General features: G+C 44.7%; 2 protein-coding genes and 1 pseudogene across 15 annotated transcripts in view; 2 read left to right on the forward strand and 1 right to left on the reverse strand.

Annotated features, from left to right (window-relative positions):
• LOC124007694 (transmembrane protein 198-B-like) overlaps nt 1–6,899 on the forward strand; it is a 27,245-nt gene extending 20,346 nt beyond the window's left edge. For 2 of the 4 annotated variants that reach the window (XM_046318383.1, XM_046318385.1), the window contains exons 2-5: nt 1,670–1,960; nt 2,446–3,030; nt 3,701–3,906; nt 4,129–6,899. In XM_046318383.1, coding sequence (XP_046174339.1) covers nt 1,795–1,960; nt 2,446–3,030; nt 3,701–3,906; nt 4,129–4,293 — 1,122 coding nt within the window. In that variant the 5' untranslated portion in view covers nt 1,670–1,794 and the 3' untranslated portion in view covers nt 4,294–6,899. Of the gene's footprint in view, nt 1–970; nt 1,318–1,356; nt 1,421–1,669; nt 1,961–2,445; nt 3,031–3,700; nt 3,907–4,128 lie in introns of those variants that run through there. The other 2 variants (XM_046318384.1, XM_046318386.1) reach the window with 2 other exon arrangements.
• On the reverse strand, nt 6,701–13,167 carry LOC124007693 (annotated as a pseudogene). The gene is made up of 9 exons (XR_006833994.1): nt 12,327–13,167; nt 10,997–11,057; nt 10,492–10,587; nt 9,975–10,136; nt 9,507–9,632; nt 9,067–9,287; nt 8,319–8,362; nt 7,897–7,985; nt 6,701–7,518 (listed from the first exon to the last, which is right to left on the reverse strand). The product of XR_006833994.1 is annotated as a desmin-like (transcript).
• Nucleotides 13,168–23,643: 10,476 nt separating this feature from the next.
• On the forward strand, nt 23,644–60,394 carry LOC124008151 (RNA-binding motif, single-stranded-interacting protein 1-like). Of its 10 annotated transcripts, XM_046319186.1 has the most exons (16): nt 23,644–23,710; nt 27,451–27,578; nt 32,083–32,236; nt 32,371–32,422; nt 44,313–44,464; nt 47,383–47,441; nt 47,626–47,717; nt 51,254–51,414; nt 51,551–51,630; nt 51,753–51,865; nt 52,919–53,059; nt 53,212–53,262; nt 56,820–56,921; nt 57,103–57,186; nt 57,351–57,426; nt 57,539–60,394. In XM_046319186.1, the coding sequence occupies exons 4-15, from the start codon at nt 32,381–32,383 to the stop codon at nt 57,417–57,419; spliced, it is 1,146 nt and encodes a 381-aa protein (XP_046175142.1). In that variant the 5' UTR covers nt 23,644–23,710; nt 27,451–27,578; nt 32,083–32,236; nt 32,371–32,380; the 3' UTR covers nt 57,420–57,426; nt 57,539–60,394. The 10 variants fall into 10 exon arrangements, with proteins under 10 accessions (XP_046175142.1, XP_046175148.1, XP_046175143.1 ...); XM_046319192.1 differs by lacking the exon at nt 32,371–32,422; XM_046319187.1 differs by lacking the exon at nt 27,451–27,578 and having other exon boundaries at nt 23,648–23,710.
• The last annotated feature ends 554 nt before the right edge of the window (nt 60,395–60,948 follow it).

Here is a 60,948-nt window from a genome sequence, read left to right on the forward strand (position 1 = left end):
ATGACATCCAGTGGAACAACCACTATACACCTACCCCAAAGAGGTGGGGTTTCAGGTGTCTCCGGATGGTGATTGAGTCCTGTCCAATTTGTTCCACCATGTTTAATGTAATAACGCGCTAATCATGTACATGTTGGCGTAATCCTGTTTTAGCAAATGTTGGCGTAGACAAGGCCTCCAACCCAATTCTATTTTTAATCCATACCTCAGGGAGGATTTCATGAATCCCAGTTGATACCGTAGAGTCAGCCAGGGATCAGATTTTCACTAGGTTCTCCTCTGAGCTCTCCATTACCCCTCCTATTCCATCCTTAGAGGACGGCATAAAGGCTGTATCCTACAGAGACCTATTACAGCTTCAGTTCATTCATATCAATGTGTTTACTCTGCCTTCAGGTGGATGATGCATCACTTCAGACACACAGTTTCATGCTGGGCCATTGATCAGGCCTGACACGGGCACTGAGCCACACAGAGAAACACACACACACACACACACACACACACACACACACACACACACACACACACACACACACACACACACACACACACACACACACACACACACACACACACACACACACACCTGGCTTTCTGGTTGATGCATATGCAGAGGCCTTGGTAAATGCTGACATGCTAATACTCTCTACCCAAGCAGCACCTTCACTTCTATGATGTTAAATGGTGTGAAACCTGTTTGCAAGTAAACCCATAGCTGTCAGAGCCACACCTTCTGGGAGAGAAATAATGAAACCTGCCATGGGAAAGGAAGAGAAAAGGAGACGAAAGGGGAAGGGGAGAGGAAAGAAAGGAAGGAAGGAGAGAGAGAAAAGAAAGGAAGGAGAGAGAGGAAAGGAAGGAAGGAGAGAGGAAAGGAAGGAAGGAGAAAGGGGAGGAGAGAGGAAGGAAGGAAGGAAGGAGAGAGGAAAAGAAGGAAGGACAGAGAAAGGGTAGGAGAGAGAGAGAGGAAAGGAAGGAAGGATAGAAGGGGGAGAGAGAGAGGAAAGGAAGGAAGGAGAGAGCAAGAGAGAGAGAGCGACGCAAGAAGGGGTGGGGTGATGTTCAGGTGAGGTGAGGATAAGCGAAAGCGAGGCATCGGGGAGGTAAGGTGATGCATGCTGGGAACAATATGGAGCTCATGAATATCTCACCAGCAACAGCTCCAGTGAGAGTCAGACGAGCTCACTAACACACACTGGGCTCCTTATGTAACCCAACATCTGACCCAGAAACCTCCTTGCACGGAAGGCTAGAGAGACGGGGAGAGAGAGAACAAAGGAGGAGGAGTGGGAAAGAGGGGAACGAGGTCGTTGGGTGAGAGCTTTAGCAAAACATATGTCAGTGTCTTTGTGTGGGAGAGAGTCCGTCACTGTTCAAACAGAAGAACACGTGTAGAACAATCAGACTGTTTTCTGAGGTTTGTTCCAACATGTTGAGAGATGGTATTCACTCTGAAATGCCTGATCCAAACACAACGGAGTCTGTCCTCTGGAACTCTTGATCACTGCTCTACTTACACACTGTGTGTGTGGAGGTTTTTGAAACAGCTATAGTAAATGCAAACATGTCTAACGTTGACCGCTCTCTCTCTCTTTTAACTCTCTCTCTCACTCTCTTTCTCACTCTCTCTCTCTCGGTCTCTCTCTCTCTCTCTTTCTCACTACAGGTGGATTCTTGTGGATGGGAAATGCTCCCTGATCTTCCCTGCCCTCCTCCTCCCTCTCCTGAACACCCCAATCCCTCCATCTCTCGTTCTCACTTTCTCCATCACTCCATCACTCTCTGGTCATCATGACGTCCACGCTGCAAACGCTGGCGCTCAAGCTGGCCCCGCCCCCTCAGGACCTAAACCCTGAGCGGTTGGACGGCTGCGAGGAGACGGGCCGGCGCTACAAAGTGGTTCCCTCCGTCGTGTGCTCCATGTGTTGCCTCTTCGGCATCATCTACTGCTTCTTCGGTGAGCAAAAGGGATTCTTTGTAGCAGTTGTAAGGTCATAGCTCCTTCCTCTTTGGAAACTCAGTGGTAATGTTCATCTGTCACAGCAGCAGAACCTCTCTGACACTATGATTTAACAGTTACTACAGGTGATGCACAGTGATGAGATTATGTGAGCAACGCTGAGCTGATATTCTGGAGAATTTAGCCGCTCCAGGGTTATGCATAGGATAATCATCTCTCTGTCTCTCTCTCCTGTCTCTCTCTCTCCTCTCTCTCTCTCTCTCTCTCTCTCTCTCTCTCTCTCTCTCTCTCTCTCTCTCTCTCTCTCTCCCCCCATCTAAAAATGTGACTCTCGCGTTCTGAATCCAATTTAATTGAATAAACTATTGACTTGGTACATTTATGTACATTGCCAACAGAGATGGTCAAACAAGTCAATCTCAAGACCGCAGAACTATATGGAACACCAATCTAGTGAACTCCCTGTCTTTCTCTCTCCTCAGGGTACCGTTGTTTCAAGGCGGTGATGTTCCTGACGGGCCTGATGTTCGGCTCCATCGTCATCTTCATGTTGTGTTATAAGGAGCGCGTCCTGGACACCCAGCTCAGTGTTGAGGCCTCTGTGGGCATCGGCCTGGGCATTGGCACCCTCTGCGGCCTGGTCACCATGCTGGTTCGCTCCGTGGGTCTCTTCATGGTGGGTCTCCTCCTGGGCCTCTTGGTGGCTGTGGCTACCCTGGTGGGCATGGAGGAGCTGTCCAACAGCCCCCCGAGGTCGGTCTGGGTCCCCCTGGGGGTGCTGCTCGGCCTGGGCATGCTGTTCGCCGTTCTCACCCTCCAATGGCAGCGCTTCTTCACCACCGTGTCCACGGCCGTGTTCGGGGCGGCGGTGATCACCGTGGCACTGGACTACTTTGTGGAGCTGTTTGCCCTGGTGCTGTACCTGTACGAGAGGGTGAAAGCGGCGCCCAGAGGGAGACCCGTCTGTTGGATCACCTGGGTGGTGCTGGGGGTGTGGCCTGTTCTGACGCTCCTGGGGGTGCTGATACAGTGGAAGGTGACAGCAGAGGGATACTCCCACACCAAGGGTGAGTCTGAGATTCTGACGTCAATGCTGAAGTTTGTGGACTTTTTATTTTGAGAGTGACAGAGCTATTTATATGTGAGAGAGGTGCTTGAAAGGGGTTGCTTGTCCAACTGAATGTATTCAACTGAAATGTGTCTTCCGCATTTAACCCAAGCCCTCTGAATCAAAGAGGTGCGGGGGGCTGCCTTAATCGACATCCACGTCTTCGGCGCCCGGGCAACAGTGGGTTAACTGCCTTGCTCATGGGAAGACGTTGTCAGCTCGGGGATTCGATCCAGCAACCTTCCGGTTACTGGCCCAACGCTCTAACCACTAGGCTACCTGCCGCCCGAATGTAAAGATTAAGAGTGAGAAACAAAGAGAAAAAGAGAGGGAGGGTTAGAGACAAAGAGCAGGTAGCTTTAGGGGAAGAGAGAGAGTGAAGCAGATTATTGCTGGCTGAACTCCCTGGCTGCCAGATGGTGCCTGGCTCTGCTTGTCTAGTCTAAATAAAAAGATGAACACAATCAGAACACAATCATGTGGAGCAGGGCAACTGTCAAAGGGCGCGTTGGGTCGTTCTTGTGTGCGTGTTTTAAAACATCTGTTGCTAGCTGCGCAATGTCGTTATGTGTGTTCTTTGAGTGTGTGTGTGTGTGTAATGTCTGAACCCAGTCTTCCATCTCTCTCAGTGATAATCAGTCGTCAGCAGCGGCGGGTCCAGCTGATGCGTATCCGTCAGAAGGAGGAGCGGAGGGACCGCAGCAGGAAGAGGAAGAATAAGCAACAGAGAGACTCCACCCACAGCTCTCACCCTCCCAAACCCCTGCACCCCGAGCCCGCCTATCGCAGGAAACCCAACCCTATACGACGCTTTGACGGGGACGTCCTATCGCCTGTGAGTGTACAAACGTGCTCTCTCTCTCTCTCTCTCTCTCTCTCTCTCTCTCTCTCTCTCTCTCTCTCTCTCTCTCTCTCTCTCTCTCTCTCTCTCTCTCTCTCTCTCTCTCTCTCTCTCGTTGCCTTTCGCATTCATCAAAAAACACGGTCTCTCTTTTTCCTCTCTCTTGCTGTCTCTCTCTCACTTTATCTCTCACTCTTTCTCTCCCTCTCTCTACAGAGTTACATCCAGAGTTTCCGGGACAGGCAGGTTGAGGCCAGGCCATATCCTGGAGGGGGCAGACTGATGGGGGGAGGAGGGGCTCACACCAATGTGGATGTGGACTATGACTGTGGCTCCACCACGCCCCTCACTGCGGCTGCAGGCCCCTTACTACGAGTCTGAACACTCCCCTAACCACTGGTCCAACACCCCCAATGATCTGGCAGCCACTTTACACCCCCAATAGGTGTGACCACACCCACAACCCACCTGTGCTGCAGTATGGATCTGACCACACCCCTAAATGGTGCGACCACACCCCCAAAGGCCTGTATTGCAGTATAGGTCTGGCTGACCACTCCCCCACCACAATGCTGGAGCCAATCAGAGTATGTGAATAGTAAAGGCCTGAACTCCTTTTTCTGTTTCACACACACACACCAGCCACATGCATGAAAATAATGTAGACACATCCACAAACACCGCAGTGGAACTGGACCTGGTGAACAGAGAGAGAAATACAGGGCCTCCAACTGGATGGATAGATGTTACCTGAGGCTTCTCTCTCTCCATCCAGCCTCCAGCCAGTCTCCATCGGGACACGGTTTAAAGAAGCATGGCTCAGGTTTCAAACGAGGCATCGTTTTACCACGGACACCGGAATACAATCCTCTCTCTTCAGCATTTTGAAAGATTCAACTTAGTCTTGTCTACTGCTCGGCAGTCTTAATTCCTCAAATCATTCTCTGTCGTCAACAGGCAGTTCCTTTGTACTGCATTTCTACGGTTCCATCCTTCTATGGAGTTGGGACCTTCTGATGAGAACTGACTAGTCATAAACACCCCTGCTCTGTGCCATGCTCTGTGCCATGCCAGCCCAACAACAGATCACCTCCTGGGAAGGAGAAGAATATCTGTCTTTTAAGAGGAAGCATTATGCATTCTTGGTGCTGGACGATATCCTTCTTTGGAAAGCAGTTTGAAATCCCCCTTCTTTAAATGAAGTTTGGAGATCCGGTTGATTTACGGGTGCCTTGTGACTGCCCTTACTTGGACTGTACCACTCAGCAGTGAGAGGGTGGTAATTGGCAGTGGTCACTGACTGAGAGATGTGAGAGACTATATGATAACATGTTATATTATTATAGTGACAGACAACAAAGTTGTTGCGATAGGAATGAGGGTAGGCCTATGTCTAGCAGAGGAGCAACAGTGACCCAATCAGGGAGCAAGCAAGGAAACAGTGGATGGTGATTGGTCTAAACTGCCCTGGGCTCTACCAAAAGGAACCCTACATGTAGTCAGCACAGGGTCAACAATAGGTCAATAAAGAGTTCAAAACAGAAAGGGGTCCGAATAAACGATCGACCAATACAACGAGAGTATTGACCACTCCCCCTCCACTCTACAGAGAGGAGCATTCAGGTCACAGAGGATCGCCTACATATAGATAGACCCCTACATAATGTGCATTGGCTTTTTAATATGGGTCATAGCATTCTGTCTATCGTGTATCAGTAAATGACATCTATGTTTTATTATTGTCTTTGACTCAGACTGTGAAAGGGGCTGTGAGTGTGAAAAACATGATAAAATAATACAGGCGTGATATTATTATTATGATTATTATGATTATTATGATTGCCCCATTGGGCTGTGGGTCGGGACAGGGTATGAGAATCAAAGTTATTTTCCCAGAATCTTCCAGGGGAAATTGACCTGGCTGCATGACTCGGTGTTTCCTTCCTGTTCCTGTCCCCCTCTCTTATCTGTCCCCCGTGGCTTTGTCCTCCTCACCTCACCAGACAGTGGTTCCTATCCCCTCTAGCCTGGTCAGCCCACATCTAACAACCACGTGCATAGTTTGTTAAACACTTCTCATGAATAGCTTCTTAATAATGCATTATAAGCACATGTATAATGCCTTATGAGCTATGTATAGTGCACTATAATGCATAGAGATTAAATTGATATTCATGAGCACTTATTATGCGCTTATTTTACATTATGAAGAGCATATTCATAGGAAGTGTTAGCAAATTAGCCTGAGTGGCAGTCTTGTTAAAGCCATCGTTTCAACTCCTTGCCGTGACAATGAGTTGGCATGGTAGCACAAACAGATCTGGGACCAGGCTATTACAGACTTGTCCATACAGCACAAACAGATCTGGGACCAGGCTATTACAGACTTGTCCATACAGCACAAACAGATGTAATTCCCCACTAGTGATCATTCCTCTGATCTTCTGTTTTGTACATAAACAACACTGTATTTTGACCATTTATCTGTATTTCTTGCTTTATTTGATTGTTTATTTGTTCTTATGGATTTATTTTAGGATATTTCATTTTATTTATATGAAATGAACCTTTTATTTAACTAGGCAAGTCAGTTAAGAACAAATTCTTATTTACAATGACGGCCTACCGTGGAACAGTGGGTTAAACGCCTTGTTCGGGGGCAGAACAACAGATTTTTACCTTGTCAGCTCGGGGATTCGATCCAGCAACCTTTCGGTTACTAGTCTAACGCTCTAACCACTAGGCTACCCGCCGCCCAAATAACATGTCCTTTCTGAAGTACTGTATGTAGATTTATTTATCAGGTAATTTATTGACATTATGTTATTGACATCTTTTGACTTCAAGAGTGCAGCCTCATAAATGTAGGCCAGTGATATTCCATGCTTCTTATTACAAATATCATTATTAATACTATTATTATTATTATTATTATTAAAGCATGTGTTTTTATGGGCCTGTATATGATAAACAAAGTGATTCTTCAATGTCTTTGGTTGTTAATTCAAAACGCACGCACACACCCACACCCACACTGAGAACATGATAGACTGGTACAGAGACTGGCAGGCTGGTGACCGTGTGTCCCTGTTTGTTGTGTTTGTTAACCAACCTATAGGCCCACCATTCAGAACAGCATAAGCGATTGTCAGCCTCACTCTCATTCCATGTTCCCCCTTTTCCATCTTTCCTTTTGTCTCCCCTTCTCACCTGTTTCACCCCCCCCTGTCTCCTTTTCCCTAGACACATCTCTCCCTTCTCACCCCTCTCCTCTGTCTCTGTCCATTGAGAACCCTCCTCATACTAACGTCAGCCTTGTGATAGAACGTACAGTATCATATATATAGTCATAAATAAAGGCAAACGGTGCACATAGCTGTAGTAGGAAATTACAAACAGGTCGGCTCGTACTTGAAGTCACCCAGCCTTTTGACTATTTCATTGGAGCGAGTGACCTTTGAGTCTTTCAAATAAGAACAACTAAAGGGTCACCAGGGTGAGTTGATAAAGTCCTTTTCGTTTTTATTTAGTCTTTTTGTCTTCATCTTCTCTTCTGTTTGTCTGTTACATGATATCCTGCTGGTGCTGTGTTGACTCAGAGACCACCTATAGGGGGAGACAAAGAAGACGTTTACTGTAACGGGAGGGGGAGAAAGCAGGGGTGGTGTGTATTAGAAGTGAAATAACAAGCCTATTATACTATTGGGAATGATACAGGTGTGAAGTAAAGTTGCAATGTGTGTTGGTAGGTAAGTATGGCTTGTGAGAACTTGACTCAGCTGGAAGGAAAACTTTTGGTGGATTGTAATTGTTGTCAGCGAGGGGAGAGGAATTTGAGATATTCTCTCAAATACAAGTCTGTGCAAATACAAGTCTGTGGGTGTGTTTGTAAGCTATCTCTGGTTCACTCTACAAACAGAGGGGTATCTCTATGTCAGGGGGTGTGTGTGTGCTTGCGTGCGTGCGTGCGTGCGTGTGTGTTACCTCTCCGTCACGGGTCTCGATGGTCTTGATAAGGACACTTTTCTTTGAGTGTGACTCAGCAACGCGGTGATGATGCTCTGGACTCGTTTCTATCCAGACAGACAACCGTGGAATTAATACCACATCATCTTTTACATCTCATCTCTCACCTTTTTTGAACATCTCTGTTCACCTTCTTAATATTGTGCCAACACTTAAAATCTATTAATGAATGGTTCTATTTATACGTCAGCAGTGAGGGGATCATTTGAAGTTCAAGCCTGTCACTTTTGATTAACGGTGAGGTAAACAGCACTGCAAAATATTTAGCTACTTCTATCAATTGTGCCCTCTTGTGGCTCGATGCTGTAACTCATCTTATTTGACAAAATAGAGCGGTGTGTGTGCATGTGCGTGTGCGTTTGTGTGTGTGTTAATCTTACCACGGAAAGTCATGGTGGAATAGTTCTGTATGGGCAGGGAAATCCTACAGACGGAGAGAAAAGGGAGATGTCCATTTTTAGCAGTGATACCAAATACCATCCTCATACAAGATTATTCATCACCTCTCTGTCCTCAACCCTCTCCTCCTGTCTCCTCACTCTATTCCTTCAGCCCCCTGCCATTGTCTTCTCTTTCTTCCCTCTCTCTCCTGCCCTCCTCTATTTCTCTATCTCTCCTGCCCTCCTCTATCTCTCCTGCCCTCCTCTATCTCCTGCCCTCCTCTCTCTCCTGCCCTCCTCTATCTCTCTATCTCTCCTGCCCTCCTCTATCTCTCCTGCCCTCCTCTATCTCCTGCCCTCCTCTATCTCTCCTGCCCTCCTCTATCTCTCCTGCCCTCCTCTATCTCTCCTGCCCTCCTCTATCTCTCCATCTCTCCTGCCCTCCTCTATCTCTCCTGCCCTCCTCCATCTCTTCTGCCCTCCTCTATCTCTCCTGCCCTCCTCTATCTCTCCTGCCCTCCTTTATCTCTCCTGCCCTCCTCTATCTCTCCATCTCTCCATTTCTCCTGCCCTTCACTCTCCATCTCTCCTGCCCTCCTCTATCCCTTCCTCTCTTTCCCCTGCTTCTCTCTCTCCTGCCTCCCTCCTCCTGCTTCTCTGTCACCAACCCCCACTCCTCCTCCCCCATTTAACTTGCTCTCCTCCTCCTTCCTTCCTCTCTCTCATCTCCTCTTCTCCCTCCTCATACCTGCTCTCCTCTCCCTCCAGCAGTTTCCTGTAGGTTGCTATCTCTACGTCCAGGGCCATCTTGACATTGAGCAGGTCCTGGTACTCTCTCAGGTGCCTGGCCATCTCATCCTTCATGTTGGCGATCTCAGCCTCCAGACGGGAGATGGTGTCCTGGAACCCGCCGGCCTCCCGCCCGTGGCGCTCCTCCATCTCTCTCATCTGCCTCATCAGAGACTCGTTCTGCAGGGAGGGGGTTAGGAGGGGGGGAGAGAACATAGAGAACGAGATTGACATGTTTCTTGGACGTGAACTTGCAGACCGGGGAAGGAACAAATGAAGAGAATGAGAAGGAGAGGAATGAAAGTGTGGTGGCATGAGTTATGAAAGTACAGATGGATATGGGGAGGAATAAATGGTGTTGTGAGAAGAGGAGAGAAGTATTCAGACTGAGAGACTTACGGTGCCTTTAAGTGAGTCAATCTCACAGGTGTAGGACTGGAGCTGGTGTCTGAACTCCATGGTCTCCATCTTGGCCTCCTTCAGAGCCTCATTGTTCTTGTTCACCGCCTGGTTCAGGTCTGTCACCTATAGGTCAGCAGGGGTCAGAGGTCAACAGGAAGTACAGGAATCACTGTCTGACATCACAATAACGGCACCCCCCCAGAGTGCCAGAGACATTTTCTAGTAAATCGAAGAATTTGACTGATCTGATCTCTCTCTCTCTTTCTCTCTCGTTCTATATCTCTCCCTCTCTCTCTCTCACTCTCTCTCGTTCTCTATCTCTCTCTGTCTCTCTTTCTCTCACTCTTGTTCTCTATTTCTCTCTCTTCCCTCTCCCCTCTCTCTGTCTCTCTCTCTCTCGTTCTCTATCTATCTCTCTCCCCCTTCCCCCCTCTCTCTCTGTCTCTTTCCTCAACCCCCCATCACCTTAGACTTGTACCACTCCTCGGCCTCTGAGATGTTCTTGGCGGCGATGCCCTCGTACTGGGCCCTGATGTCCCTGAGGGCAGCTGTCAGGTCCGGCTTGGACATGTCCATCTGGATCTGCACCTGGGTCTCCTGCATCTGGGACTGCATCTCACGGATCTCCTGCAGGTGAGGTGGGAAGGGAGGGGGAGGTCAATAGGTTTAAAGTGGAAGAAAGTAGAGGAGGAGAAGAAGGAGGAGGAGAGAGAGTTGGAGAAGGAGAGAGAGTGGGAGAAGTCAATAGGTTAAGGTTTCTACAGCTTTCTCTTCTCCATTGTCTGTTATGAAGCATACACACACACAAATAGTGTGTGTGTGTGGTGTGTCTGTTTGTTTTGTGTGTGTGTGTCTGTGTTCATTCCTACCACAAAGAGACAGACAGATGGAATGACCAGTGACTGGATACATTGACAGATAGACAGACAGACCAACTGTAATAACACATAGCACATTAAAATACACAGACTGAGTAACGTACCTCCTCGTGAATCTTCTTGAGGAAGGCGATCTCCTCCTGTAGCGTCTCGATGCGTCTCTCCAAGTCTAGACGGGCCAGAGTGGCAGCATCAACATCCTAGAACAGACAGACGTTAGATTAGATTCGTTCAGCAGACATCTCACTGGGCAAAAACTGATTGAACCAACATTGTTTCCACGTCATTTCAACCCCCAAAATAAGTGTGATGACGTTGAATCAACGTGGAAAACTAAGGGCATTTCGTCTTTTTTTTCCACCCAACTTTTAACCTAAATCCAATGGTTTAATGTGATTTTTGTTGTTGATTTAACGTTAAATTCACATTAGCTGACAACTCAACAACAACAAAAACCTGACGTTGAACTGACTGACGTCGGTGCCCAGCTGTGTGGCAGTTCAAACGACTATCCAGTCTACATTCAGATTAAAATCAGGGAAAATACTAGTAGTGAGACATGAACATGTTCTCATATAACCTGTGTTGATTTAATAGTGTTGGACTCACAGCTCTGAAAGCAGCCAGGTTGTTCTCTGCGTCCTCCCTCTGAAGGATCTCTTCCTGCAGTCTGGATACACAGTCGAACAAAGAGATGGAGCGAGACCCGATCACAATTGTGTCTTTTACATGTCCGCCCGGACCTTTTATCAAAAATTATTTTGAACCTTTATTTAACTAGGCAAGTCACCCGTCTAATAACAAGTGATTTGTCACCCAGGAATTGTTTGATAGGGACTTTACGACTGCTGTGTGGATCTAATGTGCAAATGTGGTCTTAATCCAATCCCAGGTCCCATTTTGAATTCCAGCTCTATATGTCACAGGGGGCCGTACAGACAGCTAGAGAGATCTGGATTATATCTGTCTGAATACAGATGTTTTCATTCCTGGCCTTTTATAGAGTGGGACCGCGGCGCCAGTAAGCGACGGTAAGGACATGCCTCTGTAAGGGCTAGAGGCTTAGGCCATACCCTAATGCGAGAAGGAGGCTGGCTTTAGTCTTTCAGAAGGAGGCTGGGTCTAGTCCTTCAGGGGTTAGGTGGAGGACGGATCTTGTTGACTTAATTAAAGGTCCACTGGAGTTGGAACAAGACTCTCCCTCTCTGCACTTGTGTGCCTCTATCATTCTTCTCCAGTCTTTATTCATCACTAGTGCTCCTCTCCTATTTCACGGGTTGAATGAGAACGACATGCACTGCGTATTTAATGTCATCTAGGCCTGCACTTCAACAGCAGAGGAGGCATGCCGAACTCGCAGCTATGCAAATGGCAGTAAGACTATCACACACTTGAAGAACCTGAAGCAGAAGCACTTCCTATTTTACCTACAGTAAGAATCTAAATACAGGTCTCCAACAGCACCTCACAGTCAGTCCACTTGTAGTGAGTAATATGACCAAGTTTAAAAATACTTGCCGTGACCACAACAAACAAACCAGATAAACCACAACAGCTAATCGAGAGGCGCTGCCTGAAATCCCAGGGGACTGTATGCATGAACCAGCCGTGACATCAGTGCTGCTTTGGGTGGCTGAAATGTCACGCTTACATTATACTAGGACCTTCACTTCTAGAGTTCTCCTCTCTCTAATCTTACCCAGGTTCGTCTCCTTCCTCCACTTATCCACCAATCAGAAACTACACCCCTGCAGTGTTACTGAGCAATTCATCAATCAATCAAATGTATTTATAAAGTCCTATTTACATCAGCAGTTTTACAGTAACTTCTAGTTACTGTATTTCTACCCTACTCTTCCTCCTTCTCCTCCTTCTCTTCCTCTCCCCCCTCATATTGCTCCTCTCGCTTCTCTTTCTACCTCCTCGCCCTCTTTCCTACCTGAGTTTGAGTTTGTCAAAGTCTTCGCCCAGGTTGTCCCTCTCCACCTCGACGCGGCTCCTCTGATTGGTCAAGGCCTCCACCTGGCGACGCAGGTCCCTCATCTCCTCTTCGTACAGGTCGGCGATGCGTGTGGGTTCACGCCCCCGCAGCCTCTCAATCTCCACCACCAATGTAGCATTCTGCTGCTCCAGGAAGCGAACTTTCTCGATGTAGCTGGCGAAGCGGTCGTTCAGGTGCTGCAGCTCGACCTTCTCGTTGGTCCGCGTGTGGAGGAACTCCTGGTTCAGCGCGTCGGCCAGGCTGAAGTCCAGCGTCTCCCCCATCCCCGCGTAGGACCGCGAACCGTGGGCGGTCGATGACATCACAGGTCCGCCAAAGTGAGACGAGGTGCGGTAGCCGGAGTAAGAGGGCGAGGCGGAGGTCTTGTGACTTCATAGACCCGGGAGGAGATGTGGCCGGAGCCACCATGTCCGAGCCCCCCACCCGAGCCCCGGCTGCTGTAGAGGGAATGGGACATGGCAGGGCTGTATCCTGCGCCAAAGGTGCGGCGGTAGGAGGAGGAGCCAGACTGGGCTGACTGAGCAGAAGAGCGGTAGGAGCTCATGGTGGAGTGCAGAATCTTCTGGGCTGGAGCTGGAGAATGTTCTGGGCTGGAGCAGGAGAATGGGTCTTGGCTGGAGCAGGAGAATGTTCTGAGCTGGAGCAGGAGAAGGATCTCGGCTGGAGCAGGAGAATGTTCTGGGCTGGAGCAAGAAAATGGTCTGGGCTGGAACAGGAGAAGGGTCTGGGCTGGCAGCTGAAGTGGACTGGAGCAGGGAGGCTGACTGAGGGACACACAGGACTCACTCTGGCTATTTGTAGTACCTATCCCCTCATATCCCCTCCCTCAATACCCTCCCCTCTTTCCATCTCTACCCCTCTCTTCCCCTCTCTGTCTCTATCTCTCAGTCTCTCATCCCCCCTCTCTCCCTCTCCAGAATGGGCTGTCATAGGTCCTGGTGTGGGGTATGGTATTTGGTTCAGATTGTGTTCCAGAGGGAGAGGAGAGGGTTCTGGGAGGCTGTGTCCACCCTGACCGTCACAGCAGCATGACTGAGCTCACAATGGCCAGCTAGACCTCATTTTAGCAATTGGACAGCTTCATGTCCACACCCCAGCTCAGCCCTAACCTTAGTCTCAACCATAACCCTAACCCTAGCTTCATGTCCACACCCCGGTTCAACCCTTACCCTTGGGTTTGGAAGGGGTCTATACTACATCACTCAAAGCAAGGCTAGGATGATATCAATGCTACTCTTTTGCTCTTTAATTTCTAAATGGGTTTGTAGAATATCATTTGTTGTATTGTTACTCTGTCTGTTGTAGTTTGATGGAGCTGATTGGTTGATTCGGACATGCTCCAATGACTCATGTTCTTCATAACATTAGGTTTACTGGATCGCTAAATACGAAAGCATAGTCATTCATTGACAGCATGTAGTACACAATACACCATATTAGTTCACCCTACATCATTTGAAGTGCTTCCGCAGGGAAGACCTGGCTTCACTGAGTTCGTGACAGAACAGTTTAAAGATGGTTTAAATGCTGCATCATCCACACATGGTTAGGCAGAGTGCTCTTCTCGGTGGGGGAGGTTAGGCCAACCTGCCTTAAAAAGGAAACGCATCCCGAAGAGGAGAGAGGTATGTGCCTGGCCTGCCCTCTCTCCTCCAAGAAACGAGCAAGAGAGCCATCATCGTTCCTAAGCAAAGCGTGGCCTAAACAAAGGGGTGCCATTAATGATGATGTCATCATAAACATCTGTCACAGCTCTCACTGGCTGACGGAAGGGGGCTTTAACTTTCTAAGGACCTCGTATGGACTACGGATGCCATGATGGGACGAGAGGAAAAAAGACATTTCTCAGGAGACCTCATCCTCTCAGATTAACCCCAGACTCTAATGACTTTCATGGAGAATTGTATGTATTGGTGAAGTCAGACGATATACAATGTATGCAAGACGCTTTGGGTTTAGCCCTTGAGGCTCACATTGCTCCAAGGGGCTGAGTGTGATAGGCCACTATCTACCAAGAGAGCGGAGTGGTACTATACGACTATAGAATTATCACTGAACCATCACAGTGGACTATTGTAATGTTTGTTTATTTGTCAATTAATCCCATAAGGGATGGGTTGCCAATTGGCGATTTGATTTATTTTTTCATTCATTCATTCACCCACCAGTAGTATCACATAGACACAACTAGGAAAATTCCGGAAAATTATGTCATGGCTTTAGAAGCTTCTGATAGGCTAATTGACATAATTTGAGTCAATTGGAGGTGTGGCTGTGGATGTATTTCAAGGTCTACCTTCAAACTCAGTGTCTCTTTGCTTGACATTATGGGAAAATCCAAATAAATCAACCAAGACCTCAGAAACAAAAATTGCAAACCTCCACAAGTCTGGTTCATCCTTGGGAGCATTTTCCAAACGCCTGAAGGTACCACGTTCATCTGTACAAACAATAGTACGCAAGTATTAACACCATGGGACCACGCAGCCGTCACACCGCTCAGGGAGGAGACACGTTCTGTCTTCTAGAGATGAAAGTATTTTGGTGTGAAAAGTGCAAATCAATCCAAGACCAACAGAAAAGGACCTTGTGAAGATTCTGGAGGAAACAGGTACAAAAGTAAAACGGATCCTATATCAACATGACCTGAAAGGCCACTCAGCAAGGAAGAAGCCACTGCTCCAAAACCGCCATAAAAAAGCCAGACTACGGTTTGCAACTGCAAATGGGGACAAAGATCGTACTTTTTGGAGAAATGTTCTCTGGTCTGATGAAACAAAAATAGAACTGTTTGGCCATAATGACCATCGTTATGTTTGGAGGATAAAGGGGGAGGCTTACAAGCCAAATAACACCTTCCCAGCTGTGAAGCACGGGGGTGGCAGCATCATGTTGTGGGGGTGCATTGCTGCAGGGGGTCTGGTGCACTTCACAAAATAGATGGCATCATGAGGGAGGACAATTATGTGGATATATTGAAGCAACATCTCAAGACATCAGTCAGGAAGTTAAAGTTTGGTCGCAAATGGGTCTTCCAAACGGACAATGACCCCAAGCATACTTCCAAAGTTGTGGCAAAATGGCTTGAGGACAACAAAGTCAAGGTATTGGATTGGCCATCACAAAGCCCTGACCTCAATCCTATAGAAAATGTGTGGGCAGAACTGAAAAAGTCAGCGCAAAGAGGCCTACAAACCTGACTCCATTACATCAGGAGGAATGGGCCAAAATTCACCCAATTTATTGTGGGAAGCTTGTGGAAGGCTACCAGAAATGTTTGACCCAAATTAAACAATTTAAAGGTAATGCTACCAAATACAAATTGAGTGTATGTAAACTTCTGACCCGCTGGGAATGTAATGAAAGTAATAAAAGCTGAAATAAATAATTCTCTCTACTATTATTCTGACATTTCACATTCTTTTAAATTAAAGTGGTGATCCTAACTGACTGAAGACAAGGAATTTTTAATAGGATTATATGTCAGGAATTGTGAAAAACTGAGTTTAAATGTATTCGGCTAAGGTGTATGTGAACTTCCAACTTCAACTGTAGATCTACCAGACTGAACACTGTGTTCACAGTGGAACAGACCCAAGCAGAGACCCAAGCTGAGACCCAAGCAGAGCAGTCAACACTCAGCAGAGAGACAGTCAAGACATGTAAACAAAGAGAAAGTGCTACCTCCAAATCCTCTTCCTTTCTTTCAACTCTCCTCCTCGTCTTCCATCCCTCTCTCTCTCTCTCTCCCCCCTAACGCGCTCTCTCTCTCTTTCTCTCTCCATCCTTCTCATACTCTCTCTCTGTCAAGGCATATAAACAAAGACCTGTGCTTCGGCCTTCCTCCTTTTCTTTCTATTCTCCTCCTCTTCCATTCCTCTCTCTATCGTCCTCCGATCTGTGCGTCCCAGCACTATATAAGGCCGGGTGCTGATGGGTCTGATGGTGGTGGTGTTAAATGACCAGCATGAAGACCAGCAGATGGAGACTAATATGAATGAGAAGCAGAGCAGGGCAAGACCATGTTTATGATATATGTGTGCTTTGTTATGGACTGAGCCAAAGAAAGCCTGGACTGAGCCAGAGAAAGCCTGGACTGAGCCAGAGAAAGCCTGGACTGAGCCAGAGAAAGCCTGGACTGAGCCAGAGAAAGCCTGAACTGGAGCCAGAGAAAGTGCATGGACTGAGCCAGAGAAAGTGCATGGACTGCTGGATCAAGACGATCTGATCGTCCTTCCAGTTATTATCCTGGTTTTGGTTGCAAGGCCAAAGGGCAAGGACATAAGCACAGTTGGCCGTCACCAAGTAAGTTTATCTCCATTTTAAAGGCCTTTGGACTGATACTACGTGAAACATCCTACTTTTATTGAGATGGTTGAATTGATTTTTGCTATTCCAAACGTTACAGAGAGTAGCGTGATTTTCTTTTTTGAACCACTGTTAGATGTTCATTAACCATACTATTTCTATTTGTATTTATTCAGGATCCCCCGTTAGCTGTTGCCATGGCAGCAGCTATTCTTCCTGGGGTCCAGCAACATTAAGGCAGTTGTATACAATAACAAAGTATTACATGACATTACATTTCATAACACTTTCCACAACACATTGAGAGTGCGCCCTCAGTCCACTACTCTACTACCACATATCTACAATACAAAAATCCCTGTGTACCTGGGTGTCGAGTGTGTGTCTTATCATGTGTATGTGTGTCTGTGCCTGTGTCTCTTCACAGTCCCCGCTGTTCCATAAGGTGTAAATACTGAGGAGTATTTCTGTCTGTAATAAAGCCCTTTTGTGGGGAAAGACTCATTCTGATTGGCCGGGCCTGGCTACCCAGTGGGTGGGCCTTTTTCCCACGGTGGTGAGCCCCTGCCCAGTCATGTGAAATCTATAGATCAGGGCCTAGTTCATTGATGAACTGTAACTCGGTAAAATTGTGTAAATTGTTGCATGTTGCATTTATAATTTGTGTTCAGTATACTTCTCTTCCCTGTTTATGTGTTCAGTATACTTCTCTTCCCTGTTTAAGTGTTCTATGTGTTCAGTATACTTCTCTGTTTAAGTGTTCTATGTGTTCAGTATACCTCTCTTCCCTGTTTAAGTGTTCTATGTGTTCAGTATACCTCTCTTCCCTGTTTAAGTGTTCTATGTGTTCAGTATACTTCTCTTCCCTGTTTAAGTGTTCTATGTGTTCAGTATACTTCTCTTCCCTGTTTAAGTGTTCTATGTGTTCAGTATACTTCTCTTCCCTGTTTAAGTGTTCTATGTGTTCAGTATACCTCTCTTCCCTGTTTAAGTGTTCTATGTGTTCAGTATACCTCTCTTCCCTGTTTAAGTGTTCTATGTGTTCAGTATACTTCTCTTCTCTGTTTAAGTGTTCTATGTGTTCAGTATACTTCTCTTCCCTGTTTAAGTGTTCTATGTGTTCAGTATACCTCTCTTCCCTGTTTAAGTGTTCTATGTGTTCAGTATACTTCTCTTCTCTGTTTAAGTGTTCTATGTGTTCAGTATACCTCTCTTCCCTGTTTAAGTGGTCTATGTGTTCAGTATACCTCTCTTCCCTGTTTAAGTGTTCTATGTGTTCAGTATACCTCTCTTCCCTGTTTAAGTGTTCTATGTGTTCAGTATACCTCTCTTCCCTGTTTAAGTGTTCTATGTGTTCAGTATACTTCTCTTCCCTGTTTAAGTGTTCTATGTGTTCAGTATACTTCTCTTCCCTGTTTATGTGTTCAGTATACCTCTCTTCCCTGTTTAAGTGTTCTATGTGTTCAGTATACTTCTCTTCCCTGTTTATGTGTTCAGTATACTTCTCTTCCCTGTTTAAGTGTTCTATGTGTTCAGTATACTTCTCTTCTCTGTTTAAGTGTTCTATGTGTTCAGTATACTTCTCTTCCCTGTTTAAGTGTTCTATGTGTTCAGTATACCTCTCTTCCCTGTTTAAGTGTTCTATGTGTTCAGTATACTTCTCTTCCCTGTTTATGTGTTCAGTATACTTCTCTTCCCTGTTTATGTGTTCAGTATACTTCTCTTCCCTGTTTAAGTGTTCTATGTGTTCAGTATACTTCTCTTCCCTGTTTAAGTGTTCTATGTCTCCATTTAGTCCCTTTAATCCGTGTGCACCTTAGTTATATCTCCCGCTCCCTCTTCAGGTGACACCATTGTGCTCTACGTTGCCGGGGCGACAGGAGCCCTGTTCTCTCACACTCTAAAATGAACACACGGCAGAATGGGAACAAAAGCCCTCAAACCCTTCCAGGCAGCAGGCATTCCAGTCAGGCTGTGTCAGGGGGGAGCAAGTCCCTGGTAGGTCTACTGTACACTGAGTGAACAAAACATTAGGAACACCTTGCTGATATTGAGTTGCACCCCCTTTTTCCCCTCAGAACATCCTTAATTTATCGGGGCAGGGACTCCACATGGTGTCGAAGGTGTTCCACAGGGATGCTGGCCCGTGTTGACTCCAATACTTCTTACAGTTGTGTGAAGTTGGCTGGATGTCCTTTTGGGGGGGTGGACCATTCTTGATACACACAGGAAACTGTTGAACTCGAAAAACCCAGCAGCGATGCAGTTCTTGATACACTCAAACTGGTGCGCCTGACACCTATCTACCCTGTTCAAAGTCACGTAAATATGTTATCTTGCCCAGTTACCCTCTGAATGGCACACATACACAATCCATGTCTCAATTATCTCAAGGCTTAAAAATCCTTATTTACCCCCCCCCCCATTCACATTGATTTAACAAGTGACATCAATAAGGGATCATAGCTTTCACCTGGATTCACCTGGTCAGTCTATGTCATGGAAAGAGCATAATATTCATAATGTTTTGTACATTCAGTGAATCCAGGTGAAAGCTATGATCCCTCATTGATGTCACTTGTTAAATCCACTTCAGTCAGTGTAGATGAAGGGGAGGAGACGGGTTAAAGAAGGGTTTCTAAGCCTTGAAACGATTGCGATGTGGATTGTGTTTGTGTGCCATTCAGAGGGTGAATGGATAAGACAATACATTGCTAGTAGGTGCCAGGCCGGACCGGTTTGTATCAAGAACTGCAACACTTTTCACGCTCAACACTTTCCCGTGTGTATCAAGAATGGTCCTCCACCCAAAGGACATCCAGCCAACTTCACACGACTGTGGGAACATGGGCCAACATCCCTGTGGAACGCTTTCGATACTTTGTAGAGTCCATGACCTGACAAATTGAGGCTGTTCTGAGGGCAACAGGGGGTGCAACTCAATATTAGGAAGGTGTTCTTATTGTTTTGGACACTCAGTGTACGTCTCCCTCTAATGTTGTAACTGTGCAACAGGGTTGGGGAAGCTACTCTGAAAATATAATTTGCCAAGCTAAAGCTATCCCTAAGAAAAATATAGTTTACTTAAAACCTTCTACTGCAGTGAGCTAAACCAGGGTCTGTGATTCTTGGTAGTCTTAAACAAATCTACTTTGAAACAGAATTATAAAACTCACACACATTGTTATGGGCTTAAAACCCTGTACCATGTCAGATATAGAGTTGAAATGTGTTACATTTTGAGTTTGCATCCCAATATTACACTTTATATGCATCATAGAAGACTGAAATATAACAAAACTGTTTGACATGGAAACACCAGATTTTCACCATTAAAAAAAAGTTGAAGAATTATGAAATTATGAAAAATATGGATAACATTCCACCCATGAGGCCACTGGGTCATTTGCCTGCAGGAAAGGTCTACCTGTAAAAAATATATATATATTTCACTTTTATTTAACCAGGTAGGCTAGTTGAGAACAAATTCTCATTTGCAACTGCGACCTGGCCAAGTTAAAGCATAGCAGTTCGACACATACAACAACACAGTTACACATAGAATAAACACATACAGTCAATAATACAGTAGAAAAGGAAAACAAAAAGTCTATATACAGTGAGTGCAAATGAGGTAAGATAAGGGAGTTAAGGCAATAAATAGGCCGTGGTGGCGAAGTAATTACAATATAGCAATTAAACACTGGAATGGTAAAATGTGCAGACGATGAATGTGCAAGTAGAGATACTGGGGTGCAAAGTTGCAAGATAAACAAATAAATAGAGTATGAGGATGAGGTAGATTGGATAGGCTAATTACAGATGAACTATGTACAGCTGCTCTGAGTTGCTCTGACAGCTGGTGCTTTAAGCTAGTGAGGGAGGTAGGTGTCTCCTGCTTCAGTGATTTTTGCAGTTTGTTCCAGTCATTGGCAGCAGAGAACTGGAAGGAAAGGCGACCAAAGAAGGAATTGGCTTTGGGGGTGACCAGTGAAATATACCTGCTGGAGCGTGTGCTACGAGTGGGTGCTGCTATAGTGACCAGTGAGCTGAGATAAGACGGGGCTTTATCTAGCAGAGACTTGTAGATAACCTGTAGCCAGTGGGTTTGGTGACGAGTATGAAGCGAGGGCCAACCAACGAGAGTGTAGAGCTCGCAGTGGTGGGTAGTGTATTGGGCTTTGGTGACAAAATGGATGGCACTGTGATAGTTAAAAGTTACTTTGAAAAAGAGGTTCCCTACATCCAAACTACTTTGTGATAAGTTATCAGAAATAAATCTGAAGTGTCGTAGACCACAAATTGCAAGGTCACTTTGAGGGTCATACTGACGTAGGATCTCAGTCTGAGCCAGTTTGCTACAGCAGGAAAATAATCATGCAGCAACAGGAAATGTGAATTACTATGTCAAATTAACAGAATGTATAATTTTGCATATTAAGCTTGAAAACAATGTTTCAAGTGAGAATTAGATAGGTCTGTTGCAATATATGATTTTCTTGCAAAAAGTAGTGTGTAGTTCCAGTACTTAGCTACACCTCTATCTACACTAGTTCACTACTTCCCAACACTGTTGAGCACTACACTATAATGTTGATTACGTGCTCTAAGTAAATGTACTACAAGTCCATCTCAACCAGTAGATGTCAGTCATGTAATATGTGTGAATGTGGGCTTCATTTATGTTTCTTCCATCAATCAACGGCCCCATTGCATTGACCAAAAATGAACAAAAGAGATTTCATGAACATTTCAGGAACAAAATGCATGTCTGTTCTTAGATATCTAAAGACCACGTGACTATATAGGATATAGGACCCACAGTACCGACCACCACAGATCTCCTCCAACCCCTGTTGAACCCCAGAGAGGTTCAGTTTCCATGTTATCCCCCAATCTGTCATAGTACATTTCATTAACCCCGAGGAGCACCGGGCCCCTTCAGGGGGGTCATCTAACACCCGCAGCTCAAACAGAGGCACTCTGACCTTCAACCTACTTCCCCAGTCTGCAACAAAATGAAACAGGCTCCCTGTCGTGCTGAAACGCTCACCCTCCATTTGGGGTCTCTGAACTCTCTGTCTGAGGGACGGGAGAAGAAGTGTGTGTGTGTGTGTGTGTGTGTGTGTGTGTGTGTGTGTGTGTGTGTGTGTGTGTGTGTGTGTGTGTGTGTGTGTGTGTGTGTGTGTGTGTGTGTGTGTGTGTGTGTGTGTGTGTGTGTGTGTGTGTGTGTGTGTGTGTGTGTCCGCCCGCGCGTGCTTGTGGGCATGTGTATGTGAACGTGTTTAACTACACTTGTGAGGACAAGAAGTCTCCACGAGAATAGTTAAACAAAGAAAAAGTTGACATTTTGTTAGTCCCCACAAAGAAAAAAAGCTATTTCTAGGAGGTTTAGGGTTAAGGTTAGAATTCGAGGGACAGAGCTGGTCAAGAGAGAGCTGGTCCTTGACCAAGGTACGGTTGCTGTCTCCCTGGGTACATGTGCATCCAACACAGTCCTTAAAGGTTGATTTCTCACATAGATGCACACATTCATTCAGGTTATAGATCATGTAACTAGGCCTAGGACCGTGTAGGCTATAGTAGTTATGGGTTTCGTGTGTGTTACAGATTGTGCAATTGTTCCAAATCCTCCCTGACTCTCTTGGCTTCGTTTCACAGTGAGCATAATGGGAGTTTTCCAGCAATTGTAAAGGGAGTTTTGCAGGAACATATACTAATAACATCCACATGTGACGTAAAGCTGTAATTTCTATATTTATATTCCATAGTAAACAATAGCTATTGTGATTTTTCAGCCGTAATGAGATGCTGCTTCCCCCCTCAGAGTTGCAGATGAGTCTGTACCCTGAGATTGTATTACTCATATGCCATGACTCACTTATTGTGAAGAATTCCTAGTATTAGGCATCAATTTCCTTGTTTGTGTCTTTGACTGCCAAGATCTTTGTTTCCATGGTATTATGTTAAATACATTTCTAAGAACAGCAGCCTTGGCTCTAGAAAGGGGAAGAAGGATGAAAGGTATTTTCCTGGTCAAATTTGAACCTTGAACTCAATGCACTCTATGGCAGGAAGTGGCATCCATATAAGGAGCATAAGATGCTTTCCTTTTCCAGTTTTGTTCAATCATGGCTAATGTTTCAAAAGTCTTAAGCGCATTTGAAATTGACTATGTAAAACAAACAAATTCACAGTCACTTGTTCATTGCACCAAATGACTCTTTCTATTTGATACGTATTCAATCTATGCTTTTCAAAATGCAATATGCACTTTACTTGATATGATTTTCTTGTCATTTTCTAATGATACCATTTTTTTATCGCTTTGGTGCAATTTTCACAAGTTTGTGGTACATTTCCACAACTCTTAGTAAAAACATCTACACAGATCATCAAAAAGGCCGTTTGTTTCAAAACTCTAGGCACATCTGCTCATTTTAAACAGATGAGCAGATGTTACAGCAGGTGCCGCAAAATGCTTGTGTTATGTGTTTCTAGCTCCTACAGTGCAGTAATACAAAAGCAATACAATGCAATACCAATATACAAATAATCCAGAAAGTCCACAAGAATGAATATATCCCCATACAAAATGAAGTTGCTGGGGTCTGACAGGCTTGATGCAAACCAGTGCCTGCTAAACACGGTTTCTTTCCATTTTTTCATTTGATTAAGTTGTAAAAGATGTCTTCAATGATCACACCTTTAATCACAAAATGATGGAATTATGTGTTACGTTCCCCAGTTTTTGTGTTGTTGGTTCGTATGTGTGTGAATTTCAGGAAATGTCTTCCTGAAATCCTAAAGCAGCTGATTGGTCCGCCCTATCGCTGATTGGAGCTCCGACCACTCCCTCTCGTCAGGGGAAACAGCTGTCTCTTCAATTACCAACTCCTTCTCCAGCTTGATATAAAACAATGTTCCTTCTTCAGGGAGGGGAGCTTCTTTTTATGTCCTATGTTGGTCAGTGAACGTTTTGTTGATATTATTTTGCAGCTGCTCCTTCAGAGGTATGTGTATAGCAATAGGACTTGGTGTTTTCTGGTTATTGAAATTGTTCACTTAAAGTATTGGTAAATTATTCTGTTTCATTTGTTCCCGGGGGGGGGGGAACGCACTTTGGGAGTGTTTTGGCAAGAGGCCTGCGGGCGTATCTAATCCGTAGTATTGAATCTGTCTATGCACACTAGGTTAAACCTGGGCCACTCTGTATTTTGGTTAGTGCTCCAGTTGGTGCTTAAGGTAAGGTAGGAGAGGGGACTCTTTAATTTTTACTTTCTTTGGTTCCGTCCAGCCCCTTTTCTCCACATTACCATGTTAAGGAATAATACATTTCCTGTAAACTGTATTTTTCTCTTTCTCCATCCTTCCCCGCACCTACGATCCCCTACTTTTTTCATTCCATGAGGAGTTGAGATGTAGCGGGGTATTGCGTTCCCTCATCCAAGAGGTGTACGTAACATGGAATTCAATACTACGTTTCGACTACTTCAATAAACATATAAGTGAATTTGTCCCAATATTTTTGGTCCCCTAAAATGGGGGGAGGGGGGGACGACGACTATGTACAAAAAGTGGTGTAATTTCTAAACCGTTCACCCGATATGGATGGAAATACCCTCAAATTAAACTGACAGTCTGCACTTCAACGTCATAGCTCATTGTGTATATAGTTTGCTAACTGCTGAACACTGTACATTTCTATATTTTTACATCAAATGTATCAATTTGACATCAGTTTTTGTTGGAAGGTGAAACCAAATCATGTGTGGACGTAGCTGTCAATACTACATTGTCCTCCATCAGCCAGTCTGCTTCAATTGGACAAAGTGGAACGAGTCGTTCTCATGTGCTGCCATTTTGGAATTGTAGTGTAGTATCCAAATGCACTGCTGAAATGCCTGGTGTGTGTGGTGTGTGTGTGTGTGTGTGTGTGTGTATATAACCACATTCCACTCATTACCTGCATTTCCTTGATACACTGTTAGCTGATGATTTTTGTCAAGCAGAGAGGCAGGCGATACTGTATCAGTTGACGAGTCACGTCGAAAAGGTGATCTTGTGCATTGATACATGGGGCACAACACCGAGCTACGTTTTGTTTTCAGTAGCCAACCGCTTTACAGTAACTGATTTGTCCTACGTATTGTATAAGGATAATGAAAACGTAAGACTGGATCGAAACGTGTATATCAAGTTATACTCAAGTACTGTAGGGGAAATTATATTTACCATCAACGATCCTTTCTATTCAGCACTTCAAAAAGAACAGTTTTCAAGTCTGTATCTTGTATTTTTTTGCTATTGGATTAAGTGGTAGTGAAAGGCTCACCATTTGGTCATTATCTGTCTTGGTGACTAAACAAAATATACTGATGGTATTTCACAGAACATGTAGCATGTTGCATGGATGACTCTGGAGGGGGGGGTGAAAGATGTGTGAAACCACAATGAATGCTCAAAGGTTCTGAATGTAAAATGAGGGCCATTACAAGTGTTATCAGTTTAGAGTTTTGACTCACGAAATGCATGCTTTGTTTGTAAAATGATGTCTGGGTGTTGGAGTGTGCCTCTGGCTATCTTTTAAAAAAAAGAAAACGATGTGGTGCCATCTGGTTTGCTTGAAATGAGGGATTTGAAATTATTTATACTTTTACTTAATAATAATATAATATATGACATTTAGCAGACGCTTTTATCCAAAGCGACTTACAGTCATGTGTGCATACATTCTACGTATGGGTGGTCCCGGGGATCGAACCCACTACCCTGGCGTTACAAGCGCCATGCTCTACCAACTGAGCTACAGAAGGACCACACTTTTGATACTTATTGTACACTGCTCAAAAAAATAAAGGGAACACTTAAATAACACAATGTCAATCACACTTCTGTGAAATCAAACTGTCCCACTTAGGAAGCAACACTGACACATTTCACATGCTGTTGTGCAAATGGAATAGATTATAGGCAATTAGCAAGACACCTCCCAAAAAGGAGTGGTTCTGCAGGTGGTGACCACAGACCACTTCTTAGTTCCTATGCTTTCTGGCTGATGTTTTGGTCACTTTTGAACGCTGGCGGTGCTTTCACTCTAGTGGTAGCATGAGACGGAGTCTACAACCCACACACGTGGCTCAGGTAGTGCAGCTCATCCAAGATGTGAGCTGTGGCAAGAAGGTTTGCTGTGTCTGTCAGCGTGTGTCCAGAGCATGGAGGCGCTACCAGGAGACAGGCCAGTACATCAGGAGACGTGTAGGAGGGCAACAGGATCGCTACCTCCGCCTTTGTGCAAGTTGGAGCACTGCCAGAGCTCTGCAAAATGACCTCCATCAGGCCACAAATGTGCATGTGTCTGCTCAAACGGTCAGAAACAGACTCCATGAGGGTGGTATGAGGGCCCGACGTCCACAGGTGGGGGTTGTGCTTACAGCCCAACACCGTGCAGGACGTTTGGCATTTGCCAGAGAACACCAAGATTGGCAAATTCGCCACTGGCGCCCTGTGCTCTTCACAGATGAAAGCAGGTTCACACTGAGCACGTGACAGTCTGAAGACTCCGTGGAGAACGTTCTGCTACCTGCAACATCCTCCAGCATGACCGGTTTGGCGGTAGGTCAGTCATGGTATGGGGTGGCATTTCTTTGGGAGGCCGCACAGCCCTCCATGTGCTCGCCAGAGGTAGCCTGACTGCCATTAGGTACCGAGATGAGATCCTCAGACCCCTTGTGAGACCATATGCTGGTGCGGTTGGCCCTGGGTTCCTCCTAATGCAAGACAATGCTTGACCTCATGTGGCTGGAGTGTGTCAGCAGTTCCTGAAAGAGGAAGGCATTGATGCTATGGACTGTCCCGCCCGTTCCCCAGACCTGAATCCAATTGAGCACATCTGGGACATCATGACTCGCTCCATCCACCAACGTCACGTTGCACCACAGACTGTCCAGGAGTTGGTGGATGCTTTAGTCCAGGTCTGGAAGGAGATCCCTCAGGAGACCATCCGCCACCTCATCAGGAGCATGCCCAGGCGTTGTAGGGAGGTCATACAGGCACGTGGAGGCCACACACACTACTGAGGCTCACTTTGACTTGTTTTAAGGACATTACATCAAAGTTGGATCAGCCTATAGTGTGGTTTTCCACTTTAATTTTGAGTTGGACTCCAAATCCAGACCTCCATGGGTTGATAAATTTGATTTCCACTGATCATTTTTGTGTGATTTTGTTGTCAGCACATTCAACAATGTAAAGAAAAAAAGTATTTAATAAGAATATTTCATTCATTCAGATCTAGGATGTGTTATTTTAGTGTTCCTTTTATTTTTTTGAGCAGTGTATATTTTAGCAATTACATTTACTTTTGATACTTAAGTATATTTAAAACCAAATACTTTTACTCAAGTAGTATTTTACTGGGTGACTCACTTTTTACTTGAGTCATTTTCTATTAACGTATCTTTACTTTTACTCAAGTATGACAACTGGGTACTTTTTCCACCTCTATATACAACTTACTGTACATCAGAAAAATTTGTCAGTGATTGAAAGAAACAGAAACTGGATGGCTTACAACACAGTATTCTGCACCACAGTGTGTATAAGGTAGTTGTGAAATTGTTAGATTACTTGTTAGATATTACTGCATGGTCAGAACTAGAAGCACAAGCATTTCGCTACACTCGCATTAACATCTGCTAACCATGAGTATGTGACAAATAAAATTTGATTTGATTTATCAATCTTTCCACAGGGATGGTTGACTCCAATGCTTCTCAGTTGTGTTAAGTTGGCTGGATGTGTTTTGGGTGCTGGACCACGTATACACGGGAAACTGTTGAGCGAGGAAAAACCCAGTGTTGTAGTTCTTGACACAAAACGGTGAGCCTGGCACCTACTACCATACGCGGTTCAAAGGCACTTTACCATGTTGTCTTATCCATTCACCCTCTGAATAGCATATATACACAATCCATGTCTCAATCGTCTCATGGCTTGAAAATCCTTCTTTAACCCCTCTTCTCCCCTTTTATATATAGTGATTTTAAGTGGATTTAAAAAGCGACATCAATAAGGGATCATAGCTTTCACCTGGTCAGTTTGTCATGGAAAGAGCAGGCGGTCCTAATTATTTTGTATACTCAGTGTATAACTCTTATTTCTGTACTTTGTCATGTATTTGTAGGTTTTATGTGGACCCCAGGAAGTGTAGCTGCTGCATGTGCAGTAGCTAATGGGGATCCTAATAAATTAAACTTAACTAAACCACATACCCACACAAGTGTAAAGGAATGAATATGTATATCAAAATATATATGGATGAGAGATGGCCGAATGGCATAGGCAAGATGCAGTAGATGGTATAGAGTACAATATATACATATGAGATGAGTAGTGTATGTAAACATGAGAAAAGTGGCATAGTTTAAAGTAACTGGTTTTATTACATCCAATTTTTAATTATTAAAGTGGCTAGAGATTGAGTCAGTATGTTGGCAGCAGTCACTCAATGTTAATGATGGCTGTTTAACAGTCCGATGGTCTTGAGATTGAAAAACAGCTTCTGTCTCTCGATCCCTGCTTTGATGCACCTGTACTGACCTCGCCTTCTGGATGATAGCGGGGTGAACAGGCAGTGGCTCGGGGGGTTGTTGTCCTTGATGATCTTTTTGGCCTTCCTGTGACATCGGGTGGTGTGGGTGTCCTGGAGAGCAGGTAGTTTGCCCCCGGTGCGTTGTGCAGACCTCCCTACCCTCTGGAGAGCCTTACGGTTGTGGGTGGAGCAGTTGCCATACCAGGCGGTGATACAGCCCGCCAGGATGCTCTCGATTGTGGATCTGTAAAAGTTTGAGTGTTTTTGGTGACAAGTCAAATTTCTTGAGCCTCCTGAGGTTGAAGAGGCGCTGTTGCGACTTCTTCACCACGCTGTCTGTGTGGGTGGACCATTTCAGTTTGTCCGTGATGTGTACGCAGAGGAACTTAAAACTTTCCACCTTCTCCACTACTGTCCCGTCGACGTAGATAGGGGGATGCTCCCTCTGCTGTTTCCTGAAGTCCACCATCATCTCCTTTATTTTGTTGAAGTTGAGTGTGAGGTTATTTTCCTGACACCACACTCCGAGGGCCCTGACCTCCTCCCTGTAGGCTATCTCGTCGGTGTTGGTAATCAAGCCCACCACTGTAGTGTCGTCTGCAAACTTGATTGGAGGCGTGCATGGCCACACAGTCATGGGTGAACAGGGAGTACAGGAGAGGGCTGATAATGCACCCTTGTGGGGGACCAGTGTTGAGAATCATTGATGTGGAGATGTTGTTTCCTACCTTCACCACCTGGGGGCGGCCTGTCAGGAAGTCCAGGACCCAGTTGCACAGGGCGGGGTCAAGACCCAGGGTCTCGAGCTTAATGACGAGTTTGGAGGGTACTATGGTGTTAAATGCTGAGCTGTATTCGATGAACAGCATTCTTACATCGGTAGTCCTCTTGTCCAGATGGGTTAGGGCAGTGTGCATTGTGATTGCGTCATCTGTGGACCTATTGGGGCGGTAAGCAAATTGGAGTGGGTCTAGGGTGTCAGGTAGGGTGGAGGTGGTATGATCCTTGACAAGTCTCTCAAAGCACTTCATGATGGAGGTGAGTGCTACGGGGCGGTAGTCATTTAGCTCAGTTACATTAGCTTTCTTGGGAACTGGAACAATGGTGGCCCTTTTGAAGCATGTGGGAACAGCAGACTGGGATAAGGATTGATTGAATATGTCCATAAACACACCATCCAGCTGGTCTGTGCATGCTCTGAGGACGCGGCTAGGGATGCCGTCTGGGCCGGCAGCCGTGCGAGGGTTAACACGTTTAAATGCTTTACTCACGTTGGCTGCGGTGAAGGAGAGGCCACAGGTTTTGGTTTTGTCCTCAAAGCGAGCAAAATTGTCCTCTAAGCGAGCAAAGAAGTTGTTTAGTTTGTCTGGGAGCAGGACATTGTGGTCCGCGACGGGGCTGGTTTTTCTTTTGTAGACCCTGCCACATACCTCTCGTGTCTGAGCCATTGAATTGCGACTCCACTTTGTCTCTATACTGACGCTTAGCTTATTTGATTGCCTTGCGGAGGGAATAGCTACACTGTTTGTATTCGGTCATGTTTACGGTCACCTTGCCCTGATTAAAAGCCGTGGTTCGGCTTTCAGTTTTGCCCGAATGCTGCCATCAATCCACAGTTTCTGGTTGGGGAAGGTTTTAATAGATGCTGTGGGTACAACATCACCGATGCACTTGCTAATAAACTCGCTCACCGAGTCAGCGTATTCATCAATGTTATTGTCCGACGCAATGTGGAACATATACCAGTCCACATGATCAAAGCAATCTTGAAGCGTGGAATCAGATTGGTCGGACCAGCGTTCTTAATATTTTGTATACTCAGTATATATAGGAAAGACACCAGGAGACAACAAAATACTAATTACACACTATTCATATATACATATTAATATTCAGTACTGTTATGTTTCATCTCTAGAAAGAGGTGAGGAGCTGTGATGCTTTTGCCTGAGTAACCTCTGGTGACAGAGCATTCCACCATGACATGGCTCTATACATAACTGAGTTGCCTCTGGTGACAGAGCATTCCACCGTGACATGACTCTATACATAACTGAGTTGCCTCTGGTGACAGAGCATTCCACCGTGACATAACTCTATACATAACTGAGTTGCCTCTGGTGACAGAGCATTCCACCATGACATGACTCTATACATAACTGAGTAACCTCTGGTGACAGAGCATTCCACCATGACATGACTCTATACATAACTGAGTTGCCTCTGGTGACAGAGCATTCCACTGTGACATGACTCTATACATAACTGAGTTGCCTCTGGTGACAGAGCATTCCACCGTGACATGGCTCTATACATAACTGAGTTGCCTCTGGTGACAGCATTCCACCGTGACATGACTCTATACATAACTGGGTTACCTCTGGTGACAGAGCATTCCACCGTGACATGACTCGATACATAACTGAGTGACGTATTAAATCTGTTTTTGGTTTGGGTACAGTGAAGAGACTCATAGTGGCATGTCTGGTGGGGTATGTCTGTTTATGTTTGAAGTGTATGCAAATAGACTATACAATAGACTATACATTTTCTTGAGCAGGATAAAAGACAAGTAGACCATTTCACCTCAACCCTCAACCACGAAAGACGATCAGGCATGTTGATGTGTGGGGGTGCCTGTGCGTGTGTGCGTACGTGGATGTCTGTGTGGGATTTTCCCAGCATTTCTCAGCATTCCATTTGAAGGGCTCACAACCACAGAACTGAGTCAGTGCAGTCCCATATCCTAACCGGTAGACTGTGAAGCCTAAAAAGCCAAAAATCCCTACGTACTGTAGAACATCAATGTCATGGCACTACTTCTTCATACATGGGTCAGTGAATTAATGAGATTGATAGATGAATAGTTGGCAAACGATCAATATGTGCACTTAAATGGCCTGTAGATATTTCAATATCTCTTGCTATACCTGAGAGCAAAGTAACATTCAACCTCAAAAGAGCTGTTGACGGATAGCCATTTTTTGTTAACTACCTATAAATAAGCATGATTTAACTACTAACTATAAAAACAGACTTATTTTTCATCGTGGCAGCCGTAGATTACACTTTAACCAGATGAGATTGAACCTTTCACTTGCTTGGACACATTAGTAGAGGCTGCTTTGTAACCTGATCTGACCGTGAAACCCTAACACAGGCTGCAGAGGAAACGAGGAGGAAATCTGATCCCGTAAGAGACTCTTGAGCAGCTCTGTCCTAAATGGATTTGAGCCGGACTGGCTGCTATAGTCCTCCTAAAGGAGAAACACACAGACCACCACAATCTGTAGTCTATATGGATGGTAATAAAGACACGTTGAAGAATAACAGACATTTGTATATACCAGTGATGCATTTCAAACTTTGTTACACGGGCTATGTCTGTTCAGTGTTCAATTGCATAGTTCAGTGCTACAACAATGACACATTCTTCTGTTATTCATTTTTATATTCATTTTTAATGGTTTAGAGACGGCTGACCCTCGTGCTGAGGTAAATTGAGTTAAATCTATTTCCTCCTACTGATGTTTGTTCCCTGACCACACTATCATATTTTAGTTTCTCTTAAGAGGTCCTCGAGTTTGTTGCATGGACTGGTCTGTTCCCTCTGTCCTGTGACAAACGTCTCGGTAAAAATCTCTGATACTATGAATAAAATGCTCCGTTGTCTCTGGTAGGTCTACAACCCGGATGTAGCGTTTCCTTAGCTGTGTTCTCTGTGGGGAGTGTTGTGTAATAGCCCGGTCCTCTATGGTATGTGAGTAATGCAAACTCCCCTCTTTCCTGCAGCTGGAATGCTGGCTATGCCAGACGCCAGACCCACCAGACCCACCACCGTCTCCACAACCCACCAGGCCCCCAGCCCACCCAGACCTGCCTACACACCATGATCATACACACCAGATGTAGCAGTGGGTAAACCCAGAGTGTTGTGGGTAAATAGGTAGGTAAATCCTTGTGCAAAAACAATTCTCTGACTTAATGTGGGTTAACATAATTCACCAAATTAAAAGGTGGTTGTTTACTTCCGTTGACTTGAGTGTACCCCCCCCCCTCCTCCAAATCACCGATTCACAGCCCCAGATCAATGGCCAAAAGCCAGCAAAGCCCTTCTCAAACAGAAAACGGGGTAAGTGAATGTGCGTTCTCGTGTTGCTTTGAAGTAACCTCCTCCTTTTGTATGTTCCTAATACTGTAATAACATTGTAAGAACACACATGCATGGACTTAGTTGCAGTATCGTTAGGTAAGTCTAGTGGGAACTGGGAAGTCAGAACATAGGGAAGAGAGTTTGCTTTGCTTTGCTGAATGAGGAATGGACAGACCAAATATACAGATCACATTTCAGAGATCCTGGGCCAACTATCTCAGGAATTATAATTGGCAACAAAAACAAGATTGGAAGGAAGTTTCTTTCTCGATACATCCAAACTAATTCTGACTAGGAATATGGATCGGAGATGGTTTGATTAAAAAAATATTAAGAGTTATGGAACATAGTTGAACTCCTTCTCCCCTCTCCCTGATGTACAATGACTAACTGTTTGCCCTACAGTACAGAAACATAATTTACTTTAAATTAACTAAATTGAAGTGACTCAAGTTAACTTAGTGAATTGAATTTAGCTGCTGAAACCTAGAAGAGAGAACATAATGTGCCAATCAGAATTCTATTCACACCAAAAAGGCGGCGGTTTAAAGAACTACTACTGTTGTGTAGTGGGGATTTACATTGGATACTACGTACGTTCTAAATTGTATGTTCTATCAGAATCTTTCACTTTGCCGGCTCTATTGTAATCCAGTATTCTGGTACAAGGAACGTTGCTACCAACACAAAGTAGGAAACACAGACTGAGTGAGTGGCTGGTTCCTATCAGAAGACTGCTGCTAATGAAATCCAAGAGGCACATGATACTGTTGTTGTTATGTTTGAGGGGGTGGACTAGGAAAGGAGGGGGGTTTCCACTGGTAGGGCCTTACAAGGTCAACTGTACATGTACAGCCCATGAATAACACACACACATATATACAGTATATATATTTACCCAAAAATATATGGGGGATTGAAAATGATGCAGACAATTACATTGATAGAAGCCACAATCTGCAAGAGTGAAGCTGATCTACCCCCCCCCCCCAAAAAGTGTTTTATATATATATATATATGCCTCACCTGTCAGGTGGATGGATTATCTGAGGTTATTGTCCTATTGAAAGGTGAATTCACCGCCCAGTGTCTGGTGGAAAACAGACTGAACCAGGTTTTCCTGTAGGATTTTTGCCTGTGTTTTGCGGCATTCCGTGTAGTTTTATCCTGAAAAACTCCCCAGTCCTTAACGATTACAAGCATACCCATAGCATGATGCAGCCAACACTATGCTTGAAAATATGGAGTGGTTGTATTGGATTTGAACCAAACATAACACATTGTATTCAGGACAAAAAGCTAATCGCTTTGCCACATTTTTTGCAGTATGACTTTAGTGCCTTGTTGCAAACAGGATGCATGTTTTGGAATATTTATATTCTGTACCGGATTCCTTCTTTTCACTCTGTCAATTAGGTTAGTTTTGTGGAGTATCTACAATGTTGTTGATCCATCAGTTTTCTCCTATCACAGCCATTAATTAAACTCTGTAACTGTTTTAAAGTCCCCATTGGCCTCATGGTGAAATCTCTGAGCGATTTCCTTTCTCTCCGGCAACTGAGTTAGGAGGGACACATGTATCTTTGTAGTGACTGGTGTATTGATACACCATCCAAAGTGTAATTAATAACTTCATCATGCTCAAAGGGATATTCATTGTCTGCTATTCTTTTTTTTTTTTACCCATCTCCTTGGTCTTTGTGGTTAAATCTGTTTGAAATGCACTGCTCGACTGAGGGACCTTACAGATGATTGTATTTGTGGGGTACACAGACAAGGTAGTCATTCGCAAATCATGTTAAACTCTATTACTGAACACAGAGTGAGTCCATGAACTGAACTACAATTGATTATGTTACTTGTTCAGCAAATGTTTAGTCCTGAACTTATTTAGGCTTGCCATAACAAAGGGGTTGAATACTTATTGCAGCATTTCCCAAACTCAGTCCTCAGGACCCCAATGACTGCACGTTTTAGTTTTTTTGCCCTAACACTACACAGCTGACTCAAATGATCAAAGCTTGATGTAGTTGATTATTTGAATCATCTGTGTAGTGCTAGGGGGAAAAAACTAAACATGCACCCCTTGGGGTCCTGAGGACTGAGTTTGGGAAACCCTAACATATTGACTGAAGACATTTCAGCTTTTCGTTTTTTAATTAATTTGTCATAATTTCAAAAAATATAATTCCACTTTGCCATTATGGGGTATTGTGTGTAGGACAGTGACACAAAACTCTCTATTTAATCCGTTTTAAATTCATAAATATACACATTTTAACATACATGAATAGGACTGTCCACAACAAAAAAAACACTGAATGGTACAGATATTTTTGTATATTCAAAGATGCAGTGGTGTAAAGTAACTGTAGTAGCATTGAAGTACTACTTACATAGTGTTTGAGTGGTATCTGTACTTTCCTATATTTATTTATTTTGGACAACTTTTACATTTACTGCACTTCATTCCTAAGGATCATATGTACTTTTTCCTCACTTACATTTTCCCCGAGTCGTTACATTTCAGATGCTTAAGAAGGACAAGGAAAATTGTCCAATTCAAGCACTCATCAAGAGAACACATGGTCATCCATACTGTCTCTAATCTGGTGGACTCACTAAACAAATACTTTTGTAAATTATGCCTGAGTGTTGGAGTGTGCCCCTGGCTATCTGTAAATAAATAAAAAATACAAGAAAATCGTGCTTTCTGATTTATAGCGTTTACTTTTAGTTTGATACTGAAGTATATTTAAAACCAGATACTTTTAACATTTACTCAAGTCGTATTTTACTGGCTGACTTGAGTCTATTAAGGTACTGTAACTTTACTTTTACTCAAGTATGACAATTGGGTATTTTTTTCCTCCACTGCAAAGACGCTTATTCTTGATAAATATCAGGTGCATTCGTAATGGTTTCCTCTAGCCTACTAAATCATTCAAGATGGTCTGAGCGCAGTGAGATCTGAGGTGGATATACCCTCCCATTACAGATTGAATTTTTTAGAGTGCACTTTTTAATTGATCATAGATCAGTCTATATTTAGTTTCTACTCCCACCGTCCTTAGGTCTACATCGTCACAGGAGCTGGAGGAAACAGCCTACAATAGATCACTATATCTAACCAATATCCTTCCGATCTTTGTCCCTGTTTAAAAACAACATAGACACGGCCTTGTCTTACCTATTCATGTTGTTGAGGCACAACATGATACAGTATTTAGCTTATCTAACAGAACCGCCTATCCTTTACATCCTGACCTGTCAATTCTCATTTCTCGCTTTAACCATTGGGCTCCGGGAGGGGGAGTGAGGGTTTGGGGGAGGGGGTAAAGAATGTATGGTATGTGTGGGCGTCAACAAGACGCAGTGTATGGGGAACGAAAAATTGAAACAATGTATTAATTTGCGTATTACATGCATCTTTCATGGTAGTGACTGGTTATCTGTTGATTGTCAAACAGTGAAACGTGTTCTGTATTCAGAATAGTAATACTAACCGTACTCAATAGCAAGGTCATTTGATTATATCTTGAAACATACCTCTATTTTATGCGCAATGGTTTGGTCTGTGGAAGGCGGGACTCGGGAGCGGTCAGCAGGACGTCGTAGATCAATGAACTGAACTGAGTTTTCTGCCTGGGTTGGACGACACTTTGGTGGGATTAAACCCTACAACCTACGCAGTGTAGCCTATGTCAGGTAGCCTACAGATGTGACAACGCGACAAGTACATTTGAATCAGGATCGAAAACGGAAATACCGGAGTTTATTTCTAACCCGGTCGATATGCGGATTTTGTCCAAATAAACCCACTGGATTCTAATAAACGGGTCTGCATGTAGCTTCATTTTTTTGGGAGTAAACCAGCTTCTTTTTTTTATCTCGGAATAACTGGAATAGGCTATCCAGGATGATATTTGCAAACACTGCCAACCCGTTGAAGAGCACATATCGGAAGCAGGTAGGCCAAAAAAGCCCTGCCTGGGATGGTCCAAAACGGTTCCATAAGTCCCTTGAACGCATCCAATTCGAGTGCGCGTACGGCCCACTGTTTTATCACCTCAGTTAACACGGTCACTAGAAGCGACAGTCGTTATTATAATGTTATAACACCGCTCACCGACAGTCAGGTTGCAAAGTCATGTAGTGTGACTGTCAGTAGCGCGCTACACTACATTTTGGTCAAGTCTGTTCCGTGCATTAGTGTCCATTTTATATTATCGGCTTTGTCCTTGAATTAGCATTACAGGATAGCCTATCTAGCAGCTTTTATTGTATTAGGCCCTAATGGCTTATAACAACCATCATCCAAATAGATATAGGATTTTTTTGATTTAATTACCTTCAGATACGCATTGAATTGCTCATTCAGAAGGTAACTGATGAAGGGGTAGGCCTATATGATTTATGATAGAATTACGCACTCTTTTACTGGAGGACAGAGGGAGGAGAGATCCTCCATATGGTCCATGTAAACCCAGGTTTAGATGCTGAACATTTGTTATGCCTACTGCTATAATAACATTGCTATAATGTTCACAAGAAGAATCACCTATACACTGAACATACACCGTTTTATGCCCCCGGCTATTCAAATGTATCTCTACATCCCCAAGTCTTTGGAGGAGAAATGCATTATTTCTTCAGCATGTTTTTAATGAAAATAGGCCACACAAATGTATGGCATTTGAATTGTCGTTCATATGTCCCATTTGTTAGAGTCCTTGTAGGATTGAATAGAATGGGACTGGAATAAAACTGAATAATATACAATAGTTGTGATGATGCAGACAGAAGCCATGTAGTCCTAGTACATCTTCTATTCCTTGTCGGTATTGTTAGAATAGAACAGGTTCTGTATAGGCCGACTAGTGATACAGTAGGCCCTGCTCCACCACCTGAGTTAGTTCTGCCCAGTAGGCCTTCTAGTGAGTGGCATGCTCAGCTTCTGCCTAATGTGGGTCAGTGTGCTGGAGTGAACATGGGTGTTCATGCATCTATAATGAGCCGTTTCAGGTGTAGCTACACATTTTGTATTTATTTGATGTATCCAACCTTTATTTAACTAGGCAAATCAGCAATGCAGTGATTCTATAGCACTACTCTGTTGTAGTTCACCACGGATTCAGCCATCTAGTCCACAAGATGGGAGGTGATTGCGATTTGTAGCTATATCCGCCCTGAATGATTCCAATAGGCCTAATAATCAGGTAGTCATCTAAATGAGTTGGTACTTCAGTCCTTCTTTACCACTCCACACTGAAGTTCACCACTGATTCCAACCTGGACTCAGGGGTAGAGGTAACATAGTAAATGTAAGTCCGGGACACTCCGGGGACACTCCAATTAGTACGATATGGTATGTTTTAATTTGTGGATGTCCATCCATTTCGTATGATATTTTACGAATTGCAATTCATATATGTTCCGAATATACAAAACTTATGCAAAGTTACAAATCCCAACTTGTTGTGGCTTACGTTAGCTAGGTGGCTAATGTTAGCTAGGCTAGGAGTCAAGGTTAGGGGTTAGGTTAAAGGGTTAAGGTTAAGGGAAGGGTTAGCTAACATCCTAAGTAGTTGCAAAGTAGCTAAGAAGTAGTAAGTTGTTGCTAATTAGTTGTTGCTAAAATGCTAAAGTTGTCCGTGATGAAATCCGAACACGCAACCTTTGGGTTAAAGGTTGCTAGACGTTTGTGTTATTCGCCCGTTGCAGAAATCGTTGTGCCATTTCCTTGTTGCCTAAACTCTAATTGGGGCGGCAGGTAGCCTAGTGGTTAGAGCGTTGGACTAGTAACCAGAAAGTTGCAAGATCGAATCCCTGAGCTGACAAGGTAAATATCTGTCGTTCTGCCTCTGAACAAGGCAGTTAACCCACTGTTCCTAGGCCGTCATTGAAAATAAGAATTTGTTCTTAACTGACTTGCCTAGTTAAATAAAGGTAAAATAAAAAAATAGTTAGTCTAAATAGTCCAGGTGGCAATTTGATTAATTGTTCAGCAGTCTTATGGCTTGGTAGAAGCTGTTAAGAAGCCTTTTGGACCTAGACTTGGCGCTCCGGTACCGCTTGCTTGCTGTGCGGTAGCAGACCGTCACCCAAAGTCTATGACTTGGTGTCAAAGATTCCAGTCACCCATCTAGTATATATGTCCTGGATGGCAGGAAGCTTGGACCCAGTGATGTATTATGTTACGTCTAGTCTGAGACTGGGCTGCTGATTCAACCATCTAGTCCACAAGATGTAGGTGATGGCGTGTAGATCCTGTCGGTAGGCTTAGTATATCTCCACCCGTAACGATATCCATAGACATAACCACAAGATGATTATCTGAATTAGTTATGCAATGGTTCTTCATTCTTTGCTTCGTCAGTGATTCTAGTCCACAAAGATGGAGGTGATTATGTGTGCATTCTGTGGGTAGGTTTGGATATCTCCATCCTAAACAATATCAGTATTCCTAGCCCTAATTCAATTTGGTGGCCATCTTAATGTAATTTAGCTCAATCACCATTTTGTTTTGGTAAATATGCATTCAAATGGTAGAAGGCAGAACATGTTTTTTTTTCTTAATTCACAGTTGAATCGGACTGCTGCATGCCATTCTAGATTTTTCTAGAGTGGCTTCTGCGGGGTTGGAGCTATTTTAATGAGTAAGAGGAAGGAAATGCCTTGCAGAGGAGGGCTCTGGTTTGCCTCAGAGAATGTGTGGTAGTTTCCCACTGACACACCAGACTGTAGTACTAGGAAGGAACCGTGATGGAAGGAGTGTAGACGACACCCCACGCAAGAATGTCACCAGGGAAATAGCCTAGTGGCAGGACGCCTAGCGGGCAGAGCATTGGGCCAGTAACAGAGGTTGCTAGTTTGAATCCCTGACCAGAAAATGTGACAAGTCTGTTATTGTTTCCTTCAGCAAGGCACTTAACCTTAACTGCTGTGAGTAATGGGGGAGTTGGGATATGCAAAAAACTCATTTCCAATTCACACATATAAGCACTTATTATTATTATTATTATTATTATTATTATAGCCTATAGTGCATTCTGCAATGCACAGAACCAGGGTGAGGAGTTGTTCCGGACCATGTGACGAGGAAAAACTCCTACCCCAAATCATCTCATTATATTTCACTGCCGACATTCTGGAGCTTGGTGAAATGGAATGACTCCATGCTAGAAAGAATGGTAGTGCTGAATGTCTTTTCACCAGGCATCATGGGACCCATAATCGTCCAAAAAAAGTTAGACTTTTAACTCATCTGTCCATAGGACATTCTTCCAGAGCGTCTTGATGGTCATCCAGGTGCTTTTTGGCAAACTTGAATCAACTTTTTGGATGAGATGGGTCCCATTTATGTCTGGTGAAAACCAAACACTGCATTCCACAGTAAGAACCGTATACCAATGGTCAAGCATGGTGGTTGTCGTGTGATGCTTTGGGGATGCTTTGCTGCCTCAGGACCTGGACGACTTGCCTTAATAGAAGGGACCATGAATTCTTCTCTGTATCAGAGAATTCCACAGGAGAATGTCAGGCCATCCGTCCGTGAGCTGAAGCTGAAGTGCAGCTGGGTCATGCAGCAAGACAATGATACAAAACACACAATCAAGTCTACATGAAAATGGTTAAAAAGCAACACATTTGATGTTTTGGAATGGCCTAGTCAAAGTCCAGACCTAATCCCAAATGAGATGTTGTGGCAGGACTTGAAACGAGCAGTTCAGGCTTGAAAACCCACATATCCTTGACTTAAAGCAGTTCTGCATGCAAGAGTGGGACAAAATTCCTCCACAGTGACGTGAGATACTGATCAACAACTACAGGAAGCATTTGGTTGTATTCATTGCAGCTAAAGGTGGCACAATTCAGTGTAAGGGGCAGTGACTTTTTCACACAGGGGAATTGGGAGTTGCATACTGTAACTTTGTTAATTAAATAAATAAAATTAATATGTTTTTGTTATTTGTAAACACAGGTTCCCTTTATCTAATATTTTGTTTTTTGACGATCTGATAACGATCTGATAACATTCAGTATTACATTTACATTTAAGTCATTTAGTCAGTATCAAAAATAGAGATAATCAGAAAGGGGGCACATACTTTTTCACGGCATTGTGTGTGTATATACATATACATATATATAACACTTAACAAAAAATATAAACGCAAATGTAAAGTTTTGGTTCCATGTATCAGGAGCTGGGAAAAAAAGATCCCAGAAATGTACGCACAAAAATCTAATTTCTCAAAAATGTGCACAAATTTGTTTACATTTTGTTTCTCCTTTGCAAAGATAATCCATCGATCTGACAGGTGTGGCATATCAAGAAGCAAATTAAACAGCACGATCATTACACAGGTGCACCTTGTGCTGGGAACTATAAAAGGCCACACTCTAAAATGTGAAATTTCATCACACAACAACATGCTAAAAATGGCTAAAGTTCTGAGGGAGCATGCAATTGGCATGCTGACTGCAGGAATGTCCACCAGAGCTATTGCCAAAGAATTGAATGTAATTTCTCTACCATATGTCACCTCCAACGTCGTTTTCGAGAATTTGGCAGTATGTCCGACCGCCACACAACCGCAGACCACGTGTAACCACGCCAGCCCAGGACCTCCACATCTGGCTTCTCCACCTGCGAGATCGACTTGAGACCAGCCATCCAGACAGCTGACAAAACTGTGGGTTTGCACAAACGAAGAATTTCTGCACAAACTGTAAGAAACCGTCACAGGGAAGCTCATCTGCATGCTCATCGTCCTCACCAGGGTCTTGACCTGAATGCAGTTTAGCGTAGTAACCGACTTCAGTGGGCAAATGCTCACCTTCGATGGCGCTAGAGAAGTGTGCTCATCACAGATGAATAGCTGATGCACGAGCTCAACAGATGACACAAACTCACCACTACTAAATGTTCTAGTAGGGCCGTGATAGCGTGTGTAGTGCTGACAACTACTATATGGCCTTCAGTGGTGTAAAAATACTTTAAAGTGCTACTTAAGTCGTTTTTTGGGGGTATCTGTACTTTACTATTTATATTTTGACTACTTTTACCTCACTACAGTCCTAAGGAAAATTATGTACTTTTTACACAATACATTTTCCCTGACACCCAAAAGTACTCGTTACATTTTGAAGGCTTAGCAGGATAGTGAAATGGTCCATTCACACACTTATGAAGAGAACATCCTTGGTCATCTCTACTGCCTCTGTTCTGGCGGACTCACTAAACACAAATGCTTCGTTTGTAAATGATGTCTAAATGTTGGAGTGTGCCCCTGGCTGTCTGTATATTTTAAAACCAAGAAAATTGTTCTGTCTGGTTTGCTTAATATAAGGAATTTGAAATTATTTACTTTTGACACTTAAGTATATTTTAGCAATTACATTTACTTTTGATACTTAAGTATATTGTAAACCAAATACGTTTAGACTTTTTACTCAAGTAGTATTTTACCGGGTGACTTTCACTTTTACTTGAGTCATTTTCTATTAAGGTATCTCTTACTTTTACTCACGTATGACAACTGGGTACTTTTCCCCACCACTGATGCCCTCAAGTTTGTGTTGGAGCTACAATGATATGCATTGACCCAATATGTGACTCTGTGTAACTCACGGTGGTTTGTCAGTTGATTAGGGCCGCGAGTCAAATGCCCACACATACAACCTTGTTATCTCCCTGCTGCACTCACACATTCTATCACAATACACAATTAGAAAGTCATCATGGGCGGGGTGTCCAAAACCAGATGGGAAATGACTTGATAAAATGGCATACACTGTACTAGTCGGTGTGAAATATAATCTCAATCTCACGTCACCAGCTAAGAATGGCATGCGAGCCTGTCATAAACTTAGGTTGATTCAGTTATAGTATAGACTAGCCTGTGGGTGGGGGGGGGGGGGGTGCACTGTTTTGCCTTGCGTGTCAGGAAGGGGAAGCTAGGTATATAGCTGAGCCGTGTTGACAGTCTGTGCTCAGTGTGCCGTGGGTCTTATCAGCTACCTGCGTCTCACCTCGGGTCAAAGCATGAAGAACATCATGGTACTGTGTATGTTTCCTGACAGGAATTGACATGACTGTAGACTGTTGTGTGTCCAGGAATCCGCTGAGGTTGTTGTGGGGGGGGGGTTTCCTAGATTCCCAGATTTATTTTCTGGGTGTGGCACAAAGGCCACACAGGAGGCCATGTTTCATATTTCCATAGGCAAGGGACACCAGTTTGTCTCTGTGTGTCTGTGCATGTGAGGGTGTGTGTGTGTGTGTGTCTGTGTATGGTTGTGTTTTTGTCTGCATACTGGTGTGTGTTTAGGCAGTGACATTGTGTACCTGGTGTCCTCTTTTCTCTCCTGTGTAAATACCATATACAGAGCCCTCCACTTATATTGGCACCCTTGGTAAATATGAGCAAAATGGGCTGCACCAAAAATTCTTAGTCTTTCATTCAAAATATTCACAAACATTGAAGTAAAATGATTGAAAAAGTATATTAAATATTTTTCTACAAACATGTTTGTCACAATTATTGGCACCCCTAGAAATTCCCGAGTAAAATCTACCTGCAGTATATTCCCATGCATATTTTACGTTTTTAAGTTCACCTGAGTGATTAGGAACACTTAAGTGGTCAGCCATGACTTCCTGTTTCACTGGGGGTATAAATATGAGGTGACACCCAGGCCAAGTTCCCATAGTCATCCATCACAATGGGAAAGACCTGAGAATACAGTAATGATGTGTGACAAAAGGTTGTTGAGCTGCACAAATCAGGAAATGGCTATGAGAAAATAGCTCAACAGTTGAAAATTCCCATTTTCACTATCAGGGCAATAATGAAGAAGTTTAAAGCAACAGGAGATTTTAACAATCGGCCTGGAATAGGACGTGTGTCTATTCACCCCACGCACAGTGAGGAGGATGGTTAGTGGCCAAAAAAAACTCCAAGGAGGGGTCAGAAAGTCTCCAAAACTACGATCAGACGCCACCTACGTAACCACAAGTTGTTTGGGAGGGTTGCCATAAAAAAATCCTTTGCTGTCATCAAACAACAAACTCAAGCTCTTACAGTTTGCCAAATGTTACTGGGACTTTCAATGGGACCGGGTTCTATGGTCAGATGAGACCAAAATAGAGCTTTTTTGGAAACAAACACCAGAGGTGGCTTTGGTGTAGACAGAAAGATATCCATGCAGAGAAGGTACCTCGTCCCCACTGTGAAGTATGGTGGTGGATCTTGGATGTTGTGGAGCTGTTTTTCTTCCAAAGGCCCTGGACAACTTGTTAGGATACATAGTATCATGAAGTCATGGCCATCCCAGTCCCCTGGCTTAAACCCCATAGAAAACCTGTGTGATGAGCTGAAGAGGAGAGTCCACAAGCGAGAACCTGGGAATCTGAAGGATCTGGAGAGATTCTGTATGGAGGAATGGTCTCAGATCCCTTGTCATGTGTTCTTCAACCTCATTACGCATTATAGGAGAAGACTCATAGAGCTGTTATCTTGGCAAAGGGAGGTTTCACACAGTATTGAATGAAGGGGTGCCAATAATTGTGGCACGCATATATTTTTGAAATGTTTATGTTAAGAATTTTTTTTTTTTCAATTGTTTTACTCAGTTTTTTTTTGTGAATATTTTCAATGAAAGACCAAGAGGATAAACAATAAAGACTTTTATTACAGCCTGTTTTTCTCATATTTACCAAGGGAGGGCACTGAGTTGAAACTCGTCTCTAGTCTGTCCAGGATTTCCCATTTCTTTCCTGGTTGAGGCACAAACACCGCTGTTGACGGAGGGCAACAGAGTGACCGTGTGTTTACTGTGTACCTGACCGTGTCTCTTCCTGCAGTCGTACCCCATGGCTCCAGCCAGCCCCAGCACGGTGAGCACCAGCAGCAACAGCAGCACCACAGGATGGGACCAGCTCAGCAAAACGAACCTGTACATCCGCGGCCTGCCTCCAGCAACCACTGACCTGGACCTGGTCAAGCTCTGCCAGCCGTGAGTACTGCTCAGCACACACCCACACATGTATAAACATGAAAGTACGCAGACGCACACACACGCAGACACACAACCACACAAGTCTACACAAGCACTGATTGACTGACACACATTATTATGATGAATTAGAACAGCTTGTTCCAACTATATATGCCAATACCATATTCATGTGGATCATGCATGAACCAAGCATAAAGGCCACTAGCTAGCACCCCTCCAACCAACTAAACCATAGCAACCAAGGATGAACCAACTGTGTTTACATGATACTGTATCTGTAGAGGCGAGAGATTAGGGAACGTGACTGTTTTCTACAGTATTGGGATTGGTGAATGCAGCAATTGTCATGTTTGGTTGGGTTTGTCTCTGTGCGCCTCTGGACCACAAGCATACGGAGCGAAGCATTCAACCATGTTACCAGGGGCAACAGCCGCCGTTGCTGTGTTGTTTGCTTGTGTTTTGCTCCCAACGGTGTTCAGCCTGCTCCCCAGGCACAAAGCAGAAACGAAAGAGCCATTCATTGCAACCAGGCCTAATGTTGGCCAAGCGTTTGTGTTCAACCAAAGCATGATGCACGTCCTTAAAATACCAGTTCCTCAAAACGGCTTGGCATCATTTCAACTCGGGCATTTCTGTCTTGAGTTTGAGCGCAGTTTATGACACGGGCTGTTTTTCCAGGTACTGTAACACAGAGTGTTGGCATGAACAACTAGTTAGACTCTGCTAGGCATCTATCGTTTTCTCTTTGGTCTAGCGTTAGGCTGCTCTTTGACAATGTCGGCTGTTGTAGCAATGTTTTTTTGTCTTTCTATATCTACATCCCACCACACATATTTGACATATTCTGACAACTGGATGCATGTAGCAAGGTCCCTATGTGGGGAGTCAATCTGTTTTTTGTTTTTTTACAGTGCCCACAGCTTTCAGAGTTTTATATATACATTTGTATGCTACTGTGTAAATACTGCAATGCGTGTTCGCATGGATTGCGTTAATCTTCTTGGCTTTAGTCTGTTGTAATTATTACTCAGTGACTCGGCAGAGGTGCCAGTTAGTTAGTATGAGGGTTAATTTGGTTAAAGATACAATGTGGTTGGAGATGCAATAATGAACGGATTCTCTTAAATGAGTCTACTGAAATAACATGGTGTGCTGTGTGGGCATCCGGCTCAATGTGTTCCCTCCAAGCCTCACAACCCGGTTGCCTCACCCAGCTCAATGTGTTCCCTCCAAGCCTCACAACCCGGTTGCCTCACCCGGCTCAATGTGTTCCCTCCAAGCCTCACAACCCGGTTGCCTCACCAGGCTCAATGTGTTCCCTCCAAGCCTCACAACCCGGTTGCCTCACCAGGCTCAATGTGTTCCCTCCAAGCCTCACAACCCGGTTGCCTCACCAGGCTCAATGTGTTCCCTCCAAGCCTCACAACCCGGTTGCCTCACCAGGCTCAATGTGTTCCCTCCAAGCCTCACAACCCGGTTGCCTCACCCGGCTCAATGTGTTCCCTCTAAGCCTCACAACCCGGTTGCCTCACCAAGCTCAATGTGTTCCCTCCAAGCCTCACAACCCGGTTGCCTCACCCGGCTCAATGTGTTCCCTCCAAGCCTCACAACCCGGTTGCCTCACCCGCTCAATGTGTTCCCAGGTTGCCTCACCAGGCTCAATGTGTTCCCTCCAAGCCTCACAACCCGGTTGCCTCACCAGGCTCAATGTGTTCCCTCCAAGCCTCACAACCCGGTTGCCTCACCCGGCTCAATGTGTTCCCTCCAAGCCTCACAACCCGGTTGCCTCACCCGGCTCAATGTGTTCCCTCCAAGCCTCACAACCCGGTTGCCTCACCAGGCTCAATGTGTTCCCTCCAAGCCTCACAACCCGGTTGCCTCACCAGGCTCAATGTGTTCCCTCCAAGCCTCACAACCCGGTTGCCTCACCAGGCTCAATGTGTTCCCTCCAAGCCTCACAACCCGGTTGCCTCACCAGGCTCAATGTGTTCCCTCCAAGCCTCACAACCCGGTTGCCTCACCAGGCTCAATGTGTTCCCTCCAAGCCTCACAACCCGGTTGCCTCACCAGGCTCAATGTGTTCCCTCCAAGCCTCACAACCCGGTTGCCTCACCAGGCTCAATGTGTTCCCTCCAAGCCTCACAACCCGGTTGCCTCACCAGGCTCAATGTGTTCCCTCCAAGCCTCACAACCCGGTTGCCTCACCCGGCTCAATGTGTTCCCTCCAAGCCTCACAACCCGGTTGCCTCACCCGGCTCAATGTGTTCCCTCCAAGCCTCACAACCCGGTTGCCTCACCCGGCTCAATGTGTTCCCTCCAAGCCTCACAACCCGGTTGCCTCACCAGGCTCAATGTGTTCCCTCCAAGCCTCACAACCCGGTTGCCTCACCAGGCTCAATGTGTTCCCTCCAAGCCTCACAACCCGGTTGCCTCACCAGGCTCAATGTGTTCCCTCCAAGCCTCACAACCCGGTTGCCTCACCAGGCTTACATGGCTGCCTTTTTCTTCAGCGATGATGTCATGCATTCTTGTGCAAGCTGAGCGTTCTGGCTCCCAGCCCTTGTTATATAAGTTTAGCAGTAGATCGACACTGTCTGTGATATAGGGCACGCAGTATTTTTTTTCATTAATTCATATATTTGAAGGCAAACTGAACTGCGAAAGTGGTAGAAATGACGTAACTACAACCATATTTGGGTTGTAAAACTGATTGTAATTGACATAATTTCAACCAGCTTTACCCTTTGAGCCTTCATAACACATACTGTACCAAATAAAGAGGATCGGTAGATTGAATTATGGTTTGACCTTTAAAACATTAATGTATGCATATTGTAGTGTACAGTTAAAGGATAAGTTAAAGGATAAGAGAGCAATGTCCTGTTCTTAACATTTGATTCTTCTTGTGCTCATAGATACGGCAAGATCGTATCGGCAAAGGCCATCCTCGATAAAACAACGAACAAATGTAAAGGTCAGTATCATTTATCTCCATATCTCCAATGTATCGAAATAAATGAAGTATTTTTACTGTTGTCAGATAGTATCACACACTGGTATTGCCACTAAGAACATGCATTTGTAATGTAAAGCAAACTAATATCAAGTTGTAGAACTGTATCATGACTGTTGTTTCGGTGCTCCTCCCCCTACTCCAGGGTATGGGTTTGTGGACTTTGACAGCCCTGCAGCAGCCCAGAAGGCGGTCCATGCCCTAAAGACCAGTGGGATACAAGCCCAGATGGCTAAGGTGAGAGGAACCCTGTGTTCTTCTGGTAGTAGAACAACTTTGGCCCCTAGGTCTGTCTCTGTTTTGTAAATTATAATGACAGATTATATGGAGCAGTAGACTGTGTGTGTGTGTGTTGTACGTGCATTTGTGTGTGTGTGTGTGTGTGTAAAGCAGAACAGCAGAATCAGTCACATGACCCCAGCTGACTGGCTGGCTGTTCAGGCAGTGACCCCATTCACGTTCTCTACTTAAGACAGATGTCCTCCCTTCCCTCTCCCGCTCGCTGCCAAAAAAACAGTCACAGAACAGGATGGACAGCTTTCTGCTGCTATGCAAATATTATGACTGTCTGTCTCGTAGCACAGCAACTACTAATTCATGTGCTCTGGGCTAGGATACTCCCAGTTAGCATTTTATGCTGTGTTATGAGTTAGCATGTTATGTTAACATTCCATGTCCAATTACTGATGTTATGCTTATTGGTTTGAATACTTCAGACTATGATTTGAACAACTCTTCTTCAGTGATGGAAAAAGTACTGAATTGTCATACTTGAGTAAAAGTAAAGATACCTTAATAAAAATGACTCGATTAAAAGTAAAAGTCACCCGGTAAAAGTCACCAGTCTAAATGTATTTGGTTTAAAATGTATTTAAGTGTCAAAAGTAAATAATTTCAAATTCCTTATATTAAGCAAACCAGACAGAACAATTTTCTCTCTCCACTCTCCTCTGTCTCTCTCGCTCTCGCGCGCGCTCTCTGTCCTCTCCTCTGTCTCTCTCGCTCTCGCGCGCTCTCTGTCCTCTCGCTCGCTCTCTGTCCTCTCGCTCGCTCTCTGTCCTCTCGCTCGCTCTCTGTCCTCTCGCTCGCTCTCTGTCCTCTCGCTCGCTCTCTGTCCTCTCGCTCGCTCTCTGTCCTCTCGCGCGCTCTCTGTCCTCTCGCGCGCTCTCTGTCCTCTCGCGCGCTCTCTGTCCTCTCGCGCGCTCTCTGTCCTCTCGCGCGCTCTCTGTCCTCTCGCGCGCTCTCTGTCCTCTCGCGCGCTCTCTGTCCTCTCGCGCGCTCTCTGTCCTCTCTCTGCGCTCTCTGTCCTCTCGCGCGCTCTCTGTCCTCTCGCGCGCTCTCTGTCCTCTCGCGCGCTCTCTGTCCTCTCGCGCGCTCTCTGTCCTCTCGCGCGCTCTCTGTCCTCTCGCGCGCTCTCTGTCCTCTCGCGCGCTCTCTGTCCTCTCGCGCGCTCTCTGTCCTCTCGCGCTCTCTCTGTCCTCTCGCGCGCTCTCTGTCCTCTCGCGCGCTCTCTGTCCTCTCGCGCGCTCTCTGTCCTCTCGCGCGCTCTCTGTCCTCTCGCGCGCTCTCTGTCCTCTCGCGCGCTCTCTGTCCTCTCGCGCGCTCTCTGTCCTCTCGCGCGCTCTCTGTCCTCTCGCGCTCTCTGTCCTCTCGCGCGCTCTCTGTCCTCTCGCGCGCTCTCTGTCCTCTCGCGCGCTCTCTGTCCTCTCGCGCGCTCTCTGTCCTCTCGCGCGCTCTCTGTCTCTCTCGCGCTCTCTCTGTCTCTCTCGCTCTCTCTCTGCTCTCTCTCTCTCTCTCGCGCTCTCTCTCGCGTCTCTCTCGCGCTCTCTCTCGTCCTCTCGCGCGCTCTGTGTCTCTCTCGCGCTCTCTCTCGCGCTCTCTCTCGCGCTCTCTCGTCCTCTCGCGCTCTCTCTCGTGTCTCTCTCGCGCTCTCTGTGTCTCTCTCGCGCTCTCTGTGTCTCTCTCGCGCTCTCTCTCGTCTCTCTCGCGCTCTCTGTGTCCTCTCTCGCGCTCTCTCTGTCTCTCTCGCGCTCTCTCTCGCTCTCTCTCGCTCTCTCTCGCGCTCTCTCTCGCTCTGTCTCTCTCTCGCGCTCTCTGTCGCGCTCTCTCGCGCTCTCTCTGTCCTCTCGCGCTCTCTCTCGTGCTCTCTCTCGCTCTCTGTCTCCTCTCTCTCGCGCTCTCTCTCGTGCTCTCTCTCGCGCTCTCTCTCGCGCTCCTCTCGCGCGCTCTCTCTCGCGCTCTCTCTGTGTCCTCTCGCGCGCTCTGTGTCCTCTCGCGCGCTCTGTGTCCTCTCGCGCGCTCTGTGTCCTCTCGCGCGCTCTGTGTCCTCTCGCGCGCTCTGTGTCCTCTCGCGCGCTCTGTGTCCTCTCGCGCTCTCTCTCGTCTCTCTCGCGCTCTCTCTCGCTCTCTCTCTCGTCTCTCTCTCGCTCTCTCTCGCGCTCTCTCTCGTCACTCTCTCTCGCGCTCTCTCTCACCTCTCTCGCGCTCTCTCTCACCTCTCTCTCGCGCTCTCTCTCACTCTCTCTCGCGCTCTGTGTCACTCTCTCTCTCTCTGTCACTCTCTGTCACCTCTCTCTCTCTGTCACCTCTGTCACCTCTCTTCTCTGTCACCTCTGTCACCTCTCTCTCTCTGTCACCTCTGTCACCTCTCTTCTCTGTCACCTCTGTCACCTCTCTTCTCTGTCACCTCTGTCACCTCTCTTCTCTGTCACCTCTGTCACCTCTCTTCTCTGTCACCTCTGTCACCTCTCTTCTCTGTCACCTCTGTCACCTCTCTCCTCTGTCTCCTCTCGCTCTGTCTCCTCTCTCCTCTGTCTCCTCTGTCACCTGTCTCCTCGCGCTCTGTCTCCTCTGTCACTCTCTCCTCTGTCACCTCTGTCACCTCTCTCTCTCTGTCACCTCTGTCACTCTCTCTCTCTCTGTCTCCTCTGTCACTCTCTCTCTCTCTGTCTCCTCTGTCACCTCTCTCTCTCTGTCTCCTCTGTCACTCTCTCTCTCTCTGTCTCCTCTGTCTCCTCTCTGTCTCCTCTCACCTCTGTCTCTCTCTGTCTCCTCTGTCACCTCTCTCTCTCTGTCTCCTCTCTGCTCTCTCTCTCTCTCTGTCTCCTCTGTCTCTCTCTCTCTCTCTGTCTCCTCTCGCTCTCTCTCACTCTCTGTCTCCTCTCTTCTCTGTCACCTCTGTCTCCTCTCTTCTCTGTCACCTCTGTCACCTCTCTTCTCTGTCACCTCTGTCACCTCTCTTCTCTCTCTCCTCTCTCTGGGGACCTGTGTCTAGCTTGCTCCTGTATTTCTGCCGAGGCCAGCAGAACAGTGTGCCTGTATGGTAGCTGCATAACTGTACTGCTTAGCTGTTGAGCTCGTAATGGTAAAGATGGGAGAACTGAACCAGTCGTTAAGTCTATGGAGAGGATGCATAGAAAAAGAGACCAGTCGCCATTATGAGCAAATCAAGGGCCAAAGAAACTTAAGTCCTTGATAACACATTTACAGAGTTGTTGACTGAAGACCCCGCATGACCCGGACGTGACCGTTACTAAGGCAACACACAACCCTAGCTAACTCATGTTCAGTTGTGTTTTGTTGTTATGGCTTCGATATCCTGGCTTGGAGATCATCAGACTCAAATCGTGTCAACGCATAATTTTAATCAGAGTGAAATATTAATGTAATTGCCTTCGAGTTGGTGTTGGTGTTGCTGCCCAAATTACCATAAATTATTTGGAGGAAAATGATCCTAATACCTCTCTATCCATTTCTCCGTCCCTCTCTCTAAGCAGCAACAGGAGCAGGACCCCACCAACCTGTACATCTCCAACCTGCCTGTGTCTGTAGACGAGCAGGAGCTGGAGGGGCTGCTGAGGCCTTTTGGACAGGTCATCTCCACCCGCGTCCTCCGAGACTACAGCGGGGCCAGCAGAGGGGTCGGCTTTGCCAGGTGGGAACATCTCAATGCTCCGTAACAGTTTGACGCAGGGCCATGTTGGTAACTCGAAGGGCTGTGGGTTCAAATCCTGCTACTTTTTCTAATTTCGATCCCATTGATTGATGTGACTTATGTCTACTATTCTCAGGATGGAGTCCAAGGAGATGTGTAACTCAGTCATAGCCCACTTCAATGGGAAGTTCATCAAGACGGCGCCTGGAACTACGGGTAAAGGCCTATTTTTCTCTTATTCTCTCTCATGCGTTGGGCTGCGATGCTCACTCTTTTGTTTCGCTAACGGTGATGGTAATGGTGAGGATGGTGCTTTTTCCCCCCCCCCCCCTCTCCAGCTCCCTCTGAGCCTCTGCTGTGTAAGTTTGCTGATGGTCAGAGGAAGAGGCACAGCCACAGTCCCTACATCCCCAGCGGTCGCACATGGCCCCGAGAGGGAGAGCTCAGACTAGTAAGTGCCTCTCTGTCCGTCTCGTCTCTGTGGGTGGACCCACAACTGCAAGTTTTCGCTCCCTGCCAGACTAATAAAGGGCATTTTAAGAATAAATGCATTACCTCATGTCTAGTGTTGACTGACTTGCCCAGGGCCCAGGGCCCAGGGCCCAGTGTCAATCCTATCCTGAGAGACCAGTTCATTAGAGCAGGGGTTCATTAACTTTTTCACTCGGGCCCCCCTCCCAGCATTCGGGACCCCCCACCAGCGGATGTCGATTTCTATGGGCACAATAACTGTTCATGACCAGTGGTGTAAAGTACTTAAGTAAAAATACTTTAAAGTACTACTTAAGTTGTTGTTTGGGGTATCTGTAGTTTACTATTATTATTTTTGACAACTTTTACTCCATACATTTTCCCTGACACCCAAAAGTACTCATTACATTTTTAAAGCTTAGTGTGACAGTAAAATGGTCAAATTCACTCACTTCTCAAGAGAACATCCCTGGTCATCCCTACTGCCTCTGATCTGGCAGACTCAATAAACACACATGCTTCATGTGAGTGTTGGAGTGTGGCCCTAGATATCCAAAAAATATATAAGGGTGCTGTCCGGTTTGCTTAATGTAAGGAATTTGAAATCATTTATACTTTTCCTCTTCCTTTGCACTTAAGTATATTTGAGCAATTACATGTACTTTTGCTACTAGTACATTTAAAACAAAATACTTTTGGACTCAAGTAGTACTTTTACTCAAGTAGTACTTTACTGGGTGACTTACTTTTACTTGAGTCATTTTCTATGAAGGTGTCTTTACTCCTACTCAAGTATGACTATTGTGTACTTTTTCCACCTCTTGTTGGTGGGGCGAATTTTGCAGGTTTAAAGCTTATTTCCTGCAGTCTCCACAATTCCACCGGTGCCCCCCCTGCCAACCCCACAGTTTAGGTACCACTGCATTAGTGCCCATTACAGATCATGGTACTGATTTAATGGTTGGTATTGTGATGCTAATGTCACAGTTCGATGAGAAGGATCTGGTTTTGTGTGACTGTTTTGTCCTACCAGGGCGGGATGACTCTCACCTACGACCCCACCTCAGCTGCTATGCAGAACGGCTATTATGCCTCTCCCTACACCCTAACGGCCAATAGGATGATGACTCAGCAAGCCATGTCTCCCTACATGTCTCCTGTCACCTCCTACCAGGTAGGCACTTCATTATCCTGGAGTTAATTCAATATAAATTATCAAAAGATGAGTCTCTTTGGATGAGAGCGCCTGCTGAATGACTCAAATGTAAATGTTCTGTAAATATGAAGAATGTGGCATGAGGTTAACCCTGCCCTTTCGTGCTCCAGGTACAGAATCCTTCCTGGATGGCCCACCAGCCTTACATCATGCAACACCCAGTAAGAGAAATGAAATGATGTCTTTCTTACTCTACACACAGTGCTAGAAAATATGGATTGTCATTCTTCATTTTACCACAAATGGAGTACTACCCTACCCTGGTACAAAAACACAGTGAAAGAAACTGTCTTAACTCCGTTCGCAGCGCTATACATGTAGACTACAGACATAATGCAAGTACACATTTAGTTGGACGATGTATACCATGCGTATCTCATAAATAAGACTAATAATACAGTTAGGCGGCTACTTCTCTGATACAAAAACATTGTGATTTAAAAAAATATATATATATACTGTACATCCAGGGGTGCAACTTTGGTTTTAGAAGTGGGGGGGACATATACACTACCGGTCAAAAGTTTTAGAACGCCTACTCATTTAAGGGTTTTTCTTTATTTTTACTATTTTCTACATTGTAGAAAAATAGTGAAGACATCAAAACTATGAAATAACACATATGGAATCATGTAGTAACCAAACAAGTGTTAAACAAGTCCAAATATATTTTATATTTGAGATTCTTCAAATAGCCACCCTTTGCCTTGATGACAGCTTTGCACACTCTTGGCATTCTCTCAACCAGCTTCACCTGGAATGCTTTCCCAGCATTTTGGTTGAGGTCGGGGGATTGTGGAGGCCAGGTCATCTGATGCAACACTCCGTCACTCTCTTTCTTGGTAAAACAGCCCTTACACAGCCTGGAGGTTTGTTTGGTCATTGTACTGTTGAAAAACAAATTATAGTCCCACTAAGCCACAATGCTGTGGTAGCCATGCTGGTTATGTGTGCCTTGAATTCTAAATAAATCACAGACCGTGTCACCAGCAAGCACCCCCACACCATCACACCTCCTCCTCCAAGCTTTACGGTGGGAAATACTCATGCAGAGATCATCTGTTCACCCACACGCGTCTCACAAAGACACGGCAGTTGGAACCAGTAATCTCAAATTTGGACTCCAGACCAAAGGACGAATTTCCACCGGTCTAATGTCCATTGCTCGGGTTTCTTGTCCCAAGGAAGTCTTTTCTTCTTATTGGTGTCCTTTAGTAGTGGTTTCTTTACAGCAATTTGACCATGAAGGCCTGATTCATGCAGTCTTCTCTGAACAGTTGATGTTGAGATGTGTCTGTTCCTTGAACTCTGAAGCATTTATTTGGGCTGGAATTTCTGAGGCTGTTAACTCTAATAAACGTATCCCCTGCAGCAGAGGTAACTCTGGCTCTTCCTTTCCTGTGGCGGTCCTCATGAGAGCCAGTTTCATCATAGAGCTTGATGTTCTTTGTGACTGTACTTGAAGAAACTTTCAAAATTCTTGAAATGTTCCGTATTGACTGACCTTCATGTCTTATAGTAATGATGGATTGTCATTTCTCTTTGCTTATTTGAGCTGTTCTTACCATAATATGGACTTGGTCTTTTACCAAGTAGGGCTATCTTCTGTATACCCCCCCCCCACCTTGTCACAGCACAACTGATTGGCTCAATCAGAAGGAAATAAATTCCACAAATTGACTTGGACTACCTTGTGAAGCTGGTTGAGAGAATGCCAAGAGTGTGCAAAGCTGTCAACAAGGCATCAAAGAATCTCAAATATAAAATATATTTTGATTTGTTTAACAATTTGTTGGTTACTACATGATTCCATGTGTCATTTCATAGTTTGGATGTCGTCACTATTATTCTACAATGTAGAAAATAGTACAAATAAAGAAAAACCCTTGAATTTGTAGGTATTCTAAAACTTTTGACCGGTAGCATATCGCTTGGAGGAGTCCGCATGGTCCTAAAGCACACTGTTGCCTCGTTTTGTATCGCATTACAATTATAAAACTGGGAGGGGACAAAAATGCAATTTCAGAATGTGAAAGTTGCGCCCCTTTATATATCTTATCCCACTGATAGTATATGTTGAGAGGCTGATGTATGACATGTTACCTCAGTTAAAAATACCCTGATTCAAAAACAGAATGTGTTACTTTAATCAGCGAGTTCTGCTAAACACCCCCAAAATCTGTGTGGGAAGAGAAGAGAAGAGAACAGAACAAAACAGAGCCGAGCCCAGTTCTGGGAACCGGAACATTCCCTCATATTTCAGTGAGGGCGGAACCAATCAATTGTTTTGATTAGGATTTAAAGGGGAAACTCCCCTGGTGAGTTTAAGCTCTTGAGCTCTTTTCCTTTTATCATCTGGATGTGACACGGTGGATTAAGACTGCGTCTGAATTTGCACCCTATTTCCTTTGTAGTGCGCTACTTTTGACCAGAGCCTGAGACAAAAGCAGAGAGCTCTCTTTTCCAGTAGCTAACTGACTCTGCGGCTCTGGTCAAAAGTTGTGCACTATGTAGGGAACAGGGCCGGGCTATTCAGCTCTTACCCTACTAGGTCCGGAGCCTGCTGGTTTTCTGTTCTGCCTGATAATTAATTGCACCCACCTGGTGTCCCAGGTCTAAATCAGTCCCTGATTAGAGGGGAACAATGAAAAATGGTCCAGAGTTGAGTTTGAGAGAATAGGGTGTGATCTGGGACCGAAATACGACTGTGCTTCTCTGGCCTCTAGCTCTCTGCTCCCACTGTCGTATGGAGCCAACAGGAAATGCCTGCAGCAGACATGGTCTTATGACTGAAGCCATTTGCATCTCTCAGCAGATGGTTTCAAGTAGAACAAGTGTCTGTGTCTGTTTCCCCTCATTTTGACAAGGAAATGGTGCATTCCCTCAAGGAGTTTGGGCTTATACAGATGGCCTAAGGCCTAAAAAATATGTATTTTCGGGGGGTGCTGAGCTTGTCTGATTAATCTAACAAACTTGAAGTCACAGGTTTCACTTGGTTAGTGCTGAGCGATTTAGTGCTTTTTGAGATCTGGGGTATTTTCTTAAAACTGCATTGTTGTTATAGAGCTTGTAAGTAAGCTTGATTTGATTCAAAGTAAATAAGGCATACTTTTATGACTGCTGAAAACCAACTATCAATCACTTAGATCCTGCATTTTCAAACTCTCGAAGCAACTCCCGTTCTATCCCTCTCGTTCTCTGTTCTCTGTCTCCATGTCAACTCCGCACAGATCGGACAAGTTTAAACCGGGCACACAATGGATTATGGTCATTGTAGTTAATTACCATGTTTTCTTCGCTAAACTATGTAGAATATTGGCTTGTTGGAACCTACAACTCCCGAGTACATCGCACAGTTCAGGCTTGATCTGATTTATTTCTACAGAAACTGCACATCGGGCTCACCAACAACAACAAACAATGAACCAAATGGAATTCAAATCATTGAACCGACGTCAGTCAAGTAGTTGTTTTAAAATTGTTTAAATAACCAACATTTTGGTTAATCGCTCAGCACTACACTTGGTCTAACCAGTCCCTATTCAGCCCTGTACAGAATCGGTTTTATGAATGAGTTATTACAGTTAAACCTAACCACAAATTCCCAAAAGCCAGATACTTTTGCCTGCAGACCTTCTATTGATCCTCAATGGGTTTGAGTATGAGGATGACCTTGTATTGATTCTAGAATTATAATCTCTGTCTCTCTCTGCTACAGCAGGCTGTAATGTCGCCCTCTGTGGACCACTCCATGACAATGCAGCCCACCGCCATCATGACACAGCAGATGGGCCATCTCTCATTGGGCAGCAGTGGAGCGGTGAGGGGCATTCTGGGAAGGGGGAGGTGCAATTGAGTTAGTCTCATTTTACCTGGTGCAAACGCAGATCTAAAGTTCACAGAGGCTAAGGACTAGGCGGTGATTTGGGTTTGGGTGAAAATGAGTTGGCTGACTTCTGAGGGGTACAGTATCTAATATATTGTTGTTTTTCTTATGACAGCAGTATATTTCAGCCAACGCTGCAGTCCAGGCAGCCTATATGCCTCAGTACGCCCACATGCAGCAGACAGCCGTAAGTTCTGAGGTTCGTCTTTGCCTTCTCATTGTGTTGATCTCCTCTCATTCATCCATGTCTCATCATGAGTACAGCCATTTCACAGACACTTTTGACATCCCATCCCATTACTTACTTGATGGTGCTAATACCAGATATTAAGATGTGAAGTTACACAGTTTTTCCCTCTTCAGGAAAATGGTTCACAGCAGCAAATGGATTCGTCCAACAATTCGTCTCCCTACAGTCAACAGAGCAAGTAGCGATAAGGTACGTGCTTCCTTTATGAGTCCCTATATGAGATGGAAGTGATAGTTTTAATTGGACTGTAGCACTGCTCATAGTAGGACGTAGTGATCCTGATTGTCGTGTGTATTGTCAGGTGACTTCTGTGAGCAGTAATGGATGCTGTGGGCGCTGACTCATGATGTCACAGTCATAGCCTCTCCTGATTGGACCAGACCAGACTTCAGTAAGAACTCTTTTGCACAGCTTCAACCAAACAACTGTGTATGATGGAACCAACAGCAATGATACCATGGTGTGTAAAACGAAGACAGAGCTGTAAAAATGGACAAAACCAACAATTATTTCCCCCCCCTTCAAAACAGTAAAAAAAATGTTTTATTTTGATAAACGAAAAGACGTGTATTTTTTACCACGGATTCTCCAAGTGGATGCAATGGGGCAAGTAGCCTACAGCGTGATGTTAAAAGATGCATGAGATTGATTCTTTTTTTTTTTTGTGGAATCTGTTGACTTAAGGAAAAAGAGATTTCCAATGGGTTTTATAGGTAGTTTATTAGCCAAGATATATGATGAAAAAAATGTTGCTTGCAAAAAGTGTTCATTTGGTGAGGTGTTACTGGTTTTTATTTTTGGTCTTTATAAGATATTATCATTCGATTAGGCTTCTAGGGTTAATGTCTGACATGATTTTCTGTATCAGATTAAATATGTAGGATTGGCCGTTTGGCAGCTGTCAATCAATCTATGAATAGAGAACTGATAAAGAAGCAGATGTTTTGCCAAATAGATGATGGGTTGGATAATGTGCCTTCCTCTAACATCATAAGTCATTTTACATAGCCTGGCAGAATCCGAACTGATTCCCTGACATTTCACTGTTTCACTTCATGGTGATCACAGTATTCAGCCTGGTCTAACCAGGCTACATTAAAAAGAACAGCCACTCTTAATTAGAACTACTGTCAGTCCATAGTAAGGTCTCTAGACTTTGACAGTGTAGGTGTCTTGTTTTGTCATATTTCACCCACAACCAAGGATGTGAACCTCCATCAAATGCTACACATACTGATCTCATCTCCCTAATTAAGGCAAGATAGCCTACAATTGAAATAAAAAACACGTATAGATTTAAAAGAAATGCAAGCTTGAAATTGTGAGGTAACGTCAAGGCGGTTTAATTTTTTCTCTGCTATTTTTTTACTTCAACAGATACAGTAATATTAATAGAAAATGCTTCACTTTAATGATGAAATTACAATCTGTTTTACTTTACACTAAATTGACGGGGTTGTCTTTAAAGAACATTGAATGGTCATCTTGAATGGTCACCATGTGTGGTCATGTGTGACTGGTTTTTATCTACCTCAGAGTTCTGTCTGGGCTGGTACGGCTGGGTTTGCAGGTCCAGCCCGCCTCACCAGAGAAGAACACAAAAGCTGCGGACCAAATCGCACCCTTTTTCTTATGTAGTGCATTACTTTTGACCCATAGGCTTTTCACATAGAGCTATGTTCAAAAACGGTGGGCCAGTAACCGTAAGGATGCTGGATCGAATCCCCGAGCTGACAAGGTAAAAATATGTCGTTCTGCTCCTGAACAAGGCTGTTAACCCACTGTTCCCGGGTAGGCCGTCATTGTAAATAAGAATGAGTTCTTAACTGACTTGCCTAGTTAAATAAATAAAAACAGAGTTAGATAGACATCACATCATTGTGTCTATCCCATTATGGCGTCTGTGAGAGCATTTTGAAGTAGTCCACTGGGTGGGACTTCCAATGGGTTAAAGGGATACTTCGGGATATTGGCAATGATGACCTTTATCTACTAGCATGCAGGCAGATACCCATAGACTTCCAGTCATTGCGCTAACACTAGTCAGCATTGGCTTGCAAAACTACCTCTAACTTCATTGATACTGGACACAGAGACATAAAAATGGTATCCACAAATTCATTTGACTCTGGAGAAGTAGATAAAGGGCCTCATTGCCAAAACCCCAAAGTATCCCTTTAACCCATTGGAAGTCCCACCCAGTTGACTACTTCAAAATGGTGAAAGTCTTCAATGGTGCTGCCAATGCTAAAAAAGGCTTTTGGGCACTTGAGTCCTCTATGTATCTCTAATGGTCAAAAGCATTGCACTATAAAGAAAATAAGGTCAGATTTGGGGCGCATCCAAAGCCAAGCTCAGGAGCTGGCCAATAGCAATTTTTACTATTCTTCCTCCTACTACTCTGTCCTCAAGTAAAGAAACATTCTGTTTTGTTTAGTGTAGTTTCATGCTGAATCTTGTTTTTTGTTTGTTTTTCCGATATGAACATTGCTACAGGTGGAATGCGGTTTTTAGCTCCGCCTTAGTTTTGGAGTCTCCAAAGTTAAAAGAAAAAACAAAGTGCTGCTTGTCGATCAGAGGTTCCAATAGGCTGGGGAATGAGGCAGGGTTTTTTTATTTTATAAAATAGGAACGCAAACCCACCCCGTGGTAGTGTAGGCTTCTAGACTCTTATCTATTCTTCCCTTGAAACACACACACACACACCTTCTCAGTATGGGACTTTGTGTTGGCAGTTAATGTGGTGAGGGGGGGTTGTAGAAGTCTGTAAGATGGAAGATTAAATTGCAACCATACTATTTGTAGTCTTGCATAGCTAGCGATGTCTGAACCAAGTGCAATTCTGTGTCTGGATCAATAGGCTAGTTGTACAGCAAATTCCACCAACACTTGTGTGATATAGACTGGCTGATGACGATAAATAAAATGAAATAGTAGTAATTTATGCAGAAAGATAGATTTTTTTGTTTGTTTTTGTTTTACATGTCTGGGTGATGATGCTGCTGGGTATCATCAGTTAGAAAAATAAAATCATTTTGTATTTTTGTTTCCTTGTGTATGTTACAGCCATCGTTTCACTAGATTGGTAGAACAATCTTATCCTTGTGCTTTCCTTTATAAAAATATTTGAATAAAAACCCACCATGAATCAGCCCTATGAGGTGAGTTTGTTTAGTCATTTATGTCTCATATTTTATGTTTGATGTAGTTGTTTACTAAATCTTAACTGAACCCCTTCAGTTACAGCTATTGTTGCGTTTTGGGATATGACAAGAAGCATGTAATTTTACATAGTACCCTCCAAGCTCATCATTAAGCTTAGGGCCCTGGGTCTGAACCCCGCCCTGCGCAACTGGGCCCTGGACTTCCTGATGGGCCGTCCCCAGGTGGTGAAGGTAGGAAATAACATCTCCTCTACTCAGATTCTCAACACAGGTGCCCCACAAGGGTGCATGCTCAGACCCCACCTGCACTCCCTGTTCACCCACGACTGCGTGGCCACACACGCCTCCAACTCAATCATTGAGTTTGCAGATGACACAACAAGCCTGATTACCAACAACGACAAGACAGCCTACAGGGAGGAGGTGAGGTCACGGGCAGAGTGGTGCCAGGAAAATAACCTCTCCCTCAACATCAACAAAACGAAGGAGCTGATCGTGGACTTAAGGAGACAGCAGAGGGAGCACGCCCCCATCCACATCGGCGGGA

The sequence above is a fragment of the Oncorhynchus gorbuscha genome, linkage group LG21 (assembly GCF_021184085.1).
Source record: "Oncorhynchus gorbuscha isolate QuinsamMale2020 ecotype Even-year linkage group LG21, OgorEven_v1.0, whole genome shotgun sequence".
In the NCBI taxonomy this organism is placed as follows: domain Eukaryota; kingdom Metazoa; phylum Chordata; class Actinopteri; order Salmoniformes; family Salmonidae; genus Oncorhynchus; species Oncorhynchus gorbuscha.

Excerpts from the sequence above, each read along its gene's own strand:
- LOC124008151 (XM_046319182.1), top strand. The coding sequence starts at position 36,363 with ATGATATTTGCAAACACTGCCAACCCGTTGAAGAGCACATATCGGAAG. Across the intron at positions 51,415-51,550 it reads AGAGGGGTCGGCTTTGCCAG|GATGGAGTCCAAGGAGATGT; the intron begins GTGGGAACATCT and ends TACTATTCTCAG. Across the intron at positions 57,187-57,350 it reads AGACAGCCGTAAGTTCTGAG|GAAAATGGTTCACAGCAGCA; the intron begins GTTCGTCTTTGC and ends TTCCCTCTTCAG.